This window comes from Saccostrea echinata, unplaced genomic scaffold (assembly GCF_033153115.1).
Source record: "Saccostrea echinata isolate AGI-Se365-2 ecotype Australia unplaced genomic scaffold, CSIRO_AGI_Sech_v1 ptg000009l, whole genome shotgun sequence".
In the NCBI taxonomy this organism is placed as follows: Eukaryota; Metazoa; Mollusca; class Bivalvia; order Ostreida; family Ostreidae; genus Saccostrea; species Saccostrea echinata.
The window spans coordinates 33,581,624-33,653,712 of NW_026889758.1; the positions used below are offsets into that span (position 1 = coordinate 33,581,624).

Sequence of the window (72,089 nt, forward strand, 5' to 3'; positions counted from 1 at the left end):
GAGAGAATGAATTACAACCCGAGAGAACAGTTTGTCTAATTCGAGGAAACGAATTGATAATCTGAGAGAACGGATTGGTAATTCGTTATAACAGATTGTCAATCCGAGAGAACGGATTGTATAATTCGAGATCTCGGTTTACTTTTACATTTTTCTGAGAATCCTCATGTCCCTTCATGGCTTTCGTAAATCTTGAACTATCTCGCTGTCAATAATCATAGCAACTCTAAGGCGAACACATTTACACATTTTCGTGAACTCCTCCTCAAATTGTTGCATTAGGACGCGATATTTTTCTTAAAATAATATTGCCAAACATACTTTCTTCAAACTTTGGCAATTTATTTATGACAACTATTTCTGATGAATGACACTATTTCGATATGTTTTGGACGACTTACCGGGTATACACTTTCATATATCAATTTCTATACCGCTAGAATTAAATATCAGGGACAATATAAGTGCAACATATCGTTTATGCAACATATAATATATAGATTACAGTGTACACTTCTGAGATTCAGAAATGTTTTGAAGACGGGGGATGGTGAGACATCAGCAGTAAGATCAGAGGCGTAGTAATAGAGGGCTAATGTCCACACCACCACTTTTGAAAAGGGGGCGGTGAAGAGTATCTTTGTGCCCCTTCCTCCATATTTTTTTTACCTGAGTAAATATCTCCCGAAAATAATGGCGAATACTCGTAGTTGGAATATCAAATCTATTTTTTTTCTTTTTACTTGTCAAATATTTTAGTTGGTTGACCCCCCCCCCCCCTTGAACTTTGTGACTTAGTAACAAGATCAAAAAGCCCCCCCCCCTTTTTTCAGTTTTTTTTTTCTTGAATTGATTTTTAAAAATATGCATATTTTTTCCTATGTTTCGGATTGAGTGAAATTCGTGAAAAACGGAGAGCTCCTTATTTAAAACCTTGCCATTTCACTTGTAAGCATTATCCATGCGAACGCAGTTTTGAAATCCAGATATTTGACTACATAAGACACAATCCAAAGCCAAGTAAATTCTTCTTCTTAACCGTAACAAGATCAAAAAGCCCCCCCCCCCTTTTTCAGTTTTTTTTTCTTGAATTGATTTTTAAAGATATGCATTTTTTTCCTATGTTTCGGATTGAGTGAAATTCGTGAAAAACGGAGAGCTCCTTATTTAAAAGCTTGCCATTTCACTTGTAAGCATTATCCATGCGAACGCAGTTTTGAAATCCAGATATTTGACTATATAAGACACAATCCAAAGCCAAGTAAATTCTTCTTAACCGTCTTATGCATATTGTCCACGATAATGAGGAATGGTGAAGCAAAAACGATATTACATCCTTTTAAGTAATAAGACGTTAAATCTGATCTGCTGATATTGACATTTTATCTAATATTCTGTCATCATTCACTGTTTATATTTTTTGCGGGGGGGGGGGGGGTCCAAGCTGTGGAGATTCACGGAGACCTATTTGAGATTCACGTCTATTTGGCGGATCCTATATGTTTACCACATAGTGTCAGAACGTCAAACCAGAGTTTACAAAACAAGAAAAAGTTTACAGAGTTTAAAAAGCCAGTTCACTTTTATAATCTTTTTACTTAGGATTGATCAACGAATAGGCCTAATACTACATATGTACATTTATATTATTAATACAACACTGAAGCAATGTCGTTAATTATTTTCCTCATCACAATATTTATTATGTATACTTTACAAGCATATAATTTTTATTTCAAAAAGAGATTGATGATTTGGGGGGGGGGGGTAATAAATAGAGGATATTCAATGTTTTGTAGTTGATATGGAATTTATTTCATGAGTGGGACAGGAATTTTTTTTAAATATTTTCATGAGTGCGAAGCACGAAGGAAAATATCAAAAATCCGGTCTCAACATACAATACACATTTCTTGGCAAAATTTATGCTTGAAATACACCTTAAGTAATGCTTATCATATTGTATACTTTAGATATTAAACTTTCATTCTATGCCGAAAAAGGATCACATGTCAACTGTTTTTACTAATGCTGACCTTCACCTTTTATTGTGGCTTCCGTAGAATAAAGAGCTCCAAAAGATTTTTTAATTCTACCACATTGATAATAACGCTAAAATTACATATTGTAATTTAAGATTCCATGCCAAATTGGTAAATTAAAATGTTTCTTTCTTTTAATAAACAGAAGAAATATATAAATTATTAAGTGATAAGTACAGTATTAGTTCTTGATATTCATCATATTTATTTTTGAGGGGAAGGAGGGATTGATGATAAAAACAACGTGAATTTAGTTTTTTGTCAGACATTGAATTTTGATCTTGCCCCTTTAAGACGATAAAATTGAACTGGTATTCCTTGTTAACAGGCAAGGAATTATCAAAATATGATCGTTAAAGCCTAACAAATGGTTTCATATCCACATGATTTATTCGGAATATTTAAAATAATGGGATTATTTCTATGCATTTTTTATTGCGACAAATATTACGCAAACATTATTATAATTTTAACAAATTCAAGAAAGCTTGAACAGGGCAGTTAAATCAGCCAGAGTATATCATTTTTTCTGATCTCCTTGTACAAGTTGACAAAATTTTGATGTTATATACATTCCAGATGACACTAATTCTGTTTTGCAATTTTAAGGTATAACACAACAACATGAGGCGGTCACAAGTTTCCGTAAATTTGTCTTCGGTCTTTCCAATAAACAATACTAATCAAAGGCATAACACAAAAAAACTAGTATGCTGTTCCATAAAATCTTTATCACGCACACTTCAAACAAATTTGATCGACTTGCTTCTGTATATTTCCTATAAATAATGGTCTATTCTTTACTTAGATATATCAATTCTGGATCAATTTTTATCTCGTTAACTAATTCGTTATAACGAGATACTAACTCGTTATAACGAGATAACTAACTCGTTATAACGAGATAACTAACTCGTTATAACGAGATAACTAACTCGTTATAACGAGATAATTTTCTCGTTATAACGAGATAACTAACTCGTTATAACGAGATAACTAACTCGTTATAACGAGATATTAACTTGTTATAACGAGATACTAATTCGTTATAACGAGATACTAACTCGTTATTACGAGATAATTATCTCGTTATAACGAGTTAATTTTTTTTTTTTTGTCTTGTCAAAAATGAGCCTATCCGGCTTTCGTACTATATTGCTATTAAGTCTCGAAATAACAAGAAAACTGTCTCGTTATAACGACATAACTAATTCGTTATAACGAGATAATTATCTCGTTATAACGAGATAACTAACTCGTTATAACGAGATAACTAACTCGTTATAACGAGATACTAACTCGTTATAACGAGATAATTATCTCGTTCTAACGAGATAACTAACTCGTTATAACGAGATAACTAACTCGTTATAACGAGATACTAACTCGTTATAACGCGATAATTATCTCGTTATAACGAGATACTAACTCGTTATAACGAGATAAATAACTCGTTATAACGAGATAACTAACTCGTTTTAACAAGATAACTAACTCGTTATAACGAGATAACTAACTCGTTATAACGAGATACTAACTCGTTATAACGAGATACTAACTGGTTATAACGAGATAATTATCTCGTTATAACGAGATACTAACTCGTTATAACGAGATAACTAACTCGTTATAACGAGATAACTAACTCGTTATAACGAGATACTAATTCGTTATAACGAGATAACTATCTCGTTTTAACGAGTTAATTATTTTTTTATCTTGTCAAAAATGAGCCTATCCGGCTTTCGTACCTACATATATGCTTGTTTGTTATCTTTAAATTATAATGAATTTACATTCGGACGAAGAAAGTGAGGGAGAATATAAATATTTTTTTCTTATATAATGGAAGTACAATGTAACATCTCTCTTGAGAGAGAGAGGGAGAGAATGTCAGAAAATTAATGGATAATATTTTAAATGCATGCAGAATTAAATTGTTTTCCTTGATATTGTGATCTAAAACTAATAAGACATATATTTAATGTAACTATTTAGTGGCGATGTCTTAAAAAATAAAGTACTATCATTTTAAATAATTTATTTTCTTCATACGCATTTCGTTTCATAATTGTTTTGTTAATTAGTGGCTCAGATTTGACTTGAAACAATTAAATTGAAATGACTCAATGGAATTTCTTGGATATTGCATTAACAGCGTGATTAGTGGACACATTTTTATATATTGAAAAATATTAGCGCACGCTGTCTACATCTTTCAAAATGATGTGAGAGGTGCACTTGCCATTAATTGTGCTTTTTATCGTTCTAACTTTTCTCGTGCAATATGGCGACAGTGACCATAAATGTGAAAAAAAAGTTTACTTACAAGTCGCCAGTCTATGTAAGGAAAAAACTATGCATGAGCTAAACGTAAAATGTGAAATGTTTTGTTATAACAAGCTGGACATGCAAAAATAAAGTTCTCACGAAAAAAAGTGATTTACAGTATATGAAATACTTACATAAGAGGCCTATGAGCTCTTTATGCCCAATTTGACAAATGCATTTATATTTGTTTGTGTAATTTATAGAATTATTGTGGCTTCTTCCCTGGTTACCAAATTATGAAGGAGAGTGCATTTAGAGGCAACACCTAAGTGCGGGTATTACTGTCTTACGACAGCATCTACTATCATGCACTTGTTTCTATTTCTTTTATACAAAATTCACCCATTTACCTGTCCTCTATGTGTCAATCAACTCTTAGTTTAATTAACTTAGTACAAATATACGCAAGAAAGGATTTAGGAAGATTTTGTTTTACATTTCATAGACTCTAGAACATAAACATGAAAAAGGATCCATTTTGGATTTACATTTCTGTAAAACCTGTTTCTCTGTCGTTATTTTTTTGTCCTTATCAAACCCTCCTTATAGATTAGGGATGACATTACATACTATTCATCACTTGACACCAGATGCTCAGAATGCAATATTCGGTTAAAAGATTATCTATAGTATCTTGTTGCATAATACTTGTTGTTGGTGCTCTTGAAAAAGCTTACATTGTACTGTAATTGATCGGAATTGCTTATTTTATTTTTAATTTATTTCAGTAAAAACATGTGTTCCTCGAGTTATTGACATCTTTAGTGTAATAATGTTTGGTGTTGTCAATAACAGCAATATTTGTTCACAGAAATTTACAATATCTACTCTGAAAAAAGGGTGCAGAATGTATGAAAAAATGATAAAGGAATGTTCTGTAGTTTTAACGAAGAGTTCATGACAGTTTACCATCTGCATATAACACAGAAAAGGATTAAGAGTTTTAGAAATATATTAAAAAATCGTCTAAGAAATTTAAAAGGCAATTTCCGAACCATCCATCCTTTCGTTTTCACGAAATCGGAAGTGATAAAAGAATTAAAAAGACTACACGAACAATATGTTATTGTTCTAGCCGTCAAGGCTACTGGTTTCCTTAACTTCATAAAAATCCCTACAAACAGAGATACATTGCCGGGTCCAGCAAATGCTCTACCAAGACCAGGGACCGACCTATATACTAACAGTATAGTATTAGTATATACATGTAGGTCCCTGCCAAGACCCTATGTTTACTCCTTACAAAAATATTAACTCCTGTAAAGGAACTGTGCTACAGAATATTCTTGAAGTGGTGTAAATAATATGTGGATTCTCAAAAACTCCAAAGAACTTTTAGAAAATTTAAAATCGCCAATTTTTTAGAAGTCAGTAACATCAAGACGTACGATTTTTAAATGTGTGATCTAATTTATGACCAACTCAGCAGCCCCACCCTGAGGCCTGAACATGGACCCGAGGGGGCATGAATTTTATGGGTAGAAGGTTAAGTGTATATATATATATATATATATATATATATATATATATATATATATATATATATATATATATATATATATATATATATATATATGCGGTACGTGTTTGCACACGAATTTTAAAATTATATCAGGTTACTTTTAGTTATTTGATAATTTGCTTACCTTCTAAAGGCCCAGTATTTCATCTATGGATCCATACTTTTTACAAAGGGTATGTGAGAAAATTCTAAAATTTGTGTTATTGATAGGTTCAACATGCCGTTTTGAGAGTATTTAAATCTTGTAGTTCTTCAAAGGGAAAAAAAGCCAACACCATAAACCCAATAATACAATTAAGAAACACTGCTTTTGCAAGCCGAAGCATAAGTACATGTATGTCCCCTAGATCCAAGCGATGTTATATTGGATTTGAAAGCAGAGGACAAATGCTCTCTAAAAGTTTTGCAAAATTTCAATTTTTTAGAAATAAATGACCTGTTTTTAGATCCACACCAGAATTTTGAGGAGACACTAACACATCAATATTATGAACCTATTGTTTGAAATACAATTGGAGTGAAGAAAATTCATTAATATAAAATTACTTTTTGTTTCTATGAATACAGTTAAAATTAGTCAAACCGATTATATTGTACCATTTTTGTTAGACACGATATTTGACCAGATGAAAAGAATAAGATTTTAATGCAAAAAAAAATTGGTTGGACGGTTAATGAGATTTTTTTGTGTGTGTGTGCATTTGTTGATGAATTTTATTAATAATGGAAGATTAGATACTATTGTAATCAAGAGATACAGTGCATTCAGAAAGCGCCTCAATAATGTTGATATTTAATAAATATTGATATTCTTTTTTTTTTACCGAAACAGACGAAAATATGTTGTATTTTAAACTGTTTGCGTTTGAATAGATTATAAAGAGACTATTTATAGATTATATACTAAATAGAGTAATTCCATATGAAATTCCAAGGAATATCAAGAATCAGACGGTTGTGAACAACATGTTACAAACGAAAGAATAATCGAGATATCAGGAATCTTGTAGGTTAAGATGGAACTGGATAGGACACATACTCAGAAGAGGACGTAACGAGGACTGTAAAATTAATTAAGGTTGGCGAGAGGAAGTTATGCAAGAGGAAGACCTCATAAACAACAGTTTCAAATGGTAGTATCCCAGCTTGACCATCAGACTGCATTTCTTAATGCTAAGCACAGCGGCTAGGGATAGAAAGAAGTGGAAGGAACGCGTAACATCCCTAAACACATTCTATCGAGATATTCAGAGATAGCAAACTACATGTATATCTTCATTTAGAATCAAATGATTCTTGAATATGTATTTTACAAGCTGATAGTAACGATTCCCCCCCCCCCCCCCCCAAAAAAAATACGACGGCGATATTACTCCTTTATTCAATATAATGTTGTACATGTATAGACAGTTGATACAGCATCCAGTATGTTTAATTGCCATTCTGCTATACTTCTTAAACAAATTAACCCAGTACGGCTCTTACAGGCCCGTCACAAGGTTTAGATTCATCCGTCTTGCTTACAGCTTCCTCATGGCATCCTTTCTTTATAACTTTACAGTTCGATGGTAGGCCTTCTCGAATAATAACTGTGCCTGTGCTGTATGGAGAAAAGGTACATGTAAACTTATAAATAAAACACATCTTGAAATCACTTACCATGATTTAAATTGTCCACGCATGATAAATTGAGCTGGTGGAGTAACATTTGAATTACCAATAAGAGATTCTACTAATGTTTTGATTGACAGGTCTTAGAAAATAGCTGACCGCATGAGCCTAAAGCCTCCTACATAGTTTTAAAAAAAAATACAAGTATTCGAAGGGAAATTCATTAAGAAAATACCTTGTTTTACACAGGCCGTTACCCCTAAATTTTGAATTCATACTTAACAATCAAAAGATCACCTTGTCACGTCTTGTCAATTAACTTGTCCGAAACTGACAATATTCATTTCCCTAATTTCCAGGTAGTAATTAACTTTTGCTTTTTCAATTACCTAGCAGGATCGTCACCAGATTTCTAGGGGAAAAGATTTGAGCATGGTACGGGAGGGGCACCCGCTCCCCTAACCCACTTTTTTTAAAAATTAATTGGTACCATTTTGATCAATAATGAATTGTTTTTGTTTCAAAAATGATATTTCGTACTTTTTAATGGGGGTTGGTTCTATCGCAGGCATAGCACTCTACCCCCTCCCCTACGGCTTTATTATGGAATTAAGCAAGTACGAAGAAGCGACTAAAAATTCACACAAACACGAGTGTAATGAAATGTACATAGAATAATTTACTGGACAAAGAGATGTTGCTTTTAATGGAAATTAAATCTGCCATTTAATGTTTTCAGTTAAACCCATAACCTTGGTATCTTTTACACATTTTTTTTTTAATTTAGTTTAGTAATTGTCATTGGGAAGATGGTTATTTGATATTCACAATAATGACTGAACTTAAAATTTAGTTATAAAATCAGCACAAGAAAAACTAATTACTGATGGTGATTTTTAACACACACTTGTGGTGTCGCTAAATTTTTCCTAACCTTCACCGATTGTTCTAACTGGTGCAGTTGGAACAATCGGTGAAGGTTAGGAAAAATTTAGCGACACCACAAGTCTGAAGTCAATCCTAATCTTAGCCAAACACAAAAAAGTTTAAACAACGATATTGTTTACCATCAAATGTCGTATGCAATGGTGTATATGAACTAAAAAAAAATACGAGATTGAGTGTAGATAAACATGATATTTGTTATTTACGTTCAAATTAAAATTTTCACCAATTTTGAACTTGAATAACCCCACGTTTCTATTGTTAAATTGACTTTAAACTGTGTCTGATATTTAAATGTCGGTAAATAAATCGGTTACTGTTTTAAATTTCTAATATCTATGAAATGCAATTGATTTAAATTGTGTAATTTACAGGAAAGTTCTATCTTTATACAAAGTAATAAAACAAATAGAAAGATCTATTTAATTTTAGTTAGTCTGAACTTATCAAAAATACGCCATATATGACTTTAATTTAGATCAACTCAGTCAGTAGATGGCTCACTCATTGATCGGAAGTTCGTGGGTTCAAGACACGGCTGCGACAGACTTAAGTCGACATAAATTGGTAGCAACTGTTCCAGCACCAAACGCTCGGCACATCAGAGAGAAAGTTGCGGATCATTCGGATGAGACCTTAAAAAAGCGAAACCCCTTGTAGCAGCAGATGTTGGCACAATAAAGATCCCTCACTGCTGAAGGTCCTGAGTGCCGAGTAAAGAACTAAATTTCAAGTCCTTCACAAGTATATAGTGATTCCCCTTTATTAATGAAAAATTCTCGAATGGGATATAATACAATCAATCAATCCTAACGTAAACATCAGTAAGACATCGGGATGATCCAGACTAGTATACAGTTATTTATATATAATACTCACCGACAAACAGTCGAACCCAGTCTTTGATCTGAGTACATTTGAAAGGGCATTAATGGTATTAAAGTTTATGCATACAGAAAGAAGGACAGGCATGATAGGAGAAAAGGATCATATACTGATCTTCGAACTTTGAGGGCGCTCCGTGATCGGAAGGTCTTGTGTTCGAATAACGGCCGCGACTGACCGAAGTCGATAAATATAGGTAGCAACTGTTCCTTCGCCAAGCGCTCGGCACTTTGAAGTGAAAGTTGCTGGTTCTTCGGATGAGACCTTATAAACCGAGGCCCCGTGTCACGCGTTGGTACGATAAAGATTCCTCACTGCTCAATGGCCTGAGTGCCGAGTAAAGGTCTAAATTTGAAGGCGTTCACCGGTATATGGTGACGTCTCTAAATGAGTGAAAAATTCTCGAACTGGACGTAAAACAGCATACAATCAATCAAACTTTGAGGGCAGAAAAACAGGAATTGACAGCATAACTTTTAAGCTTAAAAGCACACGGAAGTAGAATTCCTTCTTTCTTTCTATTTATAGAATATTTGTGATTGTGAAAAATTAAGAAGACCGAAGTTTACTTACTCGCAACAAGATAAGCCAAACGTTCTACAGGTACATTTGTAACATCTGGGACCCCAGTTGTTTTCATACACTTCATTCAGGGCAAGGGTGTGTCCTTCATGTTGACAACTCTTCCCTAGACGGATGAGAACAAACTTTGAACATTTGTTACAATGCCTTAACGCAATTATACATCATAAATTTATTGTTTGTGATGAATTACAATCCGAAATCTGGTCGATATTAAAAATGTGTCAATGTTTCACTCGAAATTAACAGCAGCTAAATTGAAGAAGATGAAAGTAACTTGTGTTTAATACTAGCGAATGCTACTCATCTAAAACAAGAAAAATAAAACACCACATAGAAATCATATACATTATTCTGAAATTTTATTTATAAATCATGTATGTACTAATTTAAACTCAAACTTTGAATTTTATATATTACATACTGTGCAATTTAGAAAATAAGAAAAAAAATGAAAAATTCATTAAATATGAATAGCTTAAAGTTAGTTTTTGTTTGAACGCTAAAGATAGATAACCAATTTATCGTTGATTGACACATTTCATCAATCAAAGCATTCTACAATATATCTAAGATTCTAAAACATTTTATATACTGGAACTTGTTACATACCATTTCCCGATTCAATCCAACAGGCCATCTTAGAGGGAACAACCAACATTGTTGAAACGAAGAAAAATAAATACATCTTGTTAGTCGACATCTTCGAAGACGTGAATAACTTGCACGCACTTGTAAGCAAGCCAGACGAGAGTCCAGATAGTATTTTATTTTGTTGACGTGATTTTTATATTTAACTAGTTCTTACGTATCCACCAGATACAGTGTATTACCGAATTCCATCTGTCACTAACAGGTGTGCATTTATTAGTGATAGATTCCTGTAGTCGATTTTACTTCAAGTACAGTGTATAACAAACTAACCATTTCCCGAAAAACAAATGACAAATGTGTTTAATGTTCTTTTTATCACCAACACATGTACGGCAAAGTTTTTGAAAACAACGCTGAATTTACACATTGCAGTATTTTATGTGAAAAATTTTATGCATTTGTACGGTAATAGTTTGTTAAGTTTTAGATAATGAAGAATAAAGATTGTGTTATTAATTAGTCTTGTGGATTATTAACAACGATAGCCTGACGACATTTAGTATGTACAACATTTCGAAAAATAAGCATAGGTTGTCAAATAAAATATGAAAATAATGCCAGTACAAATGTTACATTGAAGTTTTAGAACTCAGAGAATTTAAAATTTAAAACTACCTAAAACAATCTTGATGGTAACACTGTTTTCAGAATTTCTTGGAGACGAAACAGCAGCACTCTAAAGTTGTCCCAACTAGTCTTTAAATTCTTTGAAAGTAAAAATGTGTAGTTCATTCAAATCTTGATGATAATTAACCGGAATTTTAATTTCCTAAAGTTATTGTAGTCAGACCGTTTCGTTGTAGAGTCGCAAAGTAAGAATTTGATCCTTATGTCTTGGGATCGAAACCCTGTGCAGGACTTGGACAGCTGTTCTTCGGATGAAACCGTATAGCAGCTAGAAAGATCAATTACAAGTGCAAAGTACAGGTAAAAATTTGCAGCCTTATATCGACAGTGGGTGGCGTCCTGATTTGAGTGAAAAATTCTCGAAGGTGCATAAAAATAATTTTTTTTACAAAGTTAAGGCACTTTTTCTCATCATGACCATGCACTTAGCTTGTATGCAAAATACCCAGAAAACGACATTTTTAAAGAATTCATTTATTTTCATTACGTAATCAATAGAGCCCCACACCTTAACAAAAGAACCCCAGACCCAGGGACCATGAACTTTACATTAAAGGTAGAGACACCCTTGTTCATCAAAACATGCAGTTTGTCTGATCAATACTAAAGAAACAAAGAAAGAGATTTAAAAAAAAAAAATCACTGTATAATCAATAGAGCCCCGCCCTATCACCTGAAACCCTGACCTGAGGCCATGAATTTCACAATTTTGTTAGTGGGCTTATTGCTTATCATTGTTATACCAAGTTTGACTGCTTTATATCCAGGACTAAACATTTTTAAAGATTGTGTTAATTTTTGTGGTTTTTTGCCCTACCCCCGAGGGTCCAAGGAGATAGAGAGCATCCATCACAATTTTGTCCCCCTCTGCACTTAGATGCTTTTCATTAAATTTGGTTGGAATTGGCTCTGCCGTTCCAGAGAAGAAGCTAAAATGTTCAAATGTGAACGTACGACACACGACGACGGATCAGTTGGTCACCTGTCTGTCTGAGTCAGGTGACGTTATAACCTATGTATAGAGTTATGTAAGTAAAATAAATGTACTTGTGTACCAAAATGATTTTTAATCAACCCAAAATTGTAGGAGGAATAGCGTAGAAAGAATTAGTTGAAACTTAGTTTAGTAACCATGTCGACATCGTTCGCCAAAATCAAAAACCGATTTATATAAAATTATGAAAGTAAAATAAAATAAACTTGTAAAGTAAGTTTATTTAAATTCTGATCAAAACTGCTGCCGTTTATGCATAAAATCATCAATAGGGCAAACTGTTTGATAATCAACAAATAAAGCATAAACAAAAAAAACTAGGCGGTTATTCCTTAAATAAATAAATACAATGAAGCCTGTCTAATCCGACATGTACATATATGGGAGAAAAAGGAACACTAAATGGTTATCTGACCCATAGGATCGGGAATTGGTTTTATTCTTTACAAAAAGCTTGTCGATTTTCGTTACGGTCACTGACTTTAGGCTACATACATATACTAATTTGTTTCTCATAAATCATTTCAGTATGTATAGATAGGAAGAACCTATTCATAGATATTAACTATGAAGCATGATAATGTCAACACATTTTGAGTTTGTTATCTAGAAATATTTGATAATTTTGTTTATCATTGAAAAGCTTGTCGATTTTCGTTACGGTCACTGACTTTAGGCTACATACATATACTAATTTGTTTCTCATAAATCATTTCAGTATGTATAGATAGGAAGAACCTATTCATAGATATTAACTATGAAGCATGATAATGTCAACACATTTTGAGTTTGTTATCTAGAAATATTTGATAATTTTGTTTACTTTTCATTGTGCATAAAGGTACTGTCTTTAGACTAAGTTCTATTCTTGATACTAGTATGCGTTTATTTTACAACACAATTCCATGGATGAAATATATGGAGATAACGAACAGTATTCAAGCTCAAAAGTCAATTAAACATTACAAAATAGGAGCAGAGCAAACATGGACCTCCAAACATCAGAGGTGGGATCAGGTGCCATGGAGGAGTGAGCATCCCCTGCCGACAGGTCACACCCGCCGTGTGCTCCTTGTTATGATCGGGAAATAACGGAAAATTAAATCCGTCGACAATTCAGTGTGTAAATAATGGTCTAACAATTAGTATGAAAAACGTCAGTCAGTTTATATAATAAAAAATTCATTAATATATGCAAATTGTATAAATGAAATCCAAAGAAGAGGAGATACTGATATGTAGCCCTTCTGTTTCAAAACTTGAGATCTAAGTTTAGAACATTGACTCAGTACAAAAGTACAAGTATGTACATTTTCAACAGTGAAAGTGATATTCTGTCACAGTGTCAAAGGATATCGAATGATATTCTGTACACGTATGTAATTCTAAATATACTGAGCTCAAATAATATAAGCAATACGTAACAGATCTTCCAGCGCAATGACCCAAACAAGCACTAGTATTTAGTGCAGACGGAATAAAAGCAACGTGTTTGCAAGGAATTATAATAATTCTTGTCCACGAAGAAAGTGTACTATACTGAGGTATATTTCCGCTTGAATGTGTTTTAGCTACAATCGAATTTTACGATTTGCTCTCTCTTTAGTGTCTTTTATATCAAGAATGAACATGCATAAAAGATAGATAATTGCAGGGGAATACACCAAAGCCTATAAATAAAATTAAAATAGTCTTCGAAAAGGCGAGAATTTAAAACATTAAAAGTGTGACACCAGGTGGATTCGATCCATGACTCTAAAATTACTCATGATCAGCAGATATTTAAAATTTCTTACGTTACGAATGAGTCGGAACGGAAGTATTGATTATTGTTGTGTACTGAGCCTATGGATATTCATTTAGGTAATGGCGTATTCGAATGGGTTAAAGAGATTTTTAGTTTTCATTCTTTTGCACACGCTCTATCCGAGCAAGTCAAATTTTTATACACTGTAATAAATGACAATTTCACATACTAAGGTTTGTGAGAATGAGCCCGCCATTCATTTTGTTTACCTCGCAAATGCCACGGACTTAGTTTTCCATAGTTTTTTTCAACATAAATCAGTGTTGTTTTTTATCTATGGTTTTTCCTGGGCGGCGAGGGAAACATAGTTGTGTTTATTTTATTATTATTTTTTTTTTTAATTTTATACATGTATTATATTGCTCTATTCATATTGTGTGAAAGATATAAAATATAGCGTTATCTTACAGTGGACTGAAATGCATACAAATGTACGTATTGTTGTCAAGGTCAGTGAAGTGAAGTGTTGACACCAATTGAACTATTCTGTCCATGAATGTAGTTGTCATAAATGTGAACCAGGTTGTCAAATACAGGTTTCCTTATTTTTTGTAGATTTTTATGATTTTCGACCCTAGGGCAGGGGTGCCCCAAAAAATCCTATCTTAAATCCTATCTTAAATTGTTCTTTGCATCATAACCTATCAAAATATCAAAAAGGCCTGTCCTAAAGGACTTCAAGACCAAAATTCACGCAAAAATCGGTGCTTTAACGAAGAAAATGCACTTTTGGCCATCTTTGGAGGTTAATTTGGAGGTTAATTTTAAAATTGCAAGTAATAAATTTTAGGATCAAAATGCAAATTTGAAAAATCTAATGATCTTTGATTTTTAAATGTTACTTTTTCCGGGAAAATTTTCTCTCCTACAGGTAAAATCTTTTGAAATTCCGAATACATTCTTTGTGTCAGAATAGACAGGGTGTCGGATTATACAGTGTAAATAATATTGAAAAAATAGTAAAATGGGAATGAAAATAAAGATCGGAATTCACAGTGAAATACATTGAACAGGTATCGGATTAGACAGTTTTCACTTTAATATTAGATATAAATAAATCTTTAAAATTGCCTTATGAATAAATAATAAAAAACTGTATCTGAGATCCGAGAGAGTCCCTGGCTTATATTACTTGTTATTTATTTTGCAAGATGAAATAACTGGAAAAGAGTATGAATGGATTGAACAAATTATCAAAATATCGAAGAAAAAAAACAAGAAAAATAAAAATTTATTATATCAGTAAAAGTGTACTCGTTCTGTAAGTAGGTATCCCTTTTTCCAGTGTATCTCGAGACTAACACCTAGATTAGAAATCATGTCATACAGCAGCATGTAGAAATATTTCAGAGACTCTCTTCTCCAGTACTGGCTTCAGTTTCTGTGGCTTGTTTAATCCAACCTTGTGTGTTGATTCCTCAACTCTTAACTTGTTAGTTAATAACCCTTTATTTCCTGTCGTCTTTTCTATTTATTTTCTTCCTTTTAAAGGCCCATGTTTTGAACAAATTGCTATAAATATTTAAAGTAGATGCAACGATAACAGTAAATATAGTTTATTGTTAGATATTAAGCAAAGAGTAAATATTTCCTTTCAGTTTTATAATCCTTCAGTTTATAATTTCCACAGCTGAATTTATTTTCATGTCATTTGTATAGCTTTAAATGTGAATGTCAAAAGAGCTAAAGCCACGAACCATCATATTTGGCCCTGTGTTTTTCACAAAAATAAAATTTTGGTTCAAAAAGAGTACTATACGTTAAATGTTAGAGGACAACATTCTTCTTTTCCATACATAACTTGTATCGTTATATAATGCGCCATTAAACACGTGCGACGGTTGGAAAATGCGACGGTTTCATAAAAACGTTAAAAAACGCCGTTTTTTCGACAGATTTTCCCAAAGTTAGATGTGGCCACAGTCAAGAACAACTTTTACACTTCCCATAGATATAGATATTACGGATACAAATCTTTATGTATAACATCGTTGTTGTTCGTGGCTGTGGCCAATATGAAATTTGATTTTATATTTAAATTTTGATGGATCAAATAATCATTAATTTGTAGATCAATCGTTTACATTCAATTCATGTAATAATAAAAAAGATATAAATTTCACAAAATATGCTAGAAAATCAATAAATTGTTCATTTAAAACGCTAAAAGTGAAAAATAGTCAACTATATACATTTTCTGAAATAAATGTCTGGAAAAACTTAGTGGTTTTTACTTGACTAGGTCATTATGTATGACGTTACTAGTAATACGTCAGTTGTGACGTCATAAAGGCTGTAAATTATTTGGGATGTTGCTGAAAAGTTTTTAACGCTCTAGATAGTGCCCCTACATGTATTTACATGTATATGATTTAATTACATGTAAACCCAACTGGATGATACCATCAAATTATAAGTTATCAGAAATTCCCGCCACGGTGTCTTTCTTTACTACCCCTCCCCTCCCCCCTCCCCTCCCTGATATAATTCAAAATACTGTTGTTAATAGTGTTATCAGGCATGACTTAAATTGTAAACAAATTAATAGAGAGTGTAGCAAAGATATCACGCTATACCTTTTTAAAACAAGCGAAATAATAATGATATGGGTTGCAGTCCAAAGTGAAAATAAAAAAAAAATGAAAAAAAGGAATGAAAAAAATACGCATTAAGATAATCATCTGTATTTCCGCACCGAAATCCACCCTTTTGTGTACATGCAGAAGAATCATCTCAGTTGATTAACAAAATTCAGTTATATCGATGGCTTATACATGCTGATACAAAATAACGTATAGTTATAGTATACAGTTATGTGTGCACCGATATCGGGTTTCATCAAAACACTTGCACATGACGATCCCGCGCCCGTGATCAAAAACAAAAGAATATATCGGTATATTTTTAATATGTCTGTATTTATTAAAATCGAAGTGAGGCTATTGATGCATATGTACATAAAACATATACCCGATCTTGTCATCCTTTGTGAAACATAATTCAAATATACCCCCAGTGAGTAAAATTGCATTAAATGCATGTCGTATGTCTTAGACATCAGTATAAAATGTTTATGCATTTTTTGTACTGTGCTCCAAATATTTCATTGTAACTAACACAATTTAATTATTAGTATAGTTATGCTTCAGATCGTCAGTCAGTGAAAGGGTAGTGATTATAGGTCTATTTAGACAAAACATAAATTAAATAAATAAGTACACTACATATAATTTACCCAAAGTTTTTATCCGTCATCATGTCTTCATTGCAACTTTATTAGTATACGGTTTTATCTAAGAATTCAGCGATGTGAAAACACATGGAGAGAGAGAGAGAGAGAGAGAGAGATCTTAGAATGTGTTTTAAAAAACAAATCAATAAAACGGGAATATGTTCTTTAAAACGTATGACCGTAAGTTGTTTATAGCTAGATTTTTTTAAAACCCAACGAAGTAGATTTTTTTTTTTTTGGATAATAATTTTTACTCTTTTTTAAAATCTATTGTCAGCTTATTCTGGTTAGTACACTTGTACCTCCTCCCTCAGTATAAACTATTAGTATCATGATATGTAGAATGGTAGATCCAAGACTTCCATTTGAGATTGAAAAAAAGAGGGGGGGGGGGTTACAAACTAATGGCAACAAAATTTTCATTTAATGTAGTTATCTTTATTTTATTCTCTTAGGTTGTCTTGAATTTAACTTTCTTTATTGTTAATCAATAGAAATCAATCTAGAAATTGAAAATTGTTAAAGACTTTCCTACTCCTCTTATTTTTTCCTCAATGAGAAGGGGGTGGGGACTGGTTTGGCAGCGCCTCTTTTCACGAAAAAAAGATCATAAAGAAAACTGAAAAAATATGTACGGACAACTCTTATTGCTTCTCCGAGTAAAATATTTTTAAGCAAGCTTTTGTTGATTAAAATCAATCTTGTGCTGATTGTGAGACAATAAAACAAGGACAAATGAACACCTGTACATGTATTTCAATTAGGATAGTGACCCACATATCAGCAATATCAGTGTAGCTCTACTCTTTTTATAAACCATGAAAACCATAATGTGCAAATGAAATCGAAAGTGTGGATTTTACACAATGGTTACGTGTGATAATAACGAAAAATTCCTCATGCTTAATCTTTTGAGACATTTACATGGAAAATAATCATAGAATCATAGACTCTACCTTTACAAAATCCCTGCAGATATTAAGGTATTTGGAGAAAAAAATTCGAATATTTTGCAAAAAATGGGGTGGGGGGTTCCAGCAAATACTGTTAAATATATAATAATGGACAGTGACGAGTGATTTTTTAAAAAATTTATTTTTCTTAAGAATATTTTTTGAAGTGTACTCTACTGTTTTCCATATTACTCCAAAGAAACTTACATTTAGGGCTAAAATGTTTTGATGAGTTCTGTTTACTAATTAATCCATTCTGATAAATTGCGAAATCCCTTTCCAATTAATCTAAAATTTTCCCTGTTTCTGTATCGAAAACAAATGAATAAATGGATTAGAAACAAGTCCTTCCAACTTTTTCCTTCTTCCTCTTGTCCAAATAATTTAGATCTTTTATACGTTAAAATACTCGCAATATCAGGATCTAAGAATTTTGCATTGAAAGTCTCTTTCAATTTAAACAAATTTAAACTGTAGTTATAGAATTAGCTCTTCAGTTCAGAAACATTCGTTTCAAGATCATTTCAGGTATGTTGTCAATTATTTTTTTTTCCCGACTGCCCACTTCCCAACTTTGAAAAACGATACTACGTGCCTGGACGCACATGCCAAAGATCAGCTTAATATCTGCTGGCCTGTAGGGGAGAATCCGGAAAACTTAGTTGGTCAGACTATCGGCATTTGAAGCATGTCGTATATTGTTTATTGATCTATACACAATACTTCACTAGGAGCGAAGCATCGCTCAAAAATATTCCAAGACAGTCACACAGATTATTATACTCCCGCTTGAAAAGTTGGGGTATATAGTGATGGGGGTGTCCTTTCCGTCCGTCCATTACGCTTTGGGGTACACATCTCTTATCCGCAACTCCTCCTATACCACTCAATAAAATTTAATGATACTTTCGCAGAATCTTTGTAGATAGTGCCATTGTGCACCTCCTATTTCACTTTTTGATCGGACACATATTTCAGGTTTCCAATAGCAAAACATAGACACTGCCATTCTTTAAATAATATTTAGGGTACCCATCTCTTATCCGCAACTCCTCTTATACGCCTGAATAAATTAAAGATTTAATGATACTTTCACAGAATCTTTTTACATTGTGCCATTGTGCACCTCCTATTTCACTTTTGATCAGACACATATTTCGGGTCTCCCATAGCAAAACATGGACTTTGCCATTATAAATATATGATAGGCGGGGTATCATTTTGTGAGCTCAGTGCTCACAGTACCTCTAGTTTTTACTTCATGTATCTATATAATTCAATCAGTTAAACACGAGGTTACCATAAAGACGGCAAGTTAAATCAAGTTCCAAATGCTTTTAATCGTCTTAAATTAATTATGATGTTTATTATATTATTAATACTAGTTTTAATTCAAAGTCACATATTCATACATGCAAAATCGATCAAGGAATTTTTTCCTCCCTACGATGTTACGTTACAGAAAATGACGTTCTACTAGCATTTTTCTTTTAAAACACCACCACACTTCAGACTCTCTTTTTCAAAAAATATAATCGATATCGAAAAAAGAAAAACGGCAAAGCAGAGCTAAAGGTCTTCACTATCAATTGACAAAAACCCGTTAATTTTTGACACAGGGCCATTTTTGATGGTTCGTGGCTCTTGCTCTTTGGAATTCGCACCATTGAGGTTTAGGTCGAAAGTGCTATGACGATGAAGCAAATGGTGCGACAGCGCAATGACGATGATGCAATGACACGATGAAGCGATGGTGCGACAGCTTTGACATGATGCTGATGGCTCAATGCTATGATGACGATGAAGCGATGTTCACCATTGCTTCATCGTGCTATTTCACGATCGTCATCGCACCGAACCATCATCATCATCGCTTCATCGTCATCGCATTATCGCGCCATCGACCCATTAGTCGATGCTCGATGGTGCGATAGTGAACTACGTGGCCATACCCGGATTCCATACAAAATGCTTTACAAACATACTGTTAAGCATAACAAGAATTTTTTTTAAAAACTATTTTAATTTTTTAACTCTTTTGAAAAAAAAAATTAAAACTTTATATGTTTTTATTTTTCTTTATGGAATATTGTACAAATAAAACTTATTTTAATTGTACAGATAAAGAAACACTAATATTTATAAAAACAAATCAGAGAGAAAATCATGATGAGTACGCTTACAAAATTTCAACATACATGTACATGTACTATTCAAAGAAAACAATCATTTCAAATTACAATTATAATTTTTAAAGGCATATTGGTCGTGTTTCAATTTTACATTCTTCATGTTAAAACCAGAGGAAGTATTCCAAGATAATTTATACCAAAAATACTGACCACAGGCTCTTCAATGTCATCATTTTATGTCCATTTTGACACATGGAATAGGAGCAAACCTAGCTCAGAACTGGCTTTACTGAGACAGATGATGAAGGATAGCGGCGGGGTCAAATGATCACAGACCAACGGTCATTTTATGGCCTAGGAAGTATAAATGAATTGTTAAAAAATTAATGTAGACAGTAGGGGAGCCGTGTCGGTAGTTATGGCGAACTTTGTGGTGATTTCAGTGCTTTTCTTTGTGGCTTTTTCTGAAGCAGCAAGAATAAAAAGTAAGTCGATTACCTACTTCATAGAGGAATATATTAAATCCATACTTTTTATCTCGAAAAGACCTAACTCCATGAAAAAAGAAATTTGAAAGCTATAGAATCAATAAAAAAAGGAATCCCACTCAAAACTTGTGATCTTTTCTAAAAGCCTTTACAAAATATTTAATTCTTATTCATCATTAAAAGTAACACTCAAGAACAGAATCCGTTTTGCAACACAGTATATAAATGTTAATAAAAAGTGTGTTGTAATATTTTCAGACTACATGTACCGGTACTGTGTAAATCTCTCTCTCTCTCTCTCTCTCTCTCTCTCATGATTCACCTTTGCCCTCGTAAGGCAACGTTACTCTGTACTGTTAAGAATTTGTCATTCATCCCGAAAAAAAATTCATAACCTTCGCTAAACGTCTTTGCCAGAACTGTTAGTATTAAATTTGCATCAAATCTTTGAAATCGGAAATTATAAATGTATTAATCCTAAAAATGATAAAATATTAGATTTCAGAACAAAAAATTAATTTTTGGTACAATTTTGAAATACACAAAGTTTCTCAGTTTCCAATGATGGATTTCCACATTTGGTATTTCTCTTACATACAAGTCCGTTATCATAGGCATGAGAATCTACATGTTTCTGAATTTAGTTTCACTCTCGTGGCTAAATGAGAGTCGAAAAACGACATTTTCCACAAAAAAGGTTCCCTTAACTCCCCTTACATTCCTGTAGTAGCCAAATCTTTCGAATATGGTTGATGGTGTCCTGTAGAGTGAAAAAGGTTTTAGAATTTTCATCTTTGAGGCCTATAGGGGACCGAAAAACATTTCCTACAACAACTTGCCTTCCAGAACTCCCTTTACATTTTACAAAATCATATTTTTATATAGCAAAGTCATTTTCGGCAAGTGATGGATGGTGTGCTGTAGATGTGTTTCAGAATTTTCATCAGAGAGGCTAATTGGGTGTCAAAAAATTAGGTTTGTCTAAAAAAAAAATATGTTCTCTGCATTGTCTTACATTTAAAAAAAAAATGTACCTTTGATAATTAATTAATTGAATAGAATTATCAAAAGTAGCCCACATGGAATAATGTACGTTCCATTCATTTTCTTTTGTGGGTATGTATCATATACTGAAAATGCAACAATTTTTATGAAAATCTTCTCTGAAATCGTGTATTTAGCAGATAAACTAAGTGCATGGTTATGAACAAGGGTGCCTCTTCCAAAACTGTGCAATTAATGGCCCCTGGGTCAGGGTTCTGGTGAGGACTGGGCTCTATTGTTTTAAAGAGAAAATGCATTAATTCTTTGAGAAAATCTACTTCTCTGCTCTTGGGCATGTAGGAAGCATACAGAGTACAAAGTTATAATGAACAAAGGTGTTTTTTACCTGATTTTTGAAAATCTGGACCACGACACGAGGTCAAGGGCTTTGGTGCTGGGCAGGGCTCTATTGATTAAGTAGAAAATCTGCACGTTGAGAGAAATTATTCTCCTTTGTTATTCACTTATGACTATCAATCACCGTAAATAATTTAATTGTTAGGTCAATTAAATAACTTAAGATTTATACAAGAATTTTTAATGCATAATACAAAAATATTTTCATATTTTTCAATGTTCAGGTAGACTTGTAAATAAAACATAAATTAAATGAGACACAAAAAACTTTACATTTTTACGGTAAATGTTAGAGGGATTGTGCTGGGTAAACTGTGTGTATACTTTTATTTGGATTCTAGCACTATTGTGTTGTAATTTTGGTAGAAGTGTCATATAAAAGTGTACCTTGCACTGACACATGCAGGTAAGTATGCACTCCTTTACGCTGTATAATTTTCTCAAAGTCCAAAAACATTTTTCTTTAGTATATAGATAGTCCTTAATTGAAATACTTGCACAAAATACCTATGGACCACATGCTCACTTGAGCATTTTACGCTCAATTTGATACATGTACATGTATATTATTGCAAAGAATGGAAAAACCATTGTGGCCCATTCATTGTACCTAGACCGTACAGAGGGACATTTAGAGACAAACACTTTCGGCTATTAATGCAATGCCCTATGACAGCATCTAGTTACTTAGTACTTGTTATGGCAATCTCTGTTGCCTGTCGTATTTATGATCTGTGAGAAAATACTCCGATCGTATTAAAAACAACATAAATATGCCGTAGAAAAGATTTTCACCTAAGTTTGCTGTTTTAAAAGTTTTATTTCGTAAAAGTTTTGTTGTATTACTATAAAATCCATTCATCTCCAAAATATTGATTGACGAAAGCACCTTTAGACATTTTGCTTTAATTTCCGGAATTTGTATACATGTACTGTTTATTATTACGCTACTTTTCAAGCAAAGTTCGAACTCTAATTTCAACATAATATCCATTGCATGTATAGGAACTCGTTAGAAATAATCACCATATGCTATCAAAGGCCTTTAACCTTGAAGAGAATCATTTTGATACAAGCACGCCATACATGATTGTGTAGATAAATTTACCGTAAAAGAGAATGTTGATAAACAGTTAAACAGTGCATTTTCTCCGAAAGTGTAAAATGACTGCGATTCGGGGGGTGGGGGGTTACTATATGTAATTCGGAGTTAGATACCTTGTGTTATTATAACTACCTGGTATACTATGAGATAAACAAGTGCCTGTAAACAAGCACCCTAACTACTTAAGTATATATTAAAACCAATACGATAGCATAAAAAGGAGGTATATTCTATCATTAATAAACTTATGTCGTGTCCAAATATTATCTTGTAGGGGAAAAGATAAATTAAAAAGCAATGTTTAATATCTACATCCTATTTTGACAGGACAGATAGCATCACAAACATTAGATAACAGAGGAGGAGAAGGACCTGGCCTCTGGTCCATTGAGGCAACCTTCTACGGCAATCCTACTGACCTTTTCCGAGAACCCAATGCAAATCCGACTGGGCCAAACTCATATGATAATCGTGGAGGTGAAGGGCCAGGACTTTGGTCTCGAGAACCCAATTCAAATCCAACAGGACCGAATTCCTATGATAATCGTGGAGGTGAAGGGCCAGGACTTTGGTCCCGAGAACCCAATTCAAATCCAACAGGACCAAATTCCTATGATAATCGTGGAGGTGAAGGGCCAGGACTTTGGTCTCGAGAACCCAATGCAAATCCAACAGGACCAAATTCCTATGATAATCGTGGAGGTGAGGGGCCAGGACTTTGGTCTCGAGAACCCAATTCAAATCCAACAGGACCGAATTCCTATGATAATCGTGGAGGTGAAGGGCCAGGTCTTTGGTCTCGAGAACCCAATTCAAATCCAACAGGACCGAATTCCTATGATAATCGTGGAGGTGAAGGGCCAGGACTTTGGTCTCGAGAACCCAATGCAAATCCAACAAGCTATTCAGGTTATTTTTCTTTTACTAGTTGGGAGAGTTTATTTGGTCTTTAACATACGGATCTAATGTTTTAACAGGTGTAGAAACTATAATTTTCTTTTAATCAAACCTCTTCATAGTGATCGAATCCTGAACACACTGTTTAACAATAGTGAATATATTTCTTATATCGATAACTTTCTTCTTTAAGTAAATGCATGATTATAAAAAAAATGTTGCTATGTTGAAAACCCCCCATTTACCCACTAAGGACATATCTTGTCTCTATTCGGCTCTCCCTTTGTCGGCCCAACACTACGGTTCTGTCCAGTTGTCATGTTGTAAATTTTGTATTTACTGCCACCCGGTAAATTCAAAATTTACAACATGACAGTTCAAAGCTCTCATACTTTGATATATCTCTGAAGACAGAGACTTTGAAATCCATATATTCAACCAATTGGTGATGGTGAGTCAAGAATTTTTGTGGTGGATCCTAGGGGAAAATTTCATCGATCCATTGGGTAAACGCAAAACTCACATATTTAAAAGCTTTGAAGAAGAAAATTTCAAAATCCATAGCTTCAAATTATTGGTGACGGGTTTTTTGTAATTGGGCCGATGGTAGGGTAAGAAATGCTTCGGAAATGTTTATTATACATGTATCGTCAGGGCTGGATGCTTACGACCAAGTATACAAAGTTTTATTTCATTCTCGTAGTTACATGTACGAATCATAGGTGATGGGCTTAAATATATTCGAAAATTGAAATATGGTGAGTGGAATTTCGTTGTACTTTTAGAATTTTTGATATTTCAATAAAAAAAAAATTACGCGTGAAGTGTTCAGATTTCACAATCTGTCAATTAAGGTTATAGCAACATTAGATGTGACATGAGTTTCAGATAATGTGAGGTATATAACGTCTTCATCTCCAACGTCGTATTCTACATATTTCGCAGATATTTAATAAAATCTACACCCTGGATTATCTATGTCTTTAACGAAAATAATATATTCATAATTTCATTTCAATGCGATTTTCACTATCCAGGAAGGACATGCGAGTCGTTGGATGGTTCCTGTGTAGCCAATGAAAATGAGTGTGCCAACGAAATAGAACCAGGCTTGGGTTGTGGTGGATCTGGAATGTGTTGTCTCCCTTCTGTCTGTAAGAAACCATTGACAATTCAATCGTGTTCTACAGTACTTTAACACATAATATGATTTACAAAATGGTTTTTATATTAGTACAGAGGAACCATTCGGTATATTATGCACTATCCAAAATAATCAAGAATTCTTCATCGCCAGTGATTTATATTTACCCAAGCAGACGTAAGAAAAAGCTGACACGCCATTGGTTAAATTTTCATTGTTACATTTTTCCATCACAGAAAGCATACATCGTGCCTACATCAATCAAAGCATATTTTCCGCTGATTTGAAAACTGAAGTCTGTCCTGTATAAGCCTTCCACCACTTTTTGACAACAACAAGTAAATTTTGTCTTATCTGCAAAAACTATTATTAAAAATTAAAATTTTAATATTCCCCATTCGCTATCTCAGTGATCGGAAGGTTGTGTGTTCGAATCACGGCCACGGCTGACTTAAGTCGATAAGAAAATAGGTAGCAACTGTTCCTTCGCCAAGCGCTCGGCACTTTAAAGTGAAAGTTGCGGGTCCTTCGGATGAGACCTTAAAAACCGAGGCCCCGTGTCACGGCAGCGGTTTGCACGATAAAGAACCTTCACTGCTCAATGGCCCTGAGTGCCGAGTAAAGGTCTAAATTTGAACCCCTTAACCGGTATAATTATGATGATATGAATATGAGTGAAAAATTCTCGAATGGGACGTCAAACAACATACGATCAATCAATCAATCGTTATCATAGATCATCCGGATCGACTCGGAGCATTCCTAGTTTCCTACCTTATACAGTATAACGTTTTTTCCCTTCTCCCTTCACATTACATTTTTTGCTAAAATACTGCAAAGCACTGTTATTTCCAATTTTGCTTTATCCTATATTTGCGAATCTCCAAGTGGTTTACTAGAGTTATCTAAGAAATATTTACTGTATACACTTATTCCAATTTATTTATTTATTTTACGATAAAAAAATTGCTCGCCTGGAAAGCAAAAATTTGATTATCGCGAAAAATATCCGTTATACGGTAGGTTTCTGACGGCAAGCAACAGAAAATAATAAAATGATGGAAATTTTTCAAAGAGTTTTCCATTTTGTTAATGTTAAATACATGTACCCGATTATGTCAAATTTGCTCTAGTGGCACTATCTTATTAGTTGAAATTAAGGGATCGTTTTAAAGCAGAAAGATTGGGGGTACTTAATTGATCGAACCTTAATGTTTAAAGACCAAGGTATTAATGCAAAACATTGAGATGCAATATTTGTATCATGGGATAGCTTCATCAGCATGCAATATTCCCAACTTCGACTTGCAGAATATTACAAATATAATTTATTTTTGAACTTGTTTTGTATTTGACCAATTCACTTTCATCTTGAATGGGCGTATTAAAACCTATACTTATTTACTAGTACACAACTTTAACTCTGAAGTTGTAAAGGCTATAAGGAACAAGATGTGTTTATGAAACACTGATGCCTCCGTATGGCAGCCCGTGGTGAGGGTTTAAGTTTCTCAAATGCAAATCAACTTTACGGTCAAGAGATTAAAACTATTGGTACCCAAAGAAAGGTCTTGACACACGGAATACATCTGTGAAAGATGAAAGCCCTAGCATCAACCATTCAAAGGTTATGGCTAAGGTTAAAATTTTTCAAAATAGGTCAAACTCAGAAGTCAAGGTCAAAGGTCAAAATTAATGGTGCACACGGGAAGATCTTGTCACAAGGAGTATCCATGTGAAATACGAACGCTCTAGCACTAACCATTCAAAAGTTATAGCCAAGGTTAAAGTTTTTCAAAAGTAGGTCAAACTCCAAGGTCAAGGAAAAAGGATCAAAACTATTGATACCTTAATGAAGGTCTTATCACAAGGAATATACTTGTAATATATGAAAGTCCTAGCACCAACCATTCAAAAGTTATGAACAAGGTTAAAGATTTCCGAAAGTAGGTCAAACTCCAAGGTCAAGGTTAAAAGGTCAAAATTGTTGTACCCAAAGGAAAGTTTTGCCAAAGGAATATACATGTGAAATATGAAAGCCCTTGCACCTACGGTTCAAATGTTATAGCTAAGGTCAAAGTCTTTCAAAAGTAGGTCATACTTCAAAGTCAAAGGTCAAAAATTGTTGATACCCTAGGAAAAATCTTGTCACAAGGAATACACATGAGAAATATGAAAGCCCTGACCCAGGTTATAGTTTTTCAAAAGTAGGTCAAACTCCAAGGTCAAGGAGTCAAAATTGTTTGTACTCTAGGAAAGGTCTTATTAAGGAAGCTCTAAACACTGCACACTAAAGAGTTCTACTTGTGGGGTAGTTTTATGCAGTTAGAGTGACCTGCCCTTAGAAGTAAGAAAGAAAAAATGATTATTTACTGTTAATTACACAATTTGTAATAGATTAAGATATTCTTTACATTATATTAGACCAAGAATAAGTAATTGAAACCATTATTTTCATTAACATATCCAATGTAAGTAAACAACAGTGATTTCTGTTCACGCATAGTCAATTGTCTTTGAACATTTTTCCTGCATAAATAAGGCAGGTACGCTATGTTGAAAATGAACTAAATAGTCTCAATATGCACACCTTTATATGATATATTTTTCTCTGAGTCCAAAAAGCACTTTTAGTTAGTGTTTAGAGCTTCCTTAAAAGAAATAAACATGTGAAACATGAAAGCCCTAGCACCAATCATTTAAAAGTTATGGCCAAGGTTAATGTATTCAGAAATGTGGGTCAAACCCCAAGGTCAACGCCAAAAGGTAAAAAATTAATGAACCCAAGGAAAGATCTTATCACAAGGAATACACTTGTGAAGAATGAAAGCCCTAGCAGCAACCATTCCAGAGTTATCAATGGCCAAGTTAAAGTTTGGTAAAATTTTGTAAAAGTGGGTCAAACTCCAAGATACAAAATGTTGGTACCCAAAGAAAGGTCTTATAACAAGGAATACAAAAGCCATAGCTCCAACCAATCAAAAGTTATGGGCAAGGTTAAGTTTTTGCGGACAAACAGACAGCTAGACAGTCAGGACGGACAGGGCAAAAACTATATGCTCCGATTACGGGAGTATAAAAAACCATGTCTGGACAAAATTCCCTTGTGTTCAGTTCTCACTTATCCTCACCTTGATTGTCTGTTTTTATTCAAAGTACCTGAACATATAGGAGGACTTGAAGGCTTGACCGGGCCTATTCCTGGCACAATGATAGTTGGCGGTACAGAGGCCGCGCGGAACCGCTGGCCTTGGCAAGTGTCCCTCCAAACTAACGAGGGGTTTCATTTCTGTGGAGGCAGTCTGATTAATGAGCAGTGGGTTGTTACTGCTGCCCACTGTCTGGACGGGTAAGAAAAAAATATTCTTATGCAAGACTTAATGACTCTAAATATTTACGGTAAATTAAAATTCTCACATGTGATACCTTTGTATTTGTAGAAGATCTGCTGATCGTGTTGTATTAGGGGACCACGATCTAACAACTAGGCAAGGAACAGAAGTCATCCGGGGGGTTTCACAAGTTATACGGGTACGTTCATAGGGTTGATGGTGCATACGTAATGTTTTGACTGTCTGGACCTCAGCATATATATAAAGATTGAAAGAGTTTCAATGATCCGTCAATTGTAACCAGACGCAATTAGCTTTTGTTATAGAGTTTCGGAGTAAGGAGTTGATCCTTTTTGTCGCGGGTTCGAATCCACTGTATGACGCGGTGACTGATTCTTCGAATGAGACCGTATAAACCGAGGACCTTGTAGCAGTATGTGCCGGCACGAAAAAGATCCCTCACTGCTCAAAGGCCATAAGTGCCGAGTAGATGTCTAAATTTTTAGCCATCCACCGGCAAGTACTGGCCTCTCAATATGAGTGAAAATTCATGAAGAGACGTTAAAAAAACAAACAAATCTACGTCTTTATACCATTTTTTGAATATTATTGGCGGTGTCCTGTAGATTTGTAATAAGGTTTAGGATTTTCATTTTTACTGTGAGAGCCAATTGGTTGTTGAAGAACAATGTATTCTACTAAAGGTTCCCAGGACTACCATGACATTTTACTCATTGCTACTTCATCTTTTGAAATTTGATTGGTGGGGTCCTGTAGATGCGCAGTCATTTTCATTCTGGTGGCCAATAGCTGCTGTCAGCCTGCAGATCTACTGAGCAACTTCCCAAAATTATCTGACTTGCAAAAAAAAAATTGAAATTAAATAAAAAAGCTAATTTACTGTCCAAATTCTGGAATTTGCCAATGCTCCACCTTACAACATCCCCCTCCTCCCTGTGTTCTATGAGCCTGCATAAACTTGCATTCACTAAAATACCTTGGTATTTTTTGACCCCAGTTGACGTTATTTCTAATAGTAAATTTTTCATCTTCCACAGCATCCTAACTTTGTGAACAGGGACCCATATCCAAACGATATAGCCCTGATAAAGCTAGCTACACCTGTGTCGTACTCTGCTGCAGTACAACCAATTTATATGCCGAATGAAGGAGCCAGTTTTCAAAACAGTGAATGTTGGATCACAGGTTGGGGAATAACCAAAAGTAAGTGTCCTGATTTTTTTTAAAGTAATAATAAATACATGTATTACATTAATCGACTAGGTTCGGGCAACACGCGTTTTGTCCGACCTACGAACGAAACTTTTGCCCAAGGCCGTTAGGACGAATTTTGCAGTAATGAGAGAGACCTCAGCTTAGGAGAGGGAGATGATGCAGGAGCAATGAATCTTTATGAAATATCACCCTGTTTTCTACGATGGCCGATATCAGCCTGTACATATTCCGATTGCTTTTAAAATTTGTACATCCGAAATGTACATTGACATGTACCTTTTGCAATGACAGTGCACACTTCGTGCTCTTAACTTTTGTCTGTACATGTATAAAATGGCAAAAAAGGTAAATGTCAAAACGTGGACGCTTGAAGCACATATCCTTTTGATTAAAATTCCTGGTCAGCGAAAAGCATTGCATATGAATAAAGTAGTACAAGGCAATGGAGCTACTCTTACATTAATCCGCGTAAAATCCACCTGTTTCAATGCTTGTATTTATTGTTTGTTTAAATATAATTAATAATATTTTAATTTAAGATACATTGTAAATAATTATATATTACATTTTCGTAGTATTTGATAATATATAGAGAGAGAAAAAGGCGAAAAAAGTTTATTGGAGTTTTTTTCAAATCAAGTTTCATTCAACCCCTTCGATAGCACAGTGAGAAGAGTACCCGACAGTATGAAAGTGAGGTAACCGGGTTCGGTTCTAAGCAGTGGCACATTTATTTTTCTTTATATGTGAAAATAAGCTTAATAAAATTTTCTAAGGTTCTTTCGTCGATAGAGGCACGGTAAGGAGAATTAGAACATAATAAATTCTGTAAAACTTTCATTGTAATTTGCAACTTTCCATTCCAGAAAGATAATGGAGCACTAAAACAAAAGAGTGACACTACAGGTGGATTTAACTCTAAATGAAAATTAATTTCCACAAACATTTCTTTGCATCTTGTTTCCATTAGTAAGAGATACGATGAAAGAGTAAGATTATGAACTTTGAAGTTCATAAAATCAACATTTACTTTGAATTTCATTTACTGAGTAGTTTTAAAATGCTTTTTTTCATAAATTTGATACGTATATTTCAACTTTCGTATTTCATAGAAAAAATCATTTATATTAGAAATACTTAGTATACATTGTACGTTTATATATAATCACATTTTCGTGAGTACTTTAAAATAGCATTCCAACTGTGTTAAACTACCATGGAATGAAAACTCTTTAGTGCTCAGTGTTTAGAGTTTTCTTGTAAAATAAAAGATTCAGAATATTTTCCTCTAATATCATTTCACACCGTTGTACAATTTTATTCATATATAATGGTTTTCGCTGACCAGGAATTTTAATCAAAAGAATATGTGCTTCAGCGTCCACGTTTTGACATTTGCCTTTTTGCCATTTTGTACATGGAAAGACAAAAGCTAAGAGCACGAAGTGTGCACTGTCATTGCCATTTTGTACATGTACAGACAAAAGTTAAGAGCACGAAGTGTGCACTGTCATTCCAAAATGTACATGTCAATGTACATTTTAGATGTACAAATTTCAATAGCAGTCGGAATATGTACAGGCTGATATCGGTCATCGTAGTTTTCCCTCACATAACACGTATAACATTTTCAGCGGAGAAATACTATATATTTATTGGATGAGTTTGGCAATATGAGTTTTATCGGACTTGAGAACCAAGGGAGCCCAGATATTACGGTTCGATGTTGTATGCAAATTGCACAAAAAAAAAAATTGTAAATGATCACATACGAGGGGTGATAAAAAAATCGCGAACTAATTGAATTACTTCCTTAAAAAAATAAATTAGGTTTCAGTGCCCATTATTTTATAAAGTAGTCCTCTCCGATTATAATGCACATATGCCATTGTTCTGCCCATGCGCGAATCACGTGATCAAGGCGGTCACGTGACATGCTGCGTAGCGTTCTGTTCACAGAAGCTAAAGGATTTTTCCGAGTCTTACATTTCATACCATGCAAGTTATTTTTTATAACAAGAACAGTCTATCTGTCAGAAATGGCCAAATCTCGGCAATAGGATGGATGGATAAGGACATCCCTTCCCAGAATTAGCATGGTGATCATCAAAACTCGAGTCCTCTGCCTCGAGAGCGTCGTTTATCCAATGTGGATAAAATATGGACGACATCTTTTTATCATATCTCATATGTTTAAAGTCTAAAGTGAACGATATTTTAGGGATTTAATAATTATATTATTGTTAAGATATTCAACTATTTTTCTAATTGTAACTTGGCGATCTTTCATGATAACAAATTGCTCAACTAAGAACACATCTTTTCCCCGGCTTGCTTTTGCTGGGCAACAGAACAAACATCATTTTTAACCATCTCCCTGCCTTCACTGAAACAATCAATCCAATTAATGATTGAACTTTTGGTAAGTCTTTTGTCTTCATAAACCTTGTACAAATTACATGTATCATATTCTTCTGCAAAGGAATTTCCAAGATATACGTTATACTTTACAACCGTTCATTGCTCGAGTACGACTGAGTCAACCATTTTTTGTCACAAGTCATCTACATTCTGACGTCATTTACAGATTGTGAAGTCACATACACGGAGCAAAACATTATATAACACCTGCTGTTTATAGAATATATGTCTATATGTGTGCCAAATTTCAATCTGATCTGAACTGTGGTTTTCTAAATATAGTAAGAGATAGTTTGCGAACTTTTTGATCACCCTTGGTAGGTTTGTTCTAATCTATGAATCAATGGAAAAAAAGACGTGCAACTTCCAATTTTTCTATTCACCACTAGCATTTGAAAGACTTTTACATAAATTGAAATAAAGTTACTTTAAAATTTTATAAATCAGTTCTAATTACTGTTTATTTGAATTTTCAGAACTAGTCATATTTTGATCTAAAAATAACATCATTTATGAAATATTTCAGATACAGGTGACCAGACGAAACTCAATGAATTGAGGACCAATGTAATAGATCAACAATCTTGCGCAAGACAATGGCAGCCTACTTCGATCCTGAACACCCATATATGTATCGGTGATGGCGAGACCGGCTCTTGTAGTGTAAGTTCATTTAATGGTATCTGCTTGAACTCCAAAATCGAGCAAACAATATACCCCTACTCCTAACAGTTTTCAAGATATAAAGTGTGTCGGGCAGACAAACGCTGTTGAGAATACAAATTAGTGAACTGAAAATTCTGCACCATCTGATGTCTTCGATTTGCACTACATGTAAATGCTGCATGCTTGAGGTTCATAAAACTTGGTGAATGAAGGTCATTCCTGACGTTCTTTATTTCTCAGATTGTTTTTAGATGAATATTTTAAATGCTACTCATATCACACAACTCAAAATTAATAAGGAAATGGAAAGGGGAGGGGGGGGGGGGGTAGTTTACATCTTACTGAGCCGTGGTTCAAATTACTTGACTTTCTTCACACTTAAATGGTAACTTTTATGTTATTTTTTTATCACTTTCATCTCAAAAATATTTCACCAGACTCCATGGCCATAAAACGTAGATAAGCTCTTGTGTAAAATAGTTTAAACAAGCTAACTTGTGTCTCCCGCTTGAGGAAAAAGAAAAGGGTGGAAAAAATGAAAAGAATATGAAGATGTAGAAATAAAAAAAGAGAGTTAATTTTGACATTTTGACTTTTCCGCTTTTGCCTTAAAGTCAGTATGAGGTCTTTTTTTAGGTTAAAGAAATTAACCGTAAGTTTCGTTGCAAAAGATTACATAGAACTAAAGTTATCAACTGAAAACTATGTGTACAATAAATATATTTCTGACCTTGGTCTTTGACTTTTTGACCTCAAAATCAATAGAGGTCTTTTTACGTCATATTGACTAAAGGAATGAAATTTCATCGCAAACATCAAAGAGAACTAAAGTTATCACTAGGAAACTATTTTATGCAAAATAAGAATTTTTCACCCTGACCTTTAGATCTAAGTTATCATCTGGAAAGTGTTATTTGCAATGTGTGAATTTCTGGCCTTGACCTCTAACCTTTTGACCTAAAAATCAATAGAGTTTTTCTTCAGGCCGTAAGGAATTGTAATATAAAATCTTACTTCAAAATCACAAAAGCTTCTTAAAGGGTCCTGGCCACAGATTTGAAGTTAATATTTTCTCAAATTTTCTATATAATACCATGACTTATATGTTGCCAAAGTATTTCACATGGAAATATAATGAAGACGTGTTCAGAAACTTCTTTTATTTGGAAATTATTAAAACTACGAATTTCGGGACGCGTTCGATTGACACATATCCACTTTCACGACGTAAACTTTATCCTTATTACTTAAGAAAAGTAGAAATTTTGTTGTGTATTAATGAAAAAAATTTAAACTATAATCCAGAAAATTCAGACTAGAAATGTGAGAAAGCAAAACCAGCTCACAAGTATTGTCAGTTCGTTCTCAGTGATGTGTGCAGAGTTAACAAAGTAACAAATTGAACACATCCGGCAAAACGTAAACATTAACAAAAACAGAGCCCGTGCCCTGTTTACAAAAACAGATGTTTGATGAGATGTAAAGAAGAATGTCGTTAACGTTGTCATTGAATTCTAAAAACATTCATGTAAGTTCAATTTAACTGGTTTTATTTTTTTTAAATTATAGAAAATTTAAAATGTAAACAATGTAACTGTGTCCAGGCCCCTTTAAGATACAAAACGAAAATGTTACACAGAGAGAATATATTTATGTTCTTGGCCTTTAATCTTTTGACCTCAAAATCAGTTGGATTTCTAAGGCCATTGGAAGTTATGATATAAAACTTAATTGCAAGATCTTAAAAGTTTTTTGAGATACCGTCCAGAAACGAGAATGTTACACAGAGACAGAATGAGACAGATAATAAACGGACAGACAGATAGACCCAAAATAATAGCCCCCCCCCCCCTCAATTTCATTGAAAGCGGGGGACAATGAAATATATTTATATTCACTGAATATTATGTCCTTTATTTCTTAAGAAAATCACGGTCGATTATCAGTACTTTAACGCCACTTAGCAAAGCTCCTGTTTAAATTTCTTAAGCAGTGGCTATTCCATCAATGAAACATACAACGTATCAATAATACAAATTCCCATAATAACAAAGACATTTTATTGTTTATATTTATGTCTATAAATAATCATGTAAGTAGAATTATCTAGGTTTTAGTTAAACGTTGCAGCTAATGCAGAAAAAATGTACATTACCCGCTTACGCGGATTATGTATTTTTTGCAACAGCTGCAACATTAATTCCCATAGTAACAACCAAAAAGCAGTTTAGCTTTTAAATATGTCATTTTAAAACAACAAAGTCCGCGAAGATTGTTGTATAGCCCCTTTGTCCTTGATTCTTGTGTTATTTTTCACTTTCAAGTAACTAGGTCAATGACCTACTTTTCATTCTCCCCTGAGTATTTCTTGGAAAATACCTCAATTTTACACAGTATGAACAATATTTTCTTTACTTACAAAATATTACAAACGGCAAAACTCTTTAAATAACGAAATATAATAGGAATGACGTAGTTTTGCTTCATAAATAATTAGAGTTTGAGCCATTAACTTGTTATTTTAATTGTCCAAATTTCCTCTGTCAATTTTCTAAGTTTAACCCATTTTTAGCTCACCTGAGCTGAAAGCTCAAGTGAGCTTTTCTGATCACATTTTGTCTGTAGTCCGTCTGTCTGTCTGTCCGTCCGTCTGTAAACTTTTCACATTTTCGACTTCTTCTCCAGAACCACTGGGCCAATTTCAACCAAACTTGCCACAAAGCATCCTTGGGTGAAGAGGATTCAAGTTTGTTCAAATGAAGGGCCACACCCTCTTCCAAGGGGAGATAATGAAGAATAAGTGAAAATTTGGTGGTATCTTTTAAAAATCTTCTTCTCAAGAACCACTGGACTAGAAAATATGAAACTTATGTGGAATCATCTTTAGGTAGTGTAGATTCAGATTTGTTCAAATCATGACCCCCCTGGAGTAGGGTGGGGCCACAATGTGCGATCAAATTTTTACATAGGAATATATTGAAAAAAATCTTCAAAAATCTTCTTCTCAAGAGCAGCAAAGCTGTGATTAGTCATATTGATATGGAAGCATCATCAGATAGTATAGATTGAAATTTGTTCAAATCATGACCCCTGGGGGCAGGGTGGGGCCACATTGGGGGTCGAAGTTATACATAGAACATATATTTAGGGGAAAACTTTAAATTACTTCTTCTGCTGAACAATAGGGTCATTATGAGTTATACTAATGTGGAAGCATCCTCAGCTAGTGTAGATTCAAATTTGTGCAATTTATGGCCCCCAGGGTGAGGGCTGGGCCTCAGTAGTGAAAAATAATTAAATGAATCAAAGTTTTACATAGGAATATTTTTAACTTTTGGTCACAAAAGAAGCTTAAAGTATGTAAATATGACATTAATTGATGTCTTTTTATTTAATGTTTTTGAAAAAAAAAAACGATAAATTAATCTGTAGTCACAAATACATTGTATATTACAATATATGAAGAATATTAATATTTGGATCGGGTTCGATATTTCGAATATCAAAACGAGGTTCTTTGTTTTACGCCATATTGGAAGAAAAACGAAGGATTATATCTGTCTGCGTAATTTGGGTTTGATAGAGTTGAAATAGTATTGTTTTTTCCAAGGTAATGTTATGACAGTTATCCGTTCGTGTATGAAAGAAAAATGCACCGTCTGTTCTTATATTCTTGTATTTATTCTTTTACGAGATAGGGTAAACTGATCGCAAGTCGAACGCTTATCTATATTCACCGACAGTGTTGACAACAGGGTACATTATGCGTCTCATAAACCTAGAGATGTATCGAAATGTGTGCCTAAAGCGTCATTTTAGCGTGTTGTTTACTGTGGCAACTGAATGAAACAATTGTTATTAAAGGAAAAAGCCCGAGATACCAAATAGATCATAAGTCGAACACATTCGACCACAAGTCGAACGGCTAGATATGAAGTCGAACGTCATTTATTCCGAGTCGCATGAATTACATAATTGTTAATAGGAACTGCTTTTCATGACATTAACATATTAAATAGACAAACTTCTGAAAAGATTTTTTTAATCTCGTCTTTTTCTTTTATAGATAGATTTTGATTCATACCAAACATTTTGACATGATTTTCATTAAATTTATCTTAATATCAAGGAAGATTGTGAAACGTTGTTGGTAATACTGGAAATAATTTTAAATTGAAGGAGGAAAGTAATACATGTAATGTAGAATTCAGTCAACATTATCAATTTGCAAAATTTTTCATTGATTCTCCACCTTTTCTGTTGATTTTATCTTATTTCTCTCTGTATTCAGTTTTTTTTTCCAGTTTTATATGCTTTGTCTCTCTTTTTTTCATCCTCCGTTGAACATGTTTGAAGCCCAATTTGAAGTTATGACAAAAAAGAAAAAAAAATTAAACGTTTTGCTTCTTTTTTTTTTTTTGACATCGATCACTGTTTGTAATCTTCATTTTTTACACCTAGAAGTCTTTTCTAAGGTAACATTTGGAATGCTTAAATTATTCGTTTCAGGCGAATTTATGTGGTCAGGACTCAATTTATTGTTTGAAGTTTCACAACTTTCTATGATGGGACTAATTTCCTTAAAGTTCGATTACTTTATTCAACGCAAAATAGTTTCAATCTAAACAATCTTGCCATGAAACAAATTCAATTTGACATATTTTGAAATCAGAAGACATAAAACGATTTACAAAATTGCATAAAAATTTGATGTTGAATATTTTTTTCTTCAGAAATTTTTAAAATTTTTCATGCGGATTTTTAAAACCATTCAAATTATCTCTATAAGCTTTCGTTTTTCTTTTTCTTTAATCAAATGTTAATCCTCTGTTACGGCCCCTATTTTCCTGAGATCTCAACAAATCTTATTTTTTTCTGGAACTGGCGCAAACATACTTGCAGCATCGTTGTTTTGTTTTTTTTTTTTAAAGGGGGGGGGGGCAAAAAAGATTCAAGACAACGTACCTGAAAAAGGTGAAGATAGGGAACGGAATCGATCTCAAGAAAATCTACAGACAATACAAATGTGTGAAAAGGATATAAAACACGAATCCCCGGAAATTCCAGAGGTGGGATCAGGTGCCTAGGAGAAGTAAGTTGACCAGTCACACCCGCCATCAATAACCCGGGAGTCCGATGCCCGGGACCCGGTAAAATTGCGGGCGAGCATGTAAAAAATGAAGATTCACATGCCCGCTGGGCATGTGTAATGTTTTCTCCATTGTAGACTGACTTTTATGTAAAAATATTTTACACAGTGGATTGCAATCTATACTTTCGTTTCTGATATTAAAGTGTGTACGGTATTTTATTCCATGACAACTCCTTTTCCCTTTTTGTTTCTAATTGGCATTTCTTGATTTTTTGTGTGTGAAAATTTGAATAGTAGTTTAGTAAAATACCCGGTAAATAAAATCAAAAGAAATTACATTTACGTCAGAAGTTATCGTTACCCCCCCCCCCCCCCTCTTTTTTAACATGTTCAATTATTTAATACTCGTTTATTAAATTCATATTTCTTCAAAAATAGCAATGATTACCACATTTTGGTAGATTTATTATTTATTGTAGATTCACTGACCTTTTTTAACAGCCCTGTTTATACATGTATTTAATGTACCAAATAAATATGCCGTCAGTAGTCAAGTAAATAGGTGAAATTAATTTTTTATTACCTAATGTAACAGTATCATTAAAACAGACAAGTATATGACCAAAGAAGTGCATACACATTTTGAAATCAGTTTCACAGGTGTCATATGCAATGAAGCGTAACTAACTAATCCTGTCCTCTTTCTACTGTTGTTGAAATGCACGAGATAATCATGCCAGATTGTGTACATGTACACATTGTGTACACAAACTGTAATTACACTGTAGGATTTTCACATGGAATCCAAATTCAGTATGTTAAAAACTGCATGCAGGTTTTTCCGTAATGATAAACTACTACATTTCAAAATTTTCGGTAATGCATTACAGCAATAAAAAGTATATGTTCTTGACCACCCGAAAGAATATTTTTCACTCTTGGAAATTTTTGGTTGTTGGTCCATTCTTGTATAAACAATGGTTCATACACTGTAAAGACAGCATTTTTTTATTTCATGAAGTTAAATTTTGAGTAGGGCATGTAAACTTGGTAAAAGTAGTAGATGAGATGCCCGACGGGCATGCGTTGAAAAAAAATTGTTGTGAAGACTGCGCCATGGGCCAGCAAAAACAAAGAAGTAATTACCCAATCTTGAAAATTCTATGCGGTTGGGGGGGGGGGGTCCAACTGTTTCAACGATAAGCTTTTTGGCTACATAAAACGGGGCGATTTTGAAAACATTGGCAGGCGCAGACCCAGGTATTTTTTTTTCCAGAGAGAGGGGAGGGGGCACTACATTAAAAAAAATCCAACTCACAAATTTGTTAATAAAAAGAAAAGAAAACTCCTTTCCCCAGCATGAGGATTTTTGCACAAAGTTTAAAACTTGATTTTAGACGTAATTGCCAAAATAGATAGCCTACATCTGAATTTGCTATATTACGACTAGATGTTTACAGTTAAAATGATCAAGTAAATTGTGGTCTGAATCATGGAATAATTAAAGTACTGGTGGCACAGGTTTGTTTGTTTGTTCGTTTGTTTGTTTTTGTTTGCTTGTGTGGTTTCTTTTTTGTTTTTGTTTTTTGAATTGAAAGAGTTGATTCATTTTCTTCTATAATAATATAATTTTTATAAATCTTATAAAGCTTTTATTCTCTCTTGTATAAATTGCGGTATTTTTATCGTTGTTTCTAGTGTCGAACACTGATCGACTTGCGATCATTTTCGGTGTTCGACTCCATATCATTTTTCGATATTAATTCAATGAGCTTTGGTTAATTATTTTGCGAATTATGTATCCAAAACCATATCAAAACAGCTTTTAAAAATATTGATTGGTACAAATCTGTCTTTTAAAGTATTGATTAGCTTATTTGGTAAATGTTTGGAGCTTTGAAACAACATGGATAATTCATTTACGACAGAAAATTTGGAGAAATCACCTTCAAATTTCCCGGCACCTAGAACTATTAACAGAAGAGTTCGACTTAGAAAAGATAACTCTAATTGATTAAATGGATAAAAAAGAAGACAGATAATCAAGAGTTGCCTACCATTTATTGTTTATCAAAAGGTGTAGGTGAGGTTTAAAATGCGTTCGACTCGCGGTCATGTTCGACTTTCGATCAGTTTACCCTAATCTGATTAGGAAGTAGATATTTTCGAGCTCCGATTTTTATATGAAGAGCTCCAAAATCAGCATGAATACATTCCAGACTACGAATTGCTGTGTATTAATCTGCAGAAAGAAAATTTGGAAGTGATGAGTTTAAAATTTAAATATTGCAGTTGGTAAAAATATAGATATTTTCCTTTTTATTTCATAAATTTTCCGATGTACTTTCAGCCAATCAAAATCCATGTATTAAATATTCTACATGTGGTACATGTACACAGCGTGTAAAACGTTTATATATATATATATATATATATATATATATATATATATATATATATATATATATATATATATATATATGCAACAGTTTGACTCTGCATTTGCTTTGAAAGCTTTTGGAAGGGGGGATATTGTATTTATTTTAGAGTTAGATACTGTTATTGTATACTATGGGGTAAAAATAATTATTATGGAATAGGTACCCAGTTGCAAGTTAAGTTTTTATTTTTTAAAGTTCATCTGTGGAGATACAGCTATGTAATTTAGAAATTCTGCCCAGGAATGCACATGAATGGCATGACCTTGTCTTAAAGAAAACGTGATATATTTGTCTTGCTTGACTTATCAAGACAAGTAATAGTAGAGATAAGGAGTTTGAGATTTTATTTCAGTCATAACTTTATGTGTGGTGGTACAGCAAACATATCACCTTTAAGAAGGGGAGGTTTATATGCTTTTGCAAAACAGTTGGTTCGGTATATGCTTGCGAAACTCGCAAAGTAATAAAGAAGATGGATAAACTTAAAAGTGTTGCGTGATTTTTTTAGTTGCATTTTAGATAATGTTTAAATACAATTGCATGCATGTTTATAGAAAGTTTAAACTTGCTGAGATCAGGCTTCCAATGTTCTGTACACACAGGTGTTTACCAACATGGAATACAGGGTTTGTAAAAAGCACTAGTCTGATGCCCAGACACTAATAACGCCTTGGGGCGTTATAGAATTCGATCACATGACCGACTTCATGTCATACCCCAATGAAACTCTAAAAATGATATCTTATTTCTTAAGTAAAAATTTGGTCTTGCAAGTAGAATGCTGGTTGGCACTAGCCTGATCAGACTATTTGAATTTTCAGTTGTATATTTATCTATTACCTTTTCAGTATTTTAAGGACATAAGCAACGTAGTTTGAACTTTATTGTCTTTTTCCCTGGAATTGAAGAGTTCCCATACTTAAAGGAATCGAGTGCTACATTTAATGTCTATATATGCTGTTGTACACTTCTTCTAGAATAAGTCTGGATAAACAAAACATCTAGAATATATGTTTAGTAATTTTTGTATATTTTTCTTTGAATTATACAAGAATTTTCATCAATTGATATCTTTTCAAAACCCCTGGTAATGCCTGCTGATTTTTGTCTACGAACATCTGATGGCACTATAATCTTAAATTAAGAATATCTTGAAAAAATTACCAGTAGGTGAGGTACGTTGCGTATGTCCTTAAATAAATGTTAAAAAAAAAGATTTATTTTCTTATTGAAGTTTTCGACTTCTTATCTTTCTGTCCATGTTTATTAGCTCTACTGGTCAGAGACCAGAAGAGCTTATGTGATAGTAAGGTGTCCGTTGTCCGTATATCTGTCAAAACACAACTGCTCCTACAGTTTTAGTCCGATTTCAGTATAACTGGTACACAAGTAGCCTACACTAAGATACATAATTCCGTGTATCAATTTTTGATTTCAAGGAAATGTGTTGCCATGGTTTCTAAATATAGAAATTATTTGAAATTCTTTCAAAACGCTACTCCTCCTACAGTTTTAATCTGATTTCAATCTAACTTGGTACACAAGTAGGCAACACCAAGATACATAAGTCTATATTATATATCTTTTTTGATTTTTAGCTCTACTGGTCAGGGACCAGAAGAGCTTATGCGATAGAAAGTGTCCGGCGTCCGTCCGTCTGTCTGTCTGTCCGTCTGTCTGTAAACAATTTTTTCAAAATGCTACTCCTCCTACAGTTTTGGTCTGATTTCATTCTAACTTGGCACAGAAGTAGCCTACGCTAAGATACATAATATAGTGCATCAGTTTTTGATTTGGATGAGCGATGTTACCATGGTTACTAAAAGTAGAAATTTCTGTGAAATTCCTTTAAAACGCTACTCCTCCTACAGTTTTGGTCTGATTTCAATATAACTTGGCACACAAGTAGACTTCACTAAGATTCATAATTTAGTGCATCGGTTTTTGATTTCGATGAACGGTGCTGCCACGGTTACTAAAAATAGAAATTTCTGTGAAATTCCTTTAAAACGCTACTCCTCCTACAGTTTTGGTCTGATTTCAGTACAACTTGGCACAGAAGTAGACTACACTAAGATACATAATTTAGTGCATCGGTTTTTGACTTCGATGAACGGTGTTGCCATGGTTACTAAAAATAGAAATTTCTGTGAAATTCCTTAAAAACCCTACTTGTCCTACAGTTTTGGTCTGATTTCAATATAACTTGGCACACAATTAGACTACACTAAGATGCATAATTTAGTGCATTGGTTTTTGATTTCGATGAACGATGTTGCCATGGTTACTAAAAATAGAAATTTCTGTGAAATTCCTTTAAAATGCTACTCCCACAGTTTTGGTCTGATTTCAATATGACTGTGTCTGATTTCAATATGATTTGGCATACAAGTAGACTCTATTAAAATACGTAATATAGTGCATCAGTTTTTGATTTTGATGAAAGATGTTGCCATGGTTACTAAAAATAGAAATTTCTTTGAAATTCCTTCAAAACGAAACTCCTCCTACAGTTTTGGTCTGATTTCAATATAACTTGGCGCACGTCAAGTAGACTACACTAAGATACACAATTCAGAGCTTTTTGATTTCGATGAATGGTGCTGCCACGGTTACTAAAAATAGAAAATTCTGTGAATTTCTTTTAAAACTCTAGTCCTCCTACAGTTTTTATTTGATCTCAATTTTTAAAACGCTACTCCTCCTACAGTTTTTATTTGATTTCAATTGAACTTGGCACACAAGTAGACTATATTGAAATACATAATTCTATTTATTGCTGCATGTTGCAAAGTTTCAAATCCAAGTGCTACTTTTTCTTTGTTACATGTATATGTACAGACCAGTAGAGCTACAGTCTCATCAGAGGCTTCTGGTTTGATGAATGGACTTGCCATGGTTACTAAATATAGGAATTTTCATGAAATTCTTTTAAAACGCTACTCCTACAGTTTTAGTTCAATTTCAGTATAACTTTGTACACAAGTAAGTTATAAAGATACATAATTTCTTTATATCAGTTTTTGATTGAATGATATTGCGATGGTCACTAAAAATAGAAATTTAAATGAAATTCTTTCAAAACGCTACTCTTCCTACAATTTAAATTCAATTACAGTATAACTTGGTACACAAGTAGACTACATTAAGATATAAAATTCTGTTTATCCGTTTTTGATTCCGATGAACGGAGTTTCCATGGTTACTAAACATGGAAAACTCCGTGAAATACCTTCAAAATGCTACTCCTCGTACAGTTTTCATCTGATTTCAATATAACTCGGCACACAAGTTGACTACACCGAGATACATAATTCTGTTATGGGCTTTTGATTTCGATGAACAGGTTGTCATAGTTACAAAAAATAGAAATTTCTATGAAATTCTTTCAAAATCCTGCTACTCCTACATTTTCAGTCTGATTTCAATGTAACTTGGTTAACAAGTAGACTATACTAAGATTCATAATCCTGTGTATCGGGTTTTAGCTCACCTCAACAAAGTTGGGGGAGCTTATGTAATACCGTCGGCATCCCAGGTTAAGGTTTTTGGAGCAGTTTTCTTTTCAAGTACTTCTATGGCCTATATTAGTCGGAGATGCAAGAGGATGCTTCTAGTGTGTTTCATTGTACCAGTCAAGGTTTCAGATGCTGCAATTTCAGCTAAAGAATGACCAGGTTAATGATTTTGGAGCAGGCTAAAGTTCTTGGAGCAGGTTAAAATTTTTGGAGCAGGTCTCATTTCCAAGTAAATAATTAACTATAAGCCCTATATTGACCAAACTTGCATGGATGATACATCTAAGGATGCACACTACTGAACTTGCTTCTGATGCTGGATCTGACCTACACTTTCTGGATGAGTGACTTGGTTAAAGTTTTTGGAGTAGATCTCATTTCCAAGTAACTATAAGCCCTATATTGACTAAACTTGCATGGATGATATATCTAAGGATGCACAGTACTGGACTTGCTTCGGATGCTGGATCTGACCTACATTTTCCAGATGAGTAACCAGGTTAAAGATTTTGGAGCAGATCTCATTTCCAAGTAACTATAAGGCCTATTTGAACCAAACTTGCATGGATGATGCATCAAGGGACGAACAATCTCAAACTTGCTTCGGATGCTGGATTTGACTAACATTTTCTGGATGAGTGACTAGTTTTAAGTTTTTAGATAAGTCTATTCCCAAGTAACTGGAAGCCCTATCAGACCAAAATTGCATAATATTGCATCTAGGGATGCACACTCCTAGATTATTAGTTTAGTGTGGGACTTTGCCTTACTTAAAGACAACATTCGTTGAGGTGAGCTCTTTAATCTCTGATTACCTATGTTTGATATTGTTAAAGTGTTGTCATCATTACTAAAAATAATATAATAATAATAAAATATAAATAGAAATTTCTGAGAAATTCTTTCAAAATGTTACTTCTACAGTTTCTGTTTAATTGCGATTAAACTTGATTCAGAAAGAGACCAAACCAAGGATCATTATTTTATTTATTGCTGTTGCCATAGTTTTAAGTCCAAGTCCTACTTGCTCTACTTTTGTTAAGTAAAAACCAGTAGAGCTACAGTCTCATCAGAGAGTTCTGGTTTATATTTTGTCATTTATGGTTGCCATGTTCAAATGGCTAATGAATGGGAACTAAAGGTTGAGGCAGAGGCTGTCACTGACTTCAAGAAACACTCTGAATTAAAATGCACATAAGAGTTTGATTGGTGGGCAGTTGGATATAACTCAGTTATCTATGAATATATTGTGATGACATGTTTATAGTGCATCAGACTCCATCAATGTGTAAAACAAAACAGTTTAATTACATGATCAAATATTTGATGATAAAATGACAGAACAGAGGGTTCATAGAAATTTAATTTTTGAAACTAAGTAATGAGCTTTGTTGATTAAATATAAAGGAATGAAACAAAACTGTCCTTTTATATTTCACACTTTTAAGGAGTCTTACCTGGCTAGTAAAGAGTGATTTGGGTAAAATTTTGCCATTGCTTGCCCGACTGGGCTAGTGCTGAAAACAGTTTTTGCACACACGGGGAATATTTGCCAGTATTTTACAGTTTCTCATTCAATTCTTGAAAAGCATAGTGATAATGTCTGAATAAATAAATACACAAATATAAATATTGATAATTCTGCCCTTGTGTAATACGTCATTGTGTCTTCTGTATGATTATTTTCCACAGTATTTACAACTTGAAACAATGATCCAGATGAATTAATGAACCAGCACTTTGATATTTTTCAGTCCAGCAATACTATGAAAAGCTTGGTAAACTTTGATCAATATTTCATTTGAGTATATTACAAAAAAAACTTTTGTTATCATATTTGCTGTATTAGCTCAGAAATGATATGCAGGCATTCTTAGATTTTTAATGACACTTTGTATTAACTGCCATGAAAAGTAACGCACTGAAAAATGTGAAGGGTGTTAAGTAATGTTGGATAGCATGTATTTTTAATTCTCCTTTTTCAACTATATTTGAATTGTGTTAAAAAATATTAAAGAGAAAGCAACTACCTGAACTTTATTGGAGATTTGATTAACCACCCAGTAAAGGTGGGTGACCCCTATTAATTTTTGGGTCAAAAAGGGTCAGTTGTTAATTAAACACACTATTATAGAAAAATTTTGGCTCTTTGCTTGATATATAAAAAAATTTAATACAGAGACTGATCACTCTATATCAATGACAGATGGAAGTTACCTATCTAGAAAAAGTAAGTTTTCAGATAAAAAAAAAATTACACTATGTTTTGATGTATTAGTGCTTATAAGGAGTTTGAGCTAGATTCTCTCTCTCTCTCTCCATTGCTAATTAAATGTTAGACAGTGACGCTAGTGGCATTTTTGGACAAATTTGGTACACTGCTTTCCCCTATGTAGTAGATGACCCCTGTTAATTTTGTGATAAAAGGTCAAATGATATAGGAGGAATTGTCAACTTAGTCTATTGAGAACCATTTGCGTTTAACGGACGTCGAATTTTTTTCACTGGTACCCCTGTAAGAAATAATTATCTTTAATGATATTGAAGTCTGATAGAGATCAATCTTTAAGTTGGTATAATGTTTGTCCCTCACTATTCAATATTCAATTTTTTTCCATATTGGAAATTTAGTTATTTCTATTTTGATATTTCCACAAATTGGGAAGGGGGGTATGTTTCTCAAAACATTTTTTTTTAATATGCTTGTCCAGATATTTCATAGTGGAATTGGTATTTCTTTTTTTTTTTTTTTTTAATTGTGAAGCCCCCCCCCTCCCCCAATTTTTATTTTTGGTAAACATTGTGATTGCTTTATCTTAAATAAAACATTATCAAATAATTTTAATTGTTACCATTTAAAAGGAGTATTATAAAAATAAATTTCTTTTTATCTCCAAAATGTTGTTTTGTAGATGCCTCGTAAGAAGTACTGGAAGAAGAGCACTGCCAAGAAAGAGTTACAGACTGACAAGACTGAGGAGACTGGCCTCATGAAAAACAGTAAAACAATGTCTGACCTGGACTTGACTGAGGAGACTGGCCTCTTTAAAAACAGTAAAACAATCTCTGACATTAGAATGACTGAGGAGACTGGCCTCGTTCAAAACAGTAAAACCAATGTTGACCCTGAGGAGCCTGTCCTCAGGTTACAAAAAAAAACAGGAAAACAAAAGAAAATTGTGACACAGATTTGCTCAATGAACTTTGTGAAAAAGATTTGCAGAATGAACTTTGTGAAAAAGATTTGCTCAATGAACTTTGCGAAAAAGATTTGCTCAATGAACTTTGCGAAAAAGATTTGCTTCATGAATCTGCTGAAATGATTTTGCAAAATAGTATTGTTGAAAAAAGTTTAGCAAACAAAACTTTTACCTCTGAATCTTCACAGTATACGAGTGGCAATGTTGGAGATGATCAGACAATACAGAATGATTACGGAGGTAATAAGGTATGTACTAGAAAAATAGCATTTGGGTCATTCCATCAAGGAGACATTAGATTTTCAATGTTCTCAAGAGGTAGTCAGTGTACTTGCAATGCTCTTACCATGCTGATTAAGTGTTATGAGGGATTTTCATTTACTTCAGAATTCATAGATAGAACTCTAATATCAGGAGACCAAGTTTATGGAAAGACTGTTACAAGTTTGCAACAAAGAGGAAAATTTCTCAACAAACTTTTGAATTTCGATGAATTGCCAATAAATGTATCATTGGGAGAGAATCATCATGTTATTCAAAAATTTGAAACCATTTGGGGATTGGTTGTTTCTGAAGAACAAAATAGGCAGGTTAAAACATTGCATTCTGCTTTAAAGGAGGCATTTCAAATTTCAAGATATTTATTGATAATGATAGGAGCCATTTGTTCTGCTGTATATAAAGTGTCAAACAATGAGTATTACTTCTTTGACTCACATTCACATGATGGTCATGGCATGTCTTCGTGTGAAGGTAAATCTATACTAGTGCTCAACAGGAGTATTGATGACTTGGTATCTTTTATGTACAGTATGTATAACAGCATGCATATTGATCTTGAAGTGCAGTTTGAAATTTTACCCATCTCAATCTCTACTTTGTATCATAGCTTCCCAGAAAATGATCCATTGCAGAGAAAGTTTTACAGAATGGATGAAAAGCTAACAGCAGAGATAAATTCAAAATCCCAAATTGAATCCAGGAAAACATATATGAGAGAATACATGAAGAAAAAGAGACAGAATGAAGAATTCAAACATGATGAAAGAAACAAAGATGCCAAGGCCAAACAAATTAAAAGACAAGATTATAATATAATAAAGAAAGAAAATGAAAGAGAAACAAAAGCAAAAAGAGTGAAAAGACAAAGTGTTGAACTGAAAGAGAAAGAAAACAAGAGGGAATCAACTGCAAGAAAAGTGAAAAGACAAAATGTAAAAGTAAAAGGGAAAGAAAATGAAAGGGAAACAATTGCAAGAAAGTTGAAAAGGCAAAATGTTGAAGTGAGAGGAAAAGAAAAAGAACTGATAAAGCTGCAAGAAAGTTGAAAAGACAAAATAATGAAGTGAGAGAAAAAGAAAAAGAACTTGATAAAGCTGCAAGAACGTTGAAAAGGGAAAATGTTGAAGTGAGAGGAAAAGAAAAAGAACTTGATAAAGCTGCAAGGAAGTTGAAAAGACAAAATAATGAAGTGAGAGAAAAAGAAAAAGAACTTGATAAAGCTGCAAGGAAGTTGAAAAGACAAAATAATGAAGTAAAAGAGAAAGAAAAAGAACTGGATAAAGCTGCAAGGAAGTTGAAAAGACAAAATAATGAAGTTAAAGAGAAAGAAAATGAAAGAGAAACAACTGCAAGAAAGTTGAAAAGGCAAAATGTTGAAGTGAGAGGAAAAGAAAAAGAAATGGATAAAGCTGCAAGGAAGTTGAAAAGACAAAATAATGAAGTAAAAGAGAAAGAAAATGAAAGAGAAACAACTGCAAAAAAAATAAAAAGACAAAATGTAGAAGTAAAAGAGAAAGAAAGAATAAAGGATAAGTCTGCAAGGAAGTTGAAAAGATTGAATAATGAAGTAAAACTAAAAGAGAATAATATAAATAGAATTTCCAAACAAAAATATAGGGAAAACCCTTTTGTTCTTGAAAAACAACGATTAAAAATACAAGCTAAAAGAAATGACTTTTCTTATAGACAATATGAAAGATTGAACAATCGACAAAGGAAACAAGGTAAAAGAATAAATGAGGAGTATTGTAACAAAGAAAGTGAAAGAGATAGACAAAGACAGTTTGGAAACCATTTACAGGATTGCATCCAAAATTTTCATGAAAAGATTAAACATGGTCCAATTTTTGTGTGCTCATGTTGTCATCAAACATGGTTCAAAGAAAGTGTTTTAAAAGTGGAAAACACAAGTTTGGATGTCACAAGTAAAACCAGATATCTTACTGGTATTATTTCTGTTGGAAATGCAGAATGGATTTGCAATACTTGCTATTCAGCAGTAAGAGAAGGAAAAATCCCCAAGCTGTCTGTTCTAAATGGCATGACATGGCCACCTAAGCCAAAAGAATTGGATTTGTTTCCATTGGAAGAAAGATTAATATCACTTAGGATACCCTTCATGCAAATTAGAGAGTTGCCAAGAGGTGGACAATATTCTGTCAAAGGAAATATTGTGAATGTTCCCGTGGATATTCAACCTACAGTGAATAGCTTGCCTAGAAAGATGGATGAAAATATTACAGTTCCTGTGAAGTTAAAGAAAAGGTTGTCTTACCAAAAGTGTGATTATCATGAAAATGTACGACCAACAAAAGTATTGATGGCTTTACATTGGCTTTTGAACAACAGTGACTTCTATAAGAATGCGAACATCAATGTTGATGATAGTTGGTTTCAAGAAATTACAACTTCAGCAAATGAAATCATTCAAGAATTAGTACAAACAGAGAGGAGAAGAGATCAAAATATTGATAATCTTGAGACAGATGATGATGATCAATTCTGTGAAGTAGATGGAGTTGGTAGAGATGGTAATTGTGATACTCTATTAGATGACGCTTCTCGAGACATGAATCAGATATACACCTTTGCTCCAGGAGAAGGACAACGTCCCCTTAGTCTATATCAAGATCAGACTGCAGAATATTTATCATTTCCAACAATATTTTGTGGAAAGGGAAGAACAAAAGATGATGAAAGACAAGTTCGCATCTCATATGCAGATATAGCTAAATGGAAAATGAGAAGTGTTGATAGACGTGCTGCCCAATCTGTTCCAAATTTGTTTTTCAAGTTGAAAAAAATACAAATGAAGCAAGTTACAGACAAATGCAACCTGGCACTTAGGAAATGCAAAACTAAAGGAAAATCCATGACAGCAAATGAAGTGAAAAATCCTGAAAATGTGAGTAAACTTGTTAGACATAATGAAGGTTTCTTTGTCTTCAGACAGTTGCGAAATTCACCTGCATATCTTGAGACTAGAAAAAAAGATGTATTTGCTATGATCAGACAATTAGGTTTACCAACATGGTTTATGTCACTATCTGCAGCTGATACAAGATGGAATGATCTCATCAGAGCACTTGGAGTGTTAAATGATGGAAAAGAATACACTGATGAACAAATTGACAGCATGACGTGGTTTGAAAAGTCAAAACTAGTACAAAAGGATCCTATTACATGCACTAGGTACTTTGATCACAGGTTCCGTATGTTCATGAATTTAGTATTGAGGAGTGACCACCATCCAATTGGCATTGTAAAAGATTTCTTTTATAGAATTGAATTTCAGCAAAGAGGATCACCACATGTTCATATGATCATTTGGATAGAAAATACTCCAAAATATCATGAAAATAATGAAAAGGAGATAGTAAATTATGTAGATAATTTCCTTAAGTGTGAAAAGAATGTAGAGGATGATTTGACAGGCTTACAAGTGCACAAACATTCACAGACATGCAAAAAGAGAGGTAAAACTGTATGTCGATTTGGGTTTCCCCTTCCTCCTCTTGAAGAGACTTTGATTTTGGAGCCACTAGAGTGTGATGTTGACAAATACAAGAAAATGTATGATGAAATTCAAAAACAGCTAAATGATATGAAAAATGGATGTGATTTGTCTTACAAGGAACTCCTAAGCACAGTACTACAGATATCTGAGGAAGATTACATTAAATGCATTAGAAGTTCACTTAGAGGTCCAAAGGTTTTTCTAAAGAGAAAGCCTTGTGATATAAGAGTAAACTCCTTCAACAGAGCAGTTCTTGATGCTTGGAAAGCTAACATTGATATTCAGTATATTTTGGACCCATATGCATGTGCAATGTATATTGTTTCTTATATAAGTAAATCTCAAAGAGGGATGAGCGATTTACTTAACAGAGCTGCAAAAGAAGCTAGAGAGGGAAATCTTGACATTAAAAGACAGGTGCGCCACATTGGAAACCATTTTCTCAACAGTGTAGAAGTTGGAGCACAGGAAGCAGCATATTTAGTATTACAAATGCCAATGACCAAGGCATCAAGAGATGTTGTTTTTGTCAACACAAGTCCATCAGATGATCGAGTCATTCTCATCAAAACGGATGCTGAATTGGAAAAGTTGACGCCAAATTCTACAGATGTTGAATGTAGCAATGTAATTAAGCGCTATGCCAAACGCCCAAAACAGCTTGAAAACTGGTGTTTAGCTGATTATGTATCACAACTAGATGTTGTATTCCCTAAAGATAATGAAAAAGAGTTCACTGAAAATGAAGTGAATGATGATGATCAGGACAATCAGTCAGATGATGAAGACAATACAGATCGTGATTTTAGTGAAAGTGATACACTTGTTACTCTGAGAAATGGCATAAAGATCAGACGACGAAAAGTACCTAGGGTAATTAGATATGTGCGGTTTAATATCAAAACTGATCCAGAAAATTACTATAGGGAAAAACTAATGTTGTTTATGCCTTGGAGAAATGAATCTGTTGATCTAATATCAGGAACTGACACATTTGAGAAGTCGTTTCATCTGAAGAAGTCCTTTCTTACACACAAGGTCAAAGAATATGAATTTAATACTGAACAGCTTGATGCAGCTTTGCAAATGGCAACTGAGGATTTTTCAGAAGCTTTTGATGAATTGGCACCAAATGTTCAACAAAGAGAAGCAGAAGATGAAAACGAGGGATCTCTTGAATCTGAAAAATTTGTTCAGTTTAATCCTGAAAGGCCTATTGAACAGAGACAGTATGATATAGGATCTGACATTGGCATTCCATCTACAAGACAAATAACTGAAGAAAGTTCTGTTAGATTACCAGACAGTGAATACTTGAAACTTTTAGGAAGTCTAAATGTAAAGCAGCGAGAATTTTTCAATCATGTTTTGCAGTGGGTCAAAACAAAGACGGAACCTATTTATTCATTTTTATCTGGGGGTGCTGGTGTTGGCAAATCTGTTTTGATTAGAGCACTTTATCAAGCTCTGCATAGATATCTGTGTTCCATAGAAGGTGAGAATCCAGATGACATAAGAATACTTCTTTGTGCTTATACTGGCAAGGCAGCATATAACATTGGAGGGGCAACTATAGCATCTGCTTTCCATCAAAAAATTAATCAAAGTCAACAAAGTTTGCACTGTGATGAATTGAATACTTTTCGTACAAAGTACCAAAACCTAAAATTGATCATAATTGATGAGATATCGATGGTTGGAAATAGGTCATTAGCACTCATTGATAGTCGTCTACAACTTCTTACAGGCATCAAGAAACCATTTGGTGGCATTAGTATCATAGCTGTTGGTGATTTTTTTCAACTTAAACCTGTGATGGACCGTTGGATCTTTCAGGATTTAAATCATGATGCTCAAGCTCTTGCAAACAATCTTTGGAAGGAGCATTTTTGTATTTTTGAGTTGGATGAAATAATGCGCCAGAAAGATGATCTTGAGTTTGCTCAACTTCTCAATCGTCTTCGCTACAATGCAATGACAGCAGAAGATATGAATGTAGTACACAGATGCATGATAACGGAAACAAGTGACAATTATCCACATCATGCTCCTCATCTCTTTACACAGAATTCTAAAGTAGATGCATACAACAATCAGTTGATTGAAAAACTAGAAGGAGAAAAGGTGACAGTGAATTCAGTGGATACTGTTCTGAAGGATTATTCAAAGGAACTTAAGGAAAAGCTGCTCAGGTCTCTATTTAAAGCAGATGATGTTAGCAAAACTGCTAATTTGATGCAAAAATTGACTCTTGCTGTTGGGATGATATATGATATCTCAGTCAATGTTGATGTATCTGATGGTTTAACAAATGGGTCATCATGTAAGGTAGAATTAATTGAAAGGAGAATGGAAGGCATATCAAGGCCAAGCATTGTTTGGGTAAAATTTTTTGATTCTGCTATTGGAAAAATTACTCGCAAGAGATACAAACATTTATTTCATGATGGAATTACTGAGGACTGGACACCAATTTTTGAAGTTCAGCGGTCTTTTGTATTGAATTACAATACTTTTCAGAGGATTCAATTTCCATTACGGCCAGCTGCAGGGAAAACAGTTCATAAAGCCCAGGGTTGCACTGTTGATGAAATTGTAATTGATTTGTCTCAGACTAAAGTAAGGAAAAATCCACATATTCACTATGTAGCACTTAGTCGGGTACGGTCAGTAGATCATCTTCACATCCTAAACTTCAATGAGCAGGCATTGGCTATGGATGAACAAGTGGTAGAGGAAATGGAAAGAATGAATAAAGATGTACCACTACAACTTTGTTATGTCCCATTATACCAGGTTGATTTGCATTCTTTCAAAATTGCTTTCAACAATTGTAGATCACTTCATAAACACTTCCCACAAATTCAAAATGAACCAAATATTGTTGCATCAGACATAGTTGGATTCTCAGAGACAAGATTAACTAGTGCAGATGTAGCAGGAAATTATCATCTACAGGGATACACGGCAGTATTTAACCATGAGGCTACAGCTAATCTGGATAGACGTCCACATCATGGAACAGCAATATATGTGAAAAATGTTTACAAAACAACCTGCATCTCAAAGCTGAACAGTGGTTCAATGGAGTTCATCATGGGAAATGTACAATTAAACCAAAGTAGAGATGTCCAAGTTGTAGTTATTTACAAATATCCATCTTGCTCTTTTGGGGATTTTAAACAACATGTGGAGATGCATATAAAACCCTTGATTGATGACCAGAAAGACTTGGTATTCTTAGGAGATTTTAATTTTGATTTGTTTGCTGGGCATACAGACTTTCTAACATTTATGGAAAAAGGCTTTAATTGTAAACAAATTGTGTGTAAGGCTACTCATGACTCTAGTTCTAAACTTGACTTGATCTTTACAAACATAATCCCATGTAGAACAGATGTAATTGAAGCATACTGGTCAGATCATAAAATGGTGTACTGTGCATTTAATAAGACTATGCATTAAATACAATGGGGCACCAAAGTTAAAACATTTCAGAGGGAGATGCGTAAGAATGCCCCCTCCCTCATCCCCTTTGTCCCAGTCTTATACCCCTCAAACAAAGTTTGAGGGGTATACTGGAATCATCATGTCCATCTGTCTCTGGGTTTGTCAATATCTGAAGCTTTTTTATTTTTTTTTTATGATTATGTCATGACCATCAACATAGATAATTTAGACAAGATCAAGGTCACAGAGTTCAAATGTGTATAATTCTGACAGACAAAATTTTGGATTTGGATTAAACACAAGGTCATCTTTCGCATTAATGGTTGCTCATGAAGAAGACGTCTGTCATGATCTCATTGCATGATTGTTTGTATAAGTCATCTGGTGATATAAGGGTAGAGATTATCATGACCTTCAGCTAACTACAGTCATCTCAATAAGATTCAGGCCATTGGAACTTGCAGTATAATTTTAGCAAGATGGCAGAGAAGTATGTGTCTTTCCAAGTTGCCTTGTTGGGGTATTAGTCCTATTTAGGCAGTTTTAGTTGTAAGACTCCTTATAAAACAATTAAATAATGATTTTTTTTATTGTAAAATAAACCTTTGAAAATATAAATTTTGTACTTTATCTTTCTTTTTATTATTATACAGTTGTGCTTGAGATGAAGACATTTAAATTTTAAACCTGACTGTCCTTTGCATATTTAATTCATATTCAATTGATGTATATATGTTTACTTGCCTTTAGGATTTCCTTTGTAAAAAAAAAGAATTTCATTTTTTTTTTTTTTTTTTTTTTTTTTTTTTGCTATTACAAGTTGCACTGAATTTTTAATGCGTGTTTAAATTAAAATGATAAGGTCATATTCATACAATAATTACATTTTCACCAATTACCAGTTGGTCTACTGTTGAAGACAGCTTATTTCTCAAGATTTGTAAAATTCTGAACAACTCTTTTCATGTATATATATAGAACAAGGTATACTTTTGAATATATCGTTTGTAAATTTGTTGAGATTTTTCATTACTTCCATTATTGTTACATGTAATCCTGTATATTCATTTTGTAGTTAATTTTATAGGATATATCGATCTTTTCCATTCTGAGTACATGCATTACCATTTAGAGGGTTAGTGTCTGACAAACAGTATTGATGTATCAGAAGTCATGCTTTATAAGTCCCTTTATGACATATGGATTATATTTTATACTGAAAACTGAATTTTTCTGTTGAGAACTTTTCATTGTGAAACCTAGGGATCTTTCTGCAATTGAAGGATATTCTTTGATAGACTACAGCAATTGAGACTATAGACCATGCCATTAACTGTGATTCGGACTCTTTTAAGCTACTGTATGTGATTTTGACACCCCTAGCAGTAAATGCCAGATATAGATATATCACTGAAATGAATATGTGGCACCTGATATAGACCGTGGAAACCACCGAGTCAGATCTCTTCATTGACACACTTGTAACTTTTGCTCAAATAGTATGAACATTTACTTATTTTATCAGAATATGTGTCAGTCAATTTTCTAACTTGCTTGCTAGAAAAGTATGATAAAACATACAAAATACTAATTATACTTTAATTACATCTTATTTGTATTATGAACTTCTTTTTAGAACGTGTTTCATGAAAATAACCTGTGCAAATAACATACAATCCTTGCAAGTTAAATAATTACATTGCACAGTAGATGTTTGATTGTAAAACCTCAGATTTTTTGATTCAGATGAATTCCACCTACCATGATCATGTAGATTTTTGTGATTATCAAGAAAGTAATGATGACTTCTGTTAGGTCAACTTTACTGTGTACAAAATGTATAATTAACAGGTAAGTATGGAAAGAGGGGGTCAATGGCCAGCCCGTAAAGGGAGGTAAACCTACCTCTTTCAAGAAAAGCACTTAAATATGATAGCACATGATATTACTACATTTAGAATTTTAAAAAAACTAAAAAAGAAAAAAAAAAGAGCTCCCTTAATTTTTCAATGAGATTTTTTGAATCTGAGGTTCTGGTATTGCAATTATATAGCCAAAATCAACATCATTATTGTCATTTAATGTTGATCAATTTAAAAGCAAAATATTAAGTATATGGCAAAACCTGAAGAACATATTTCTTTTTCATTCACTTGCACAGAATCTTTCCCTTTTTCGTTTTTCGTTGGGAAAGGTTATCTATATTGAGTGCATGATTATATTTTTTTTAAATGACCAATTAACATATTAACACACATGCATATTATGACTGGATTTTCATGTGAGCATTACTTAAATTTTTCCATGCTGTTTACTTTCTATTTATTATTCATTGTCATTTGCAATTTCAACTCGAGATTTAATTATACTGATTACAAAATACATGTTCTTGATTTATTGCTTCACATGTATATATATGAAAGTGATATATACTAGTCTCAAATGTGTCAACATAATTTAATTTGTACCAGCTTGTCTAACATTTTATCTCTTATTTTTTTCATAAAAAGTTGCATATTGTTACCTGCAGATTATCACTTAAGACTTGCATAAATTTCTTGTAAATGAATAAAGTTTTTTAATACAATCATAATTATGCATTTTTCTTATTGACTGAAGGGAGCTAAATAACTGATTGTACTTGATAATGCAGAATAAATTTGAAGAGTCTTGAGGTCATGAAAGAAATTATTGAATATGCATGTCCAAAGCCTTCATACTTCTAAATATAAAGTACACTTTTGGTCAGTGAAATTAAAATTCAAGCATCCCCATATTGTGTTGATTTAATTCACTTATGAAACATTTGGTCTAAATTTTGATGAGGCCAGAGTATAAGGTCATAACATTTCATGTCAGCTAGTAAGGATGAAAAAAATTTTTTTAAAGGTTAACATTTGAAGAGCTGAGCTAAGATGACTCAGGTGAGCGATGTGGCCCATGGGCCTCTTGTTAATCTAATATTATAAAAATCTGAATGATAAATTATTTATAGCTTCTTCTACTATTTACTTTTGTTGCCCTTATTCTGTTTGTATCAAAATTATATGAGGTCAATGATCAAATCATTAAGATATGTTGTCTGGAATGGTTTTCGTTCATATTTCTGAAATTCTTCATTGCATGTCATTCAAGTATTTGAAACAATACATGAGCTTACACACTCATGATATTTGAAAAATGATGTTTAAAAACACAGAGAATCTTAACTTTGTGAATGATGTTGCAAGAAAAAAATGTGACAAAAATGAAAAATTAAAATTCAGTCCAAATTTCCTCTGCATCACCATATATTTACATTACATTTTGTTTTTGCATATTTTCTTAAAAATATATATATATTAATTTTTTAATTAATACTGAGTTATAAGTTTGTTATTTTGTCCATTTAGAACATATATAGAGGATATTCAATGTTTATCTGTCAGTAACATACCTCGGTTCAAAAATTGATCTTGTTCGGTTCTATGAAATCAAAATTATATTTAGAATCGGAGTGATTTTTAACAAAGTAATTTTGTTGATGACCAACCACAAAGAACAAAGTTCCAATACATTGATTTTAATAAATATGTAGATTTTTTCTAAGTATCACCACAAAAAAAAATACTCCTCATAAATCTTGAAGAATCAAACCACGCCACATTAATCAGGAATCAAGCCACAATATCAGACCTCTGATTACGAGTCATTACGCCTAATTTTGACATCACGTTGCTCATTAAAGAGGAGCAATACTACTGATAACATTTTGAGATGCGTAGAGTAATGTATCCATGTATTAATTTCCATATTCTCTTAGGGTGATTCTGGAGGACCTCTGTCTTGTATGAAAGATGGGAAATGGATGCTGGCAGGAGTGACGTCATTTGGAGTCACGGGGTGCGAGACGAGTGGATACCCGGATGTTTATACACGAACTTCTGTGTACAGACCTTGGATTGAGTACATAATTAGAACAAGTGGAAGATAATGCAGCTATATGTGTTACATATTTATGTCCCTTCTAATTGTAAATTAAAATACAGTGTACAACCAATTTCCAGATATATTGAAAAATAATTTCCTGCTCAATTTCAACTTGTGAAAAACTTCTGTTTCCATTAAAACATACTGTCTTTCTAAATTTTGTATTTGTACATATATTTTATTTCATTTTCTACACCAACATTACGGAATCAACATTCTTAAATATTTTATAATGGCAATGTTATGGCTGCGTCCATGCGGTGTAAGAGAATTCTTGTTCTGGACTTTTTTTAATGAATCTAAGAGTTATTTCCCTTCTCCTGCTTGTTACATTCCTCGAATATCTGTTTTATATCTCTCCATAGTATTTAGGGAAAAAAATCATAATTATCATTATCTTGTTATTTTTAAACTGTTTTGTCTTAAAATATAAATACACCAAAAATTGATATATTGACAGGTCAAGAGATTTCCAATAGGACTATTAAGAAAACACCATCAACTTTGTATTATGCACAAGTACAATGACAATTTCTTAGGAAAAATTATATATCACTGAGGAACGTGTCTTCTGACCTTAATGCACATGTTTATACATGTTTTCACCTATACATCATTAGTATTTAATCTTTTGAAGTTAAAAATATCTTTCGGTAACATTAGAAAATGATGTAATGTATATATGAAGAATTACGAATTAACAAATTCTTTATTTGCGCATACATTATGGCATCGTTATTCAATTTTATAGGAATCATTTTGTCACGTTTTTGACAGAAAATAGCAGCATATGTAAGAATGAGACAATTTTCAAATATTGTATACAATTTTGCCAATTAATGATAATTTCACTTTGTGGATATATTAAGACGGACACTCGCAAATTAAGTTTTTAAAAGATAATCTTCGAACACGTGAATAAGTTTCTGCCACGCAGAATTGCGCAACATGCAGATAAGGTAATGAATGCGCAGCATCTCTGTCTCTCTGGACATCCGGTCAGCATTGATAAACTATCCTACTGATTTTGATAAAGACCAATAGTTGCCAGCCACTGGTTGGAAAGTGTATTGCTCATTTCCCGTCCTACTCAATTACCTACTTTTGTTGGGCATTACGCAGACATTTTATAATAAATAATACGTCTGACCTAAGTCTACATAAACTTTAATCGGCTCGGTCAATATTTTACACTTGAATTAGTAGCCGTCTATTCAGTTGTGTATTTAATGGCCAAACATTGTGTAATGCTCTTCGATGCCATGACCCGGCTATTCTATTTTTGGTTTGGAGCTGTAATCGATTTTTATACCCTGGTATTCCTTATGGCATGTTTCGTATAAATATTAGTTTTATCTAGGTTGATTTTTTTTTATATTATAGTAGTATTGTTCAGTTAAATTACGAATCTACTGTGTTCAGTGTATACATACATCGTAAATTCTGTAGTACATCGATGTTCTCTAAAAATTAACCTTACTTTCTTCTTCATTCATTTAAAATTCCAGACTGTAAACTTTCAAAATTAAATCAGATTGAAAATATTTAGAAGGACAAACAATGTTAAACTAGTTTTCTTAACAGTTTACAGTTGGACTGGAATAAAAGTATTATCCGATGCCTATTTCAATTTCTTTCTTTTTTACCCCATGTAACTTTTTTTCTTATACACTAATACATGTAGTTAATGGAAAACAATAAAAGCACGAGGAGACTTTGCTAATATTTTATAGGAGGAGCACATAACCGCTACATTGAAAGAAATCACAACTCATTACTGCTATTTTTCACCTAGATTTCAGGTGTGCAATACCGTACAAATTATCAATAAAAAGATTTGCAATCACAACTCATAACCACAACACATACAAATCATCCCGCCAGGTATATCATCGGGGGTCCCAGCAGAAGTACGCATGGCACAGAATATGAGTTCTATTCAATAAAATTCACTCATTATGTATAGTCGAAGTACAATTAAGTACAAGTTCTATTCAATATAATTCATATAGTATAAAATTACAATTATAAATAGAGTTATTTGTACTTGAACGTCATAGCTTCCATTTAGAAGTTGTTACAAATTGCGGAAATGCAGGTTTAATCATTGATTTTAAAATTTCTAGACTAAATTTCAATTCAGTTCACTTTATTGATTGTCGCCATACAGTCATGAAATTAAAAACTATGTGAAATAAAATCAAAATGGCTAAGTATTTGAAATTAAAAAAGGTGATAAAAGCATCCTACTAAAAGTCCTATTACTACCTTTCAATTGTGAGTACGGGAAAAGGTTTAATGCATGTGTATGTTGTACTTATTAATATCTGTACATGCATAAGGCGCTGTAGCGGTAATATATACTATTTTATAGCGGAACCGCATATGTAGTGGTAATGACAATTTTGAAAATGCAGTGGTAATATACATGTAATGCACCCTATTTTATAGACGTATATTTTTATGTGTGGTAATTAACTGTAAATATATACTTTCTCTCCATCTTGGGTAATTTATTTTTCAGTAATTATTATATATTTTCCATAGGCGGATACAGGATTTGTGATTAGGGGGGCGTGGATAACTTTGTTCAGGCAGGGGGTCTGGGGGCCGCCTTAAGCCCCCCAGTGGGTCCAGGGCGAAGCCCCGGTGGGGGCCCAGGGGGCGAAGCCCCCGGAAGCTCCTGGGTTTTCATGTATTTTAAGAGTAAAACCAGGCACAATAATAGGGGTATTGATTAGTTTATATGTACCAAAGTTTGGCATTATTAATACTAGTCATATCATACTTTGAATAGAGGGGGCCCAGGGGGCGAAGCCCCCGGAAGCTCCTGGGTTTTCGTGTATTTTAAGAGTAAAACCAGGCACAAAAATAGCGGTATTGGTTAGTTTATATGTACCAAAGTTTGGCATTATTAATACTAGTCATATCATACTTTGAATAGAGGGGGCCCAGGGGGCGAAGCCCCCGGAAGCTCCTGGGTTTTCGTGTATTTTAAGAGTAAAACCAGGCACAAAAATAGCGGTATTGATTTGTTATATACCAAAGTATGGCATTATTGATATTAGTCATATCATACTTTGAAAATTTTAGGGGGGGGGCGTGCGCCCCCCACGCCCCCCCCCCTTAAATCCGCCAGTGTTTTCTGTGCCTAGAAAGTCAAGTTTTGCATCTGTTTAATTTTCGTAAAATCAGAGGTATTTATTATTTTTTTTATTTCTAAAGATATGACTTTTCGAGATCAACATCAAAGGTCCTCATGAAAAAGTACTGAAATATCATTAATAAACCTTATGTTCCTCTTATTCTATTTCTACAATACATCGTTATAATCCTCCAATACACCATTCATGATGTGTATTACACTAGATCGACAAATGTAGAACATGTGCGTAATATTGCGTCACCTTTTACGATAATGGCTCTTATGCTATTACATAATTATAGTCCAAACACACCGTGTTACCTAATATATAAATAAAAGGATAAGATGTATTGCGAATTATTACGGAGAAGGGATTATAAATGTATAATTCTGGAAGATTGCCGAGTTACTTGTTTTGGGTATAGACACTAATCTCATGACCAATACACAACGATTTACTGGTTAGCGCTTTTCCTTTTAATATAAAACTTTCTAGTAGTCGTCGTGATTTTTTTTTAATATTTCAAACAAGGCCGGTATAATCTCCTTATAAATGGGATTTTATATCACGATATAACGAGTCAATAGTGTATGATTTAATCAGACGAAATAGTTACGTATTCAAGCAAGGACCGGGTCAAAAGCTGAGTTTGACAGACCAATTCCTTCTATAATCCGATCCTTATACGGCTAAACAAAACCTTTATACTAACAACAATTCACACACGTTGTGTAATTCTTGAGTAATGGAAAAAATTCTAAAGCAGGATTGTCCTCTTTTTTATATTTTGTGTATTTCAAATGCGTTACGCATGCGTTGTTTATCTAATCGATCCCCCTTGAGAGATTTGTTGAAATTTGCATTTACGCAATAATTATGGTATCGCTTGATCAAATATACCTCACCAGTCGAATGGAGACCATTTTAAACTTCTCGCGGCGAGGTGAAAAGTTCATCTTTTCATATCGGTTTAAGTAAATGTTGAATAACTCTACATAACGCCTTTTGATAAAATATGGGCTCTTGCACCGAAAGATGTACACGTGACTTTCATCTGGATAAACTGAGGGGAGAAAATACTTCTGATAACTCACGGCGGGTTGGGTTGTTTGAAATGGTCATACATCGGTCATATTACATTATAAATAAATGAATATAAACAGATTCAAGGCCAAAGTCTTGTAAAGAAACATTCCTTAGACGCCATGCTATCTTTTCTTCTGCACCATCAATATGTTACATATCGTTAATCACGAAGTAAAAATGCTCTTGGCAGCAGATGATTTAACTTGTTATTGCAAAGCAAACAAACATATATGTTTATTTTGAGGAATGTTTCCAAGTAAAAATATTCGAACGCGCCTATTACTAATGCAAGATGTGGACATGAACTCATTCACGACTGGTGCCTATGGATAAAATTGTCTTCAAATTTCTTTCATCTAATTCTTGGTTCAAGCATAAATGCATTAAAAGATTACAACTGGTTGCATCTAGTTACATGTATTTCAATAGGAAAATTTTAAACAAATTAAATAAGACAAGATAAAGAAACAGTTTCAAATTTTCATAAGTTCTAAGACTCTGGTTTGTCCAATACCATCTCGTTCTTGAGGATGAAATATACAAGTCTAAACACCCGAAAACTCTCATAACTATTTATTAAAAAAGAGATCTAACACCACCCAGATGTAAGACTGAAGATATTTTAGTTGACCTCTGACGAAAGGCCCCAAAATCAGACCTAACCATTACACTGAAAGCCTCAACTGAGAGGTACACTTTACACCTCTGTCATGTGAGGCATGACAACCTTCATATAAGACACATTCAATCCCCTTTTAAATTTTTACGTCTTATACCTCGTTTTTCCATAGCGGGTGAAACATTAAGATTGTATCAGACTTTAGTTGTGGTCATTTCTCGCCAGTAACTTGTCATTCGATTCAAGTCAAATTAAATCTCCTGATGGTTTTTGAAAGTTCAAACAGGGGTTTCTCAGTCTTCATCAGACGTTGTCTCATAACTTCCTTTTCTGTTGCATATAGGAAAAAAGCCATTTAAATAAGTAAACGCTTAGTAATTGATGGTGTAAATCTTAAAACCAAGAGAATTGTAAATGGAATTTATTTACGGTGCCATTGAACGGTCATAGGATGTAACAACAACTATTTCTGCGCCGCAGACATGATCTTATTTTTTAAATTTGTTTGATTTATTTTCTCAGTTCTCCTTTCAGAGATTAAAATATCCCTATTTTTTGGCTTCTCTCTCTCTCTCTATTAATAAAAAAATAAGTCTATATTCGATATATAATTCTTTGATGAGTTAGTTGCTTCCTGTTTATCATTCCATTGTTGTTGAGCAATTTTCAAATTTACAATTTTATTTCCTGTAATTTTAAAGATTAGAGATTTTGTGTATCCTTTTATAGAGTATAAAATAAATTTGTCATCCTGAAAATAAGAATACATCTTAGACAAGAATACACACAACATTAACGCTCACCTTCATCTTCTTGGGAAATGACAGGCAATTATGTCTGTGATTAATTAGGTCTTAATGGATTGTATCGTATTAGATAAGATCCCAATATTGCTGTAACCAAATGCAACTTAACAGGTCTATGATGGCGCGAAAACATGTCATATTGCGATGGATGAAGTCTGCTGGACAATGGAAGGATTAAAAGCAAGGGGGATAATTAAAGACATATCGGATAAGCATACATTCTCTGGATGTCAACAATCTTAAAGATGCAATGACAGGTCCTAGAGTCAATCCTTATTTCAGTTGTGCCGTTGATATAATTTGTAGAATGGCATCTGTTGCCCGCGTATTTGGAATGATATAATTGTGGTACAAATACAAAAATAACTATTTTGTAATATTTAATCTACAATAAAATAAAATCGATTCCCTGATTAAGGATACATAACACAAACACAAATTTGATGCATGGATTGATATACATTTTTTGACTGATTTTGAATGGAAATGACATAGATAATCAATCCCTAGAATATAAGGAAATCGTAAGTTTTCTTTGGTGCTTAGAAATGCGACTTTGTATAGTTTTCTATGTAATTCAATACAAAATTTTGCACATATTTTTGACATTGTGACAAAATTTTACAAAGTTCTCCCACTTTTTTCTGAGAAATATCATTCAGGTTTCTTATTTAAATAGAAATCTATGAGAAATATTGCTGATTTCTGAAAAAGCTTGTGTTATTTATCCTTAAAACCTATTTTGAAATTTGTTGTTGTTTTTGAGATGCATTAATTTATTTACCAGAAAGGGAAGTTAGATTGTTAAAATAGTCATTCTAATTATCACTTTATTATTTCTAATATATCATGGAATTTTTAAACTGGTAAATACGTCATCCTAATTTTGATATCATTTGAGCACTGAGGTTAATGGATTATTTTTATTTTTAAATAAATAAAATTACTTTGGATTTAATGCTTTATTCCTTTAACTGTTCTGCATGTACACATTATTTTTCAACATACTGAAAGTGATAGTTTGATTTCATTGTTGTTTTTCAAAAAAAAATATTTTTGACAAGAGAAAGGACATTAAATAATATTTTCCTACAACAGATAAACGAGGAAACTTCTTTTTCCTGTACAAAAAAATTTGGTAATTACATGTATAAGAAAATTTCCTGTTAGGGGTAATGCTGTTTGGCCTCATATTCTTTAATCTTCATTAACATATAAATGTAAAAGGACACCAGGGGATCATCATCTAATTTTATCTCTACCATTATTGTATTTCCAGCAAATATACTAAGGTTTGAAACGTGTACAGTAGCAGTTAAGGATCAAAGACAAGAAAATTAACCCCAATATATCTTATTCAGTAGTGATTAAAAAATAATCACTGTGACCCCTTAAAGAGCCTCTCGGAGTCAAATAAACATATATTACATATGAGACTGCAACAAAGCCTTGTCAATTGTCATCATCACCGGAAAAGTAAGAAACAATGTAAAGACAGGCGACTTATATAAACAGCACACATTAGCTGTACTGCAAAGGAGCCGCCTACTTGATGAGATTAGTACAAGTGCTTCACACTTCGAACTTAAAGGGGAAACTTTGGACGCATCTGCCTGGTATAGATTTTGTTTCTTTTGTCAAGGAAGTCTTTACACAATAGTTATTTATTTCATGACAGAAACCACATATATATATAGATAGATAGATAGATAGATAGATAGATATATATATAGATATAGATATAGATATAATTATTATTATCATTTTTATTATTATCATTATTATATTATTATTAGATAAATTTTAATTCTTTTTTAAAGAAACATAAGTTTAAATTTTTTTTTAAATGATGATAAAAGAATTGTTCTCTTTTGAAATTTGAGTACATACTCAAGGCATTAAAATATAAAAACATAGATTTCTATACTCGCATCTCTTAAATTTATTTTTTTTCTAACGCAATTTAAAAAAAAATGTGAATTGCTCACTAACATTATTTTTATTTACAGTGTATATTTACAGTGTATATAAGTGCAAAGAAAAACCATGCATAAAAAGGACTCATTTGTTCATATCCTTCTTTGTTATGCATAGTTTATCATCGATAAATATTAAATAGGCACATAAATGATCATACTTTATGAATTGGCAGTCTATAGTCTTTTGGCCATGGAGCATTATATTTCATTTAATTTCATCAAGATTGCTGAAACAGTATTTCATGATTCTAAAAGTACTCCAAATTTAACAATATTATTTATAATATCAGATATTTTTCGATTATTATCGAGTTAAAACCTTTGGCCTTGGAGGCTGGCTTTTTGTTTCAAATGGCGGATTTGTGTTACTGGTCATAAACATTGGACCACTGTTATTTGCTTTTAAAGTTCAAGTGTCGTACAACGCAATGGTTCACAATAACGTTGTTTGTATTACGCCAGTGTTATAACATATTGACACGAGGGTATTGATCGTCCGTCCACAAATAGCCACCACCATTCCCCTCTTTTGCCCCAGCAACTGGCCAGCCTGGTGATGATGTAACTAATTCGTTTTTCACACTTCATCAAGCTGGGGAATAGTGCAACAGTGTTATATAATACCCAACACATTTCACCCTGAAATCAATCTCATTATTACCTAACATATTTAGAGAAGATAAATACAAGTGACCTAGCGCCGTTAAGTAGTTTTGAAATATATTTAGATATTCAAGCTCCCCCTTGTTGAAAGCTATGAATCATATTTTACAATGTTTTACTGCTGAAGACGAAGTATTTTTTCCTTCTCCACCTCATTGGCCAGAAACGCCTTGCGGTCAATTTGACCCCAGTACACAACTTCCGGTAAACAAAGAAGATATCCATTCAAAACTTCAAACGCGACCTTCCAGCACGGCCCCTTTCTCCTACCTCATTGCATAAATAACAATTGTTGATAAATAAAACTTTTATTTCATTTTTCACAGTGGTCACTTCCATCTTTCCCTCAGAGCAAGACACAAACTTTTAATGAAAGTGATTAGAGAAATAGGTCAGATACGTCACATGCGCAGAGCTTTATGTAGTTATTGTGCAAGAAGGTCATTTCGAGTTCATCCACTGCAAATAACCGTATAAGCGGCGGCTATCGGTTGGTCAGTTTTCATTTAGCTCTGGTCAGTGGGAGGATCCAGAGCGAGGGGTCTTTTATCTGGATTTACTAGACTGTCGGACAAACTATCAACAAGAACAGCTCGTCTTGACATTCACAGGTAAATAATCAATTATTTATTCTGACAAGTTTTGTTACATATTAATTAAAAAGTTTTCTTTTTGCAAGAAGAAAAAGAAATACTTTCTCTACAAAGAAACATTTTTGTTATTCTAACAAATTTTAAATAGATTATATGTTAAAGCATGGCACCGAAGGAAAAAGCTTAGAAATAATTTATCCTTTAAACTTTTTTTATTTTAAAAAAAAATGTTTATTGCTAATTTAAGTCATATATTTCAGCAAAATTGCCGAAATGGCAGACACGGCCTTGGACTTGTCATCTAAGCCTGGGGTTGATCTAGACAGAACCTCCAAATTCATCAGCAGAACTTCCACTCATTCTAACTCTGGGGGATCAGGACGTAACTCCCCCGCATCTTCAGTTCACTCGGACGGAAACGAAAGTGACAGTTCAATAAAGAACAGTGTATTCGGACATGATACAAGAGGCAGCAATCCCCCGGTAAACTCACTCGGTGAAAATTCAAACAGTACCTCTATTAAAAGTGAGGAAGACGCTGGTACTCCGGACAAACTAAGTTCATCTACTGTGTCGAGACCATTTAAAATGTACCCCATGGATCCCTTTTCAATATACAGCATGGCGACTCCTACGCCTTCATCGCCTCTCTCTCCTACGGTGACCTCCCCTGCAGCGCTAGGAGTTCCCCCTTCAGTGTACGAGAATCCCGCAGGGTTCCCGGGTTTCCCGTTAGCTCCGTTGACTTCTCATTTACTGCAACGAAAACGACGGTCTGAATCTCGGCCGGATGTGATGGACCCAAAAAAGACAAAACCCGTCCCGGAGGAAAGAAAAGATGATGCTTATTGGGAACGAAGAAGAAAAAATAATGAAGCTGCTAAACGCTCCAGGGACGCCAGGCGCCACAAGGAGGAAGAAATCGCTATGAGAGCGGCTTTTCTCGAACAAGAAAACCTCAAACTACGTGCTCAGGTGGCCATTCTCAAAAACGAAACTGCAAAATTACATTACATGCTCTATAACCGATTATGAGATTTTCTTGTTGTTGATCTATAACTTTACAATTATATCATATATTATTTGTGGCATTGAAGGTGCAAAAGAAAGACGAAAGTGCTAAATTTTATAATCGCCTAATCGGATTATTTTGTAATAGACTGCAATATAAAGACACATTTAACAGAATTACTCTTTCAAAGACAGCTAAACCTTCCTTTTACACAATGAAAAAGAATCTTTACATTTTTGCAGATACTGAGTTTTACCAATAAAACCCTCTGCAAAAATGTTTCAGATATTTAAGGTATGATTATTTTAATTTTTTTGGTCTATATCCAGTGATCCAATGCTGATTTTAAAGCTTTCGTTTTTCTTTACAACAGTGATCAAATGCTGAATTTGGGTTTTTTCAAGATTCATGCATGTCTGTTGAATGCTTGTTTTGTTTGAATGTTTTACTAAGAATATGTGCTGATGACTAGTGCTAAGGGAGATGAATGAAAAATAACATTTTTTTTTCAAAGAAATATTTATTATCATGATTTTGTGTGCTCTTTATAATATAAACCTCGGCTGGGATGAAATCTCAGACAATCTTACTTTTTATCAATGTTTACTTAATATAACAATATATTTTCTATCAGGATACCTTGATTGTGGTATGATACGGTCAGATAATTTATGTGTTAACCTCATTTTGCCATTTCAGGATTTTTAGCATCTGTCACTAAATGAATGCTCTTATTTTATTTTTTATGAAAATTGTTAATTTTATTTCTAAGCCCGGTTAAATGTCATTTGTATGTAAACTTCAAATTCATATTTCATCAAGACATTGAAACTAAAGTCTATATCTTTTGGAGAAGTAAAAATAATAATAATAAAAAAACACACACTTTGATATTAATCGAAAGTTTTTGTTTAAAAGATTGGCAAAACTGACCATAAATGAAAACGTTACTTGACCAATTCATTTTTTTTAAATTACATTTTTAAATACAAATGTATGTTCGTATTGATCTCATGTGAAAATTTTGAAATCCATGCTAACCAAAGCTTTATACACTGAAAAATCTGTGCTTTTTACTCTACAAACTGCTTATGTTTCAAACATTGATATAGTTTATATACTCTTCTCATCTGGTGCATCTTTTTAATTTTTCATTTGTTCATAATCAGTGTTATTTTATCTCGGAAAAAAATAAAGCTGAATTCACTACTTTGTGTTTGGTTTTATTACCAAGAGAAAATTGTTAATTGGACTGGATTTAATTACTTACATGAAATCATTAAATTTTAAATAAAACTAATGAACATGTCCTCCAGATTTAAACAGGATGGTGTGATATTCTGAGTTATGTGCTCGACATTTAATGTTTAAACAAGAAATCAACTTATTTATTGAACGGAAATCCTTGTAGTTTAAAAAACACATTAAGGGCCAGAATAGTATCTGACTGGACAATACGAAGGCTCGGAACTGAATTCGTTTATAAAATTAATTGAGGTAATATATGTAATGTTATTAATATTCTGAAAGATCTTTCGCCCAATTTGATCACAGTTTGGCAGGTGAACTATCAGAGATGCTTTTGATGTGCTATACATGTAAAATCGTGTTTCTTCGTAGGTAGTGGTGAACTTTTAAATGGTTATTTAACAATTTACCCCCTCGATACACACAGTTCTAATTCACGGTCTATTGAAATTTTGCCATCTTTCTTTATCGGAACAGTAAAGTTAAGTCAATGATTACCAAGGAATTACACAAGGTTATACAAGTGTATGATGTCATTTCTGGTGGTTATTACATAACGTCAGGTCGAATCCAAAAGCAAACTATCAGAAAATAGGGCAAATCATTTACTCTGTTACCTAACATATTAACGATTGAACACTCTCACCACTAACAGATATCAATATTACATGGTGACCTCGTTCGGCCATATACCTTTAGTATATAGAAATTATATGTAGGGCACATGCATCCACTGCGCGGAACAATTAAGGACATGTAATGTTGCACAAGGATATACACGGAACGGAAATGTGAGCGCCGCAAAGATAAAGTGCTTCAAGGAATCGCAGCAAAGGTCCCTTTGTAGACGGATTTTGATTATCTAAATTAAGGATGTCCTTGAAGATATTGATAATTTGTATTAATTCAAATGGTAACACAAAAAGTGTTTATTAGTTATAATTTCTCAAAATAGAAAAACTTCTTTGAGAAAAAAATATCATACACACCATAAACATTCAAAACATCAGGAAACTCTTATACCTTTTTAGCTCACCTGAGCTGAAAACTCAAGTGAGCTTTTCTGATCACCCGTTGTCCGGCGTCCGTTTGTAAACTTTTCATATTTTCGACTTCTCAAAAAAACCATTGGGATAATTTTAATCAATGTTGGCACAAAGCATCTTTGGGTTATGGAGATTCTAAATACCAAACCTACTTCCAAGGGGAGATAATAGGTGGGGTCATTAAATAATCTTCTCAAGAAGCACTGGGACAGAAAAGGCGAAAATCATATGGAAGCTTCTTGAAGAAATTTAGATTCTAAATTGTTTAAACCATGGACCTCGGGATTAGGATGGGACCACAATAGGGGATGAAAGTTTCTTATTGAAATATACAAGAAAATTTTTTTTAAAATCTTCTGATGAGGAATCATTGGGTCTTAAAAAGTGAAACTTACGTGGAAGCTTCATGAGAAAGTGTAGATTATAAATTGCCAAAATTATGACCCCGGGGTTAGGGCGGGGCCAAAATAGGAATGAAAGTTTAACATGAAATGTATATGAAATATCTTTAAAAATCTTCTCAAGAACCACTCGACTAGATAATGCGAAACTTATCTGAAAGCTTCTCGAGGAAGTGTAGATTCTAAATTGTTCAAATCATGACCCCGGGAGTAAGGTAGGGTCAAAATAAGGGATGAAGGTTTTCATTGCAATATATAAGAGAAATCATTAAAAATATTATTCACATCATGGACCCTGAGGGTAGGGTGGGGCCACAATAAAGAATCAAAGTTTTACATAGAAATATACAAGAAGAATAGCAAGGCCGCGATTATTCCTATCCTATTCTCAGGTAGTGTAGGTGTTTACTAACGGACGGATGTTTATTGTGGCCAAAAAAATTAAACAATTTAGAATCTCCACTTCATCAGGAAGCTTCCGCATAAGTTTTACCTTATCTAGGTAGTGTAGATTCAATTTTTGCTTTCATATCATGACCTCCAGTGGTACAGTGAGGCCACAATATGTGATACACGTTTGTACACGGGAATTAACAGCAGGGCAGTTGTGTCTCGATCAGGCGAGTGCTGTGGCCCTTAAGCCTCTTGTTGGCATTTGTAACTCTTTGTACCACTGGAAATTTATTATATGGAGGATTTGAAACTAGGGAAAATACTGGCAATCACTCTTTTTATTTTGCTTTTGTTTGTTTTGATTTCAGTTTTTAGCTCACCTGTGCTAAAGGCTCAAGTGAGATTTTCTATCACCCGTTGTCCGGCGTCCAACCGTCCTCCTGTAAACTTTTCACATTTTCGACTTCTACTCAAAAAGCACTTCAATAAGTTTAACCAAAGTTGGCACAAAGCATCCTTTGGTTATGGGGATAAAACCTTCGAACGAAGGGCCATGTCCACTTCCAAGGGGAGATAATCAAGAAAAGACAAAAATAGGGTAGGGTCATTAAAACATTTTTT

General features: G+C 33.4%; 3 protein-coding genes across 3 annotated transcripts; 2 read left to right on the top strand and 1 right to left on the bottom strand.

The window, feature by feature from the left end:
* Positions 1 to 7,257: 7,257 nt before the first annotated feature.
* On the bottom strand, positions 7,258 to 10,794 carry LOC133183609 (uncharacterized). Its single transcript, XM_061318543.1, has 3 exons — positions 10,531 to 10,794; positions 9,910 to 10,024; positions 7,258 to 7,495 (listed from the first exon to the last, which is right to left on the bottom strand). The coding sequence occupies exons 1-3, from the start codon at positions 10,619 to 10,621 to the stop codon at positions 7,360 to 7,362; spliced, it is 342 nt and encodes a 113-aa protein (XP_061174527.1). The 5' UTR covers positions 10,622 to 10,794; the 3' UTR covers positions 7,258 to 7,359.
* Positions 10,795 to 19,927: 9,133 nt separating this feature from the next.
* Positions 19,928 to 58,491, top strand: LOC133184021 (suppressor of tumorigenicity 14 protein-like). Its single transcript, XM_061318892.1, has 9 exons — positions 19,928 to 20,110; positions 20,703 to 20,802; positions 23,639 to 24,220; positions 25,246 to 25,362; positions 28,509 to 28,701; positions 28,793 to 28,883; positions 29,743 to 29,908; positions 32,868 to 33,004; positions 58,310 to 58,491. Exons 1-9 carry the CDS (start codon positions 19,928 to 19,930, stop codon positions 58,478 to 58,480), a joined length of 1,740 nt encoding a protein of 579 aa, XP_061174876.1. The 3' UTR covers positions 58,481 to 58,491.
* Positions 58,492 to 67,636: 9,145 nt separating this feature from the next.
* LOC133183611 (transcription factor ces-2-like) lies at positions 67,637 to 68,498 on the top strand. Its single transcript, XM_061318544.1, has one exon. The coding sequence runs from the start codon at positions 67,642 to 67,644 to the stop codon at positions 68,401 to 68,403; it is 762 nt and encodes a 253-aa protein (XP_061174528.1). The 5' UTR covers positions 67,637 to 67,641; the 3' UTR covers positions 68,404 to 68,498.
* Positions 68,499 to 72,089: the final 3,591 nt, after the last annotated feature.

What these genes read in the sequence shown, in the direction of transcription:
- LOC133183609 (XM_061318543.1), bottom strand. Translation starts at nt 10,621, where the DNA reads ATGTCGACTAACAAGATGTATTTATTTTTCTTCGTTTCAACAATGTTG. An exon ending in TTGGATTGAATCGGGAAATG is followed by an intron (nt 10,025 to 10,530) that starts GTATGTAACAAG and finishes TCATCCGTCTAG; the next exon opens with GGAAGAGTTGTCAACATGAA. An exon ending in TTTGGCTTATCTTGTTGCGA is followed by an intron (nt 7,496 to 9,909) that starts GTAAGTAAACTT and finishes TTCTCCATACAG; the next exon opens with CACAGGCACAGTTATTATTC.
- LOC133184021 (XM_061318892.1), top strand. Translation starts at nt 19,928, where the DNA reads ATGAAGCGATGGTGCGACAGCTTTGACATGATGCTGATGGCTCAATGC. An exon ending in GCTGCCCACTGTCTGGACGG is followed by an intron (nt 28,702 to 28,792) that starts GTAAGAAAAAAA and finishes TTGTATTTGTAG; the next exon opens with AAGATCTGCTGATCGTGTTG. An exon ending in GCGAGACCGGCTCTTGTAGT is followed by an intron (nt 33,005 to 58,309) that starts GTAAGTTCATTT and finishes ATATTCTCTTAG; the next exon opens with GGTGATTCTGGAGGACCTCT.
- LOC133183611 (XM_061318544.1), top strand. Translation starts at nt 67,642, where the DNA reads ATGGCAGACACGGCCTTGGACTTGTCATCTAAGCCTGGGGTTGATCTA.